The following is a 63,069-nucleotide window of genomic DNA, read 5'->3' as shown; positions in this document are numbered from 1 at the left end:
TGGGTATTGCAGGAAATATTCATATTGCGATATATTGCGATGCGAAAGCATGTATTGCGATATGTATTGCAATATATTGCATGAAATATTTTTAAACAAAACACTACTTATAATCGAGTTACTGCTTGATTTATAGAGCAAAAACACAACAAACTTACTATGCTTGATTATAAGCTTTAATTACTTCTTTTAATCATGATAAAATAAAAATGTGAATAATATTTGGCACAATTGAAACAACGAAATATCCGAAGATTTCCGAGTGTTACGAAGTTTTCCGAATGCAAGTCAAAATACCGGTTTTCGATCAGCGTATCGCAATACGTATCGTTTTCATGTCTGAACCGGTAAATACCGGTAAACCGGTTATATTGCGCAGCCCTACTGTTAATAAAACCTTGATAGGGGCAGTGAGGTAGCCTAGTGGTTAAAGCGTTGGCTCGTCACGCCGAAGACCCAGGTTCGATTCCTCACATGGGCACAACGTGTGAAGCCCATTTCTGGTGTCCCCAGCCGTGACGTTGCTGGAATATTGCTAAAAGCGGCGTAAAACCAAACTCAGTCAGTCAGTCTCATGTAGACCTCTTAATATTTGACTGTCCTAATGTTAATCGTCACGGTATGGCTGAGATATTGCCGACGTAACGTTAAATATTAACTGACTCGCTCACTCCTAATGTTAAGTTTGAATATTTGCAGAAAAATAAATTAATATGTAATATTGATTGGTATCTACGAGTCATTGTTACAGTAAGCATATATGTATTAACATATCTCGCTGGTAAAATAACTTCAGATATAGTCAGTCTCACAGTCCCTGAACCTCATTATGTTCTCTACTGCCTAGACTAACAACTAGTCTCTGAAATGAACATATTTTACTGAAAAAAGTTCATTGTAAAAAAAAAATATAATGAAAAGGAGCCCTGAGACTTTCTTCATTTTCAGCTGAGGAAATCTAGACTTGCCACATTTTCTAGACTTGCGTGGGCTTTCTTGGATATATTTACTTCAGGGTCTGTACGACAGACTATCTACTGCCTAGCCCTACCCGCAATGCTAAAGCCGTAAATGAAGCAAGTCTAGATTTCCTCATGTTCAGGATCTCACTCGGGCTCCTTTTCAATTTACATGGGATCATCTGTAACTATCAAAATTACATACATTCAGAGACTTAGCGCTACTTAGTCTACTGCAGATATTATAACACAGCCTGTCAAACTCCAAGGTGTTGCGGTGAGCGAGAAGGGACTGGAGGCTAAAGTCTGACATCACTATCACACATGATGAAAGAGCATCTCATCGCTGTGAACGGCCTTGCGATTTCGGTCATATGCCCCAAGCGATATGACACAACTGCCTTTGACCACACTGACCCCTTGAGGCCCGCGTTATAGCGCGACACTTCTCCTTAAAGGACCTTTCTGCCCCAGTCCGTCCTCACCTCAGGCAGGTTATGTGAGTGAATGTTGTTTTACGCTTTTACATCGCGACGTAGTCGAAATAAACATGGCCGGAATATTATGGAAGAGCCCTGCTCTGTACAATTCATACATCACATACTAGGCACTGGTATACATAAGCACAAACATAGTCTGTCGTACAGACCCCGAAGTAAATATATCCAAGAAAGCCCACGCAAGTCTAGAAAATGTGGCAAGTCTAGATTTCCTCAGCTTCTGAAAATGTAGAAAGTCTCAGGGCTCCTTTTCATTATATATATTTTTTTTTACTATGAACTTTTTTTTCAGTAAAATATGTTCATTTCAGAGACTAGTTGCTAGTCTAGCACAAACACTGAACGGCATCAGTATCTAGGACAAATCAACACTAATTTTAAGGCACTGATTAACTTACCTAAACTATTTGCCTCGGGTTGAATACACTTGATGAAGCGCGAGCAATATGTTTTGTTTGGTTGGGATTGGCAAATTGAACCTATGTGTAATTACGAGCAGTAAGATGATTGGTATGAATTCACCGGAAAACAGAAGACACATTTTCGCCTGCGCAAAGAATTCGAAGACCCAGTTTTGCGTATCTGAACCGTCAGTTTGAACTTATGGTAACTTACTGTATACTAAGTGTAGAAGTTGAGTGGGTTTATGATTTATTTATTATGATTTATGCTGTATAATTTTCAGTGTATTAGTATTTATCCTGTCTATATCTCAATGCATTATGGTTTATGAAGTGTATATTTCAATCTATTGTGCCTTATCCGGTCTATATTATGTGGATCTGGTATACATTATCTGTTGTTAAATATGATTTATTACATACTATTTAAAGTTTGTCAGTACCACCAGTTCAAAAGGTTATATGTGCGCATCTGTTGAAATTGCTAGGGATGCCATTACGTGAACACGTTTAATGAACAAACGGTCGTTGTTATGTGCCATATTATGCCAACATACGTGGCATGTAGTCAGTCAGATCACCTGTCAAACTGGGAGTATCTGACCAAATCGGAACGTAAAAAAATATCATTGTCCAAAACACCACGCTCCGGAGCGTGTGTGTGATCTATGTTATGTATCGGGTCCTGGTACCGCCAACTCAGGCTGATAGTAAGTGTCTGGATGCTAGCCATGGTGAGCTTGTTCCACTCCTCAGTAAGAGCATTGCCGAGTTCTTGTACAGTTGCTGGAAGAACAGGGCGTCGTGAGAGGGAAGCTCCTTCAACCTGTGACCGATAGGGTTGAGGACTCATGACCCAACAACTGGGATAATATTAAGTACGCATAAACGACCCTGACATGACGAGGCGTCGTGTGTTATCGTCCTGTTCGATTTCACAAGCGTACGGTCTGACATACACGTCTGGAATGTCATCTCTTCTCCAAAATTACAATTGAGCTCGGATATATATGTTGGAATCCTGCAATCTGCAACCCATGACTCTGTTTGAGGATCAATCTGATCCAACCTCTGACGTTGGGTCAGTGGGATACAGGCTATTCGGGACCCGAGAACACCCCCATGGAGACGTTCCGCAGGTCATTTCTGAGTGTGGAGACAGTCATATCAAAAACAATTAACGTATTCCCACTTTATAGGGAAATGCTGTCGACGACCACCACTTTTCAGTTCCCAATACCAGTGCTCTCTGATAATTATGTGCATTGATTCTATCAAGATACATCGTGCCCATGACTGCATACCTCTGTCCGTTCATTATGAAACTGGGGCGGTGGAGTAGGCTCGTGGTTAAAGCGCTCGCTCGTCAGAGCGAAACCCGAGTTTGATTCCCCATAATCAATGTGTGATGCCCATTTCTGGTGTTCCCCTCCGTGATATTGCTTCACTCACTCACGATGAAATCGAGAACATATATATAGGGGTTACCCAATCATTGTGTACCGGCATATTTCAATCTATTCTGTTCTGGTGATTCTTTCAGCCATCCAAATTTGATGCTTAGCAAACCTTGAGTCTTATAATCAAATAGAGAGATGGTTCCATATGATTTGTGTGTCAGTGAGTTGGGTTTTCGCCTGTAAATGAACAATATATCCCGGCATTATCACTACTGGTGGACATAAGGGGTGAATCAGACTAGACCTATAAATCTTACTGAGAAAATATATAATTTTGATACAAACAAATAGCTCCAAGTAACTTGTGAAGGTGTGGGATGAGATGGAATAAAGGAAAAAAATCAGACTTGCTTCATTTAAGGCTGTTTCATCACAGTGCTCTGTCAAAAACAAAACAAATTTCCTTCTCGAGTCATCGTGTGTATTTATGAGACGAATTCGTGTAACCGGTATTCAAATGATGACAACTAAACAGGGAATGGTCGGGACCGACAGGTACTTCGATTTATGCATAATATTCGAGACACCGGCATTCGACTCATCGGGATTTGATTGTATGGTTCCATAACTGTGAAATTGAATAGGAATGACATGTATACTCATGCCAATAATGGTTTGTCACCCCCTTAAATGTTTTTAATTGAGAGGGGTGTGGGTTGGGGTGTGAGGTGTGTGTGGGGTGGGGTGGGTAGGGGGTATGAGAACCATTATTGGCATGAGTATATAAGACGAGTATATGGATGACAACTTCTTTATTGTATAACACGACGTTTCTGGGCTACTTCTTGCCCCTTCTTCGGGATATGGGGAGGGGTCATCCATAAACTCGTCTTATATGTTCATCAACTTCTAAATGCCTCTCAAGAATATCAGGAATGATATGGTTATGACGGAACCCATTGTCAAGCATGTCAGAGATATATAACTACTAATTCATTATCACTTTAAATATTCATCTAAACTGTCAAAGGTAAATTACTTGAATGGCTGAAGTATTAGATAATATTTCAGGGACAACGCCCACGTGGACAGAACCCTCGGACCGTGCCGGACCCTTCCTGTCTGCCCATACAACAGACAGATCACGAGATGGGTCAATTAGTCATATTGCTACACCCACGGGAAGATGTAATACATTAGCGACAGCCTATTTCCTCGTGCACGAGATATTACACTCCAACATTCGATCATTGTCTAAACAGCCTCACCTCTCCCGCCATGATGCACGTCAGGGGAATCTGAACGCCGACTGAGCTTTAAGACAGTGGTGGGACTGTATCTCTCTTTGGACAAAATTGGGGCTGTATCTCTCTGTTCAGACAGGTATGGGGTGGAGAGTGTACCTCCCTGTTCACACAAAGGAGAGGATGGGGACTTTATCACTCTGTTCAGACAGGGCAGGGGATTAGGGAGCGTATCACTCTGTTCTGACAGGAGGGGATTAGGGAGCTGTATCACTCTGTTCAGACAGGTGAAGCGGTTTGGAGTGTATCGCTGTGTTCAGACAGGGGGTCGGGTTTTATCTCTCTGTTCAGACAGGTGGTTGGGGGTGGGGGTGGGGGATGTCGGTTTTTTATCTCTGTTCAGACAAATGAGGAGTTGGGAAATCTATATCTCTGTTCAGACAGGTGTGTGTGCATTGTGGGGGTGTATCTCTCTGCTGAGACAGGTGTGGGGATGGAAGACTATATCACTCTGTTCAGACAGGGGAGAGGGGTTGGGGAGAGTATCTCTCTGTTCTGACAGAGGAGGGGGTTGGGAGAGTTTATCTCTCTGTTCTGACAGGTGTGGGGGTTGGGGAGGAAGGTTCCTGACAGGTGTGTGGGGTTGGGGAGAGTATCTCTGTTCTGACAGGTGTGGGGGTTGGGAGAGTATCTCTGTTCTGACAGGTGTGTGGGGGTTGGGGAGAGTATCTCTCTGTTCTGACAGGTGTGTGGGGTTGGGAGAGTATCTCTCTGTTCTGACAGGTGTTTGGGGTTGGGAGAGTATCTCTCTGTTCTGACAGGTGTTTGGGGTTGGGGAGTGTATCTCTGTTCTGACAGGTGTGGGGGTTGGGGAGTGTATCTCTCTGTTCTGACAGGTGTGGGGTTGGGGAGAGTATCTCTGTTCTGACAGGTGTGATCTCTCTGTATCTCTGACATCTAGGTGTGGGGTTGGGGAGAGTATCTCTCTGTTCTGACAGGTGTGGGGGTTGGGGAGAGCATCTCTGTTCTGACAGGTGTGGGGTTGGGGAGAGTATCTCTCTGTTCTGACAGGGTGTAGGGGTTGGGGAGTGTATCTCTGTTCTGACAGGTGTGGGGGTTGGGGAGAGTATCTCTGTTCTGACAGGTGTGGGGGTTGGGGAGAGTATCTCTGTTCTGACAGGTGTGGGGGTTGGGGAGAGTATCTCTCTGTTCTGGACAGGTGTAGGGGGTTGGGGAGTATCTCTGTTCTTCTGACAGGGAGGGGGTGGGGAGAGCATCTCTCTGTTCAGACAGGGGAGAGGGGTTGGGGAGAGTATATCTCTGTTCTGACAGGTGTGGGGGTTGGGAGAGTATCTCTGTTCTGACAGGTGTGGGGGTTGGGGAGAGTATCTCTCTGTTCTGACAGGTGTGGGGGTTGGGAGAAGTATCTCTGTTCTGACAGGGGAGGGGGTTGGGAGAGTATCTCTCTGTTCAGACAGGTGTGGGGGTTTAAGGGGAGAGTATATCTCTGTTCAGACAGGTGTGGGGTTGAGGGAGTGTATCTCTCTGTTCAGACAGGTGGTTGGGGGGGGTTGTGGGTGTGTGTCTGTCTGTTCATCCCTCTGGTGAGAGAGGGTGAGGGTTGAGTCCTATATCTCTGTTCAGACAGGTGCAGTGGTGTGGGTGTATATCTCTGTTCTGACAGGGGTAGGGGTTGGGAGAGTGTATCTCTCTGTTCAGACAGGTGAGAGGGTTGGGGAGAAGGTTGTATATCTCTGTTCAGACAGGGGAGAGGGTTGGGGGAGTATCTCTCTGTTCAGACAGGGGAGGGGGTTGGGGAGAGTATCTCTCTGTTCTGACAGGTGAGGGTTGGGGAGAGTATCTCTCTGTTCAGACAGGTGTGGGGGTTGGAAGAGTATCTCTCTGTTCTGACAGGTGTGGGGGTTGGGGGAAGAGTATCTCTCTGTTCTGACAGGGGAGAGGGTTGGGGAGAGTATCTCTCTGTTCTGACAGGTGTGGGGGTTGGGAGAGTATCTCTCTGTTCTGACAGGTGTGGGGGTTGGGGAGAGTATCTCTCTGTTCCTGACAGGTGTGGGGGTTGGGAGAGTATCTCTGTTCTGACAGGTGTGGGGGTTGGGGAGAGTATCTCTCCAGACAGGTGTGGGGTGTTGGGGAGAGCATCTCTGACAGACAGGTGTGGGGGTTGGGGAGAGTATCTCTCTGTTCTGACAGGTGTGGGGGGTTGGGGAGAGTATCTCTCTGTTCAGACAGGTGTGGGGGTTGGGAGAGTATCTCTCTGTTCAGGACATGGGGGAGTTCAGACAGGGTTGGGGAGTGTATCTCTGTTCTGACAGGAGAGGGGTTGGGGAGTGTATCTCTCTGTTCTGACAGGTGTAGGGGTTGGGGAGTGTATCTCTGTTCAGACAGGGAGGTGGGGGAGGAGGTATCTCTGTTCAGACAGGAGTGGGTTGAAGTATATCTCTGTTCTGACAGAGGTGTGGGGGTCTGGGAGTGTATCTCTCTGTTCAGACAGGTGTGGGGTTCAGGAGAGAGTATCTCTCTGTTCTGACAGGGAGAGTGGGGCTGGGGGTGATAGGGGAGAAGTATCTCTCTGTTCTGACAGGTGTGGGGGTTGGGGGAGAGTATCTCTCTGTTCAGACAGGTGAGAGGGGTTGGGGAGGTATATCTCTGTTCAGACAGGTGTGGGGGTTGGGGAGGTATATCTCTGTTCTGACAGAGGAGAGGGGTCGGGGAGTGTATCTCTGTTCTGACAGGTGTGGGGGTTGGGAGGGTATCTCTCTGTTCAGACAGGTGGAGGGGTTCGGGGAGTGTATCTCTGTTCAGACAGGTGTGGGGGTTGGGGAGGGTATCCTCTGTTCAGACAGAGGAGAGGGGTCGGGGGAGTGTATCTCTGTTCAGACAGGTGTGGGGGTTGGGGAGGGTATCTCTCTGTTCAGACAGGTGAGAGGGTCGGGGAGGGCATCTCTGTTCTGACAGGTGTGGGGGTTGGGGAGGGTATATCTCTGTTCTGACAGGGAGGGGTCGGGGGGGTTCAGACAGGGTAGGGGAGTGTATCTCTGTTCTGACAGGTGTGGGGGTTGGGGAGGCATCTCTCTGTTCTGACAGGTGTGTGGGGGTGGGGACAGTTCAGACAGAGAGGGGTTGGGGAGTGTATCTCTGTTCAGACAGGTGTGGGGGTTGGGGAGGGTATCTCTGTTCAGACAGAGGAGAGGGTCGGGGAGAGTATCTCTGTTCAGACAGGTGTGGGGGGTTGGGGAGGGTATCTCTCTGTTCAGACAGTGAGAGGGTGGGAGGGTATCTCTCTGTTCAGACAGGTGTGGGGGTTGGGGAGAGTATCTCTGTTCAGACAGAGGAGAGGGGTCGGGGAGTGTATCTCTGTTCAGACAGGTGTGGGGGTTGGGGAGGGTATCTCTCTGTTCTGACATGGGGTGTGGGGGTTGGGGAGCGTATCTCTGTTCAGACAGGTGTGGGGGTTGGGGAGGGTATCTCTCTGTTCAGACATGGGAGAGGGGTCGGGGAGTGTATCTCTCTGTTCAAACAAGGGAGAGGGGTCAGGGAGTGTTTCTCTCTGTTCTGACAGGTGTAGAGGTTGGGGAGAGTATCTCTCTGTTCAGACAGGGGAGAGGGGTCGGGGAGGGTATCTCTGTTCAGACAGGTGTGGGGGTTGGGGAGTATCTCTCTGTTCAGACAGAGGAGAGGGGTCAGGGATTGTTTCTGTCTGTTCAGACAGGTGTGGGGGTTCGGGAGAGTATCTCTGTTCAGACAGGGAGAGGGGTTGGGGATTGTTTCTCTCTGTTCAGACAGGTGTAGGGGTTGATCTCTGTTCAGACAGGGGTGAGGGGTATCATCTCTGTTCAGACAGGTGGAGAGGGTTCGGGGAGGGCATCTCTCTGTTCAGACAGGTGTGGGGGGTTGGGAGATCTATCTCTCTGTTCAGACAGGTGAGGGGTTGGGGAGTGTATCTCTGTTCAGACAGGTGTAGGGGTTGGGGAGAGCATCTCTCTGTTCAGACATGGGAGAGGGTCGGGGAGGGTATCTCTGTTCAGACAGGTGTGGGGGGTTGGGAGAGGTATCTCTGTTCAGACAGAGGAGAGGGGTTGGGGAGAGTATCTCTGTTCAGACAGGTGTGGGGGTTGGGGAGGTATCTCTCTGTTCAGACAGAGGGAGGGGGTTGGGGAGTGTATCTCTGTTCAGACAGGTGTGGGGGTTGGGGAGTGTCTCTCTGTTCAGACACAGGAGAGGGGTTGGGGAGTGTATCTCTGTTCAGACAGGTGTGGGGGTTGGGGAGGGTATCTCTCTGTTCAGACAGAGGAGAGGGTCGGGGAGGTATCTCTGTTCAGACAGGTGTGGGGGTTGGGAGGGTATCTCTGTTCAGACAGAGGAGAGGTGGGGGAGTTTATCTCTGTTCTGACAGGTGTGGGGGTTGGGGGAGGGTATCTCTGTTCAGACAGGAGGAGGGGGGGGAGTGTATCTCTGTTCAGACAGGTGTGGGGGTTGGGGAGGGTATCTCTGTTCAGACAAGGGAGAGGGTTGGGAGTGTATCTCTGTTCAGACAGGTGTGGGGGTTGGGGAGGGTATCTCTGTTCAGACAGAGGAGAGGGGTCGGGGAGGGTATCTCTGTTCAGACAGGTGTGGGGGTTGGGGAGCGTATCTCTCTGTTCAGACAGGTGTGGGGGTTGGGAGTGTATCTCTCTGTTCAGACAGTGGAGAGGGGTCGGGGAGTGTATTTCTCTGTTCAGACAGGTGACGGGGGTGGGGCACTTAATCATTCTGGTCAGACAGGTGACGGGTTTGGGCACTTAATCACTCTGTTCAGACAGTTGTAAGGGTGCGGACTGTATCACTCTGTTCAAACTGTATAGGGGACCGCACTCTTGGTTCTATTCCGACATTCCAAGGCGAGCCTGAAACACCCATGATAAACACTTACACTCTGTACTCTTGAGTTGATTGCACACCGTGGCCAGCGTCTCTCAGGGAATATAGCAGGCATATTCATGGACACGAAAGTCGATTCCGTTAGTACAAATGAGTTTTTGTTTTATACGTCCTCAAGAGTAGACTGCACCAAGTCTCTCGGACAGCAAACTAAGTATCTGCGATGTATTAAACCAAATATGAGTAAGTCGAATGCACGCGCATCTGCTTCGACATTAAAGACCCCCAGAATGCGTGTGGTATGTTTCCGCGGGAGTGCATAAAAACAATAACATTTTCATTACAAAACAGAAACCAATCAAGTCTACAAAGAGTGCCCTGTTTGTGTACGTCCAGGAATATATTCTATTTCCACTTCATGCTGACTACCTGCTCTCGACGCCCCCTGGGTCCCCCCTTCGATCTGATCAAACACTTCTCACGTGAAGCGCTGAGGTATGAATATTCATCAGCGTTTATAGTGGCTGTTCACACATGGAGAATGAGTGAAACCAGCTCGCCTGGGATACGCCCGAGATCCTGTTTATTGACCAACAGGTCTGGGTTCCGCAAGTGCAGGTTATAAAACAATGGAACTACGTAGCCAACAGTCGCTGCTTCGTCCCACTGCACATCCGGGGCAGAATAACATGGCGGTGATGTCACTGTTGTTGAACGACGAGCACACCCGGAAGCGTCAAGAGACGCGTTGCTTGTGCAGCTGTGTTTCCGTAAGCACCGATAACGTCGAATTTGGAATATTATTGCCCATCCCAGCCATAAATCTCTTTGGGTAAACACTACATACTTTTCGGATGTTTAACATCTGGGCGATTTAACTGAACTGAAGTTTTATTTCTCTCAAGGATACATAGCATAATGAGGGTTTACAGAGGTCATGCAAAGTATGTAATGGCGACATAAAGTCTATTTAAAATTGCATAATATAGAGCGACAAAAAGTTGAGAGTTTGATCAACCTTATTGCCAAAGCCCACCCAAACATCTACCTCTTCATTTGCAACATCAAGAAAATCGAAGCCGTAGACAAAGCTAAACGTGCTCAGCTCGACTGTGGTGCCCTCCCCAAGTCACGCAAGCGTGTTTACAGAGAGCTTGATGCGAGACTTCTGAGACTGAAGGAGCACCTCCAGAGCGGCAGAAAAACGCCTCTTCAGTACCTTGATGCTGCTGGACATCTTATCCAGTTTGCAAAGTGATTGTCAGTTGTGTGTAATTGTGAAACAAGTAAAATACTGTAAAACCACTGAAAGACAGTAAAACCTATCAGTTTGTCATGATAAATCCATGTCTCCATGTAAAGTCTGAGAATTCTCAGAATGAATAAAGATGTCCTGCCAACCAACACTTGTCATTTATGGGAATACACCGATTAAACTCCTAACTCCGACCTGGGACCCGTTCAACAAATCCACCCCAGTGTTAAAACTGTCTTGTTAAGAGTGAGCGAGATTAGTTTTACGCCGCTTTTGGCAATATTCCAGCAATATCATAGCAGGGGACACCAGAAGTGGCCATCACAGTTCACACATTGTACCGATATGGGAAATCGAACCCGGGTCTTAGGCTGACGAGCGAATGCTTTAACCACTAGGCTTCCCCACCTCCCCTGTCGTGTTAAGACTGACTGACTGAGTTTGGTTTTACGCCGCTTTTAGCAATATTCCAGCAATATCATAGCAGGGGACACCAGAAGTGGCCATCACAGTTCACACATTGTACCGATATGGGAAATCGAACCCGGGTCTTAGGCTGACGAGCGAATGCTTTAACCACTAGGCTTCCCCACCTCCCCTGTCGTGTTAAGACTGACTGACTGAGTTTGGTTTTACGCCGCTTTTAGCAATATTCCAGCAACATCACGGCTGGGGACACCAGAAATTGGCTTCACACATTGTACCCATGTGGGGATTCGAACCCGGGTCTTCGGCGTGACGAGCCAACGCTTTAACCACTAGGCTACCCGACCGCCCCTGTCGTGTTAAGAAATGATAGTTACTATCGTCTTACGGCTAAACTCGCTTTGTGTAACGGGTCCTTAGATGTTAATACAAGGCAGATGGCATCTCAACAAAACCCAGGGAATCATACATTTTAGTACAGTTTGGTGCGCTGTGTGTAGACGTGGTTTCCAGCAGCAATGATCACTATAAAAAAATGTGTAGTCTAGTTTAATCATCGCGGTCTGTAAATATTCGTATTTGGTCCAGAAAAACCAGTGGTTGACAGCATGAGTGAAAATCCCTGGGTCACGGTGACATAACAGCACTGCAGTGGGTTATAAGCATCTGCTCTCATACAATTCTCAGTCAATACTGATTTAATGCAATGGGTAATCACACCGGGAGTAACCTGGGTGAATGGGAGTTTGATTACCAAAGATATTGAGTCATATAGTTTCCTGAAAATGTAAATCCTTTATGTTACTATGGTGACGATAGGTGAAATAAATAAATAATGGTTAAATATACGAATTAAATAACATGTCAAAAGTTCATATTTCCTGTACTCCGAACAATTTTTCCTGATTTTTTTCGACCGAATTTATGAATCCCTATATGACATTCAAAGGCCAATAGGCCATGATTCCATTCTCTCACCTGAACCAGACCATTGTTTGATTTTGTTTGCTTCGTTGTCTGTTGCTTATAACGTACCCGGCAATGTTCCAGATATATGACAGTGGTCTGTAGATAATCGAGTCTAGACCAGACAATCCAGTGAATATCCACCAACGATGGGCATGATGTGTCTACCTTGAGGTTTCAAGTAGAAACACAGAGTTGTTAGGGCCTATATATTTATAAAAGGTGGAACATTGCGACTACAAACGGCAGATGTTACAAATGACATATAATTGCACTGACTAACGCCTAGTCTCTGACAATAATATTTCTGATTAAAAAAACTCAACTCCATTCAAATTGAAAAAGTGCCTGATGAGCACAGAGATTCAGAACCTGAGGAAATCAAGACTTGCTTCGTTTAGGGCTTTAGCATTTCAGAAAGGGCCGGGCTGAAGGGAAAATAATACGGCTCACGGACTGTGAGAGTGAGTGAGTGAATGAGTTTAGTTTTACGCCGCACTCAGCAATATTCCAGTTATATGGCGGCGGTCTGCAAATAATCGAGTCTGGACCAGACAATCCAGTGATCAACAGAATGAGCATCGATCTGCGCAATTGGGAACCGATGACATGTGTCAACCAAGTCAGCGAGTCTGACCACCCGATCCCATTAGTCGCCTCTTACGACAAGCATGTGTTACTGAAGGCCAATATTCTAACCCGGACCTTCACGGGTTCACGGACTGTGAGACAGACCAAAAATGGTGTATTGTTATCTTGGACTGTGCTAAACGTAGTCAATTATACAGATGTATAACATTGTCAATAATTCCACATAGAACTGAACTACAAAAAAAGTACGAAACCAATAGTCAGTTTTGTCCCTCATCACTGTGTTCACGGGGCTGGTCCCATAGGGAATCGCGGTCAGAATACGTCCTAAGTAACCATTTATAGCAGTGATTGGCAACTAAATGGATCAGTGGCCAGAGCTTGACATTTAACCCAAACTGTTCGTGATATCAATTAACCTTTTTGTGTTGTTCAGATTCAGATTATATCCAGCATACCAATATTGCTGGACCTTTGCTGACTGCAGACTTTCAACAACAAACAGATCTGTAATTTGTTATGGTAGAATTGATATAACATTTTGTTTCCTGTCTGGAGTTAGGTTGCATGTTCAAGTAGATTTTGAAACTGAAAGCAGGATTTCAGGTTTCAATGTTATGGTGTCTAACATCTCCAATGATTTAGCTCCAAAGTGAACACATATGCGATTGATTGATTGATTAATTAATTTGATTGATTGATAGATTTGTACCCATGTGGGTAATCTCGGGTCTTCTGTGTGGCGCTTTAACCACTAGGCTACCACATCGTCCCTGAGTGAGTGAGTGAGTTTAGTTTTACGCCGCACTCAGCAATATTCCAGCTATATGGCTGCACATCGTCCCTGAACATATATGTAATAATTGCGGTGCATATAAGAAATCTAATTACAAAAGATACACACGTCTTCAATTTCAACATCTATGCTAGACATTTCACTATAGTGAGAGCAGTCTGTGGAAAACAACTTTTGTGACACCTTCCCCCAACCATGGCTCTTTACATGTATTTCAGCAGAATTCAGTATTATGAATTATTTTTAGCTGAGCTTACAGACCAAACATAATTTTAGTAGACTGCTTTGGACCAGTGGCGAGAATCACAGACTGTGAGAGACAGACACCTCATATGGGGTATTCTCGGGACGTGGACACCCTGTGTCGTGTAAAAACACCCTGCATGTGTCGTGTAAAAACAAAGTGCAGGAAATAGTGTCCACTTCGTGCGAATGGGTTACTGAGCTAATTAACGCCAGACAATAGACAGAGCGTGTGATTGCAAGACTTCACGAAACCTTAACAATTCCGGATAACAGTTCACATTTTAACACTTCCCGACCAGTTAATCCCTTACTAAAAAAACAGACATCAATGGTACACGTCTGTCCACGTCCTGTGAATGCAAAATTTCAGGTTGTCCACGTCCTGAGAATGAACCCTTCATATGGCTGCGCTGAATTCAAGTTCAGTGCTAAAAACAATGGGCTTGACAGAACACCAGGTTACAGCCAATTATGCAGCTTGTATTGTCATATGATAATGTATAAGAGTCTTCTTAATTGCTCAAAAATTTTAAGATGGTTTTAAAGCTACTTGCAGCAATAGTTAATTTACATCACAACCACTTGGAGAGGTCCAGACACTGTTTGCAGAACCTTGCCCTCTGTCTTCCAGAGAAACCAGTGAAGATCTGGGTTAGAATTGATCTTCAGTAACCCATGCTTGTGGTAAGAGGCCCCAAACGGGATGGGGTGGTCGGGATGGGGTGGTCAGGCTCGCTGACTTGATTGACAGGTCATTGTATCCCAATTGCGCAGATCGATGCTCATGCTGTTGATCACTGGACTGTCTGGTCCAGACTCGATTACAGACCGCCGCCGTATAGCTGGACTGACTGAGTTTGGTTTTACGCCGCTTTTAGCAATATTCCAGCAACATCACGGCGGGGACACCAGAAATGGGCTTCACACATTGTACCCATGTGGGGATTCCAACCCAGGTCTTCCGCGTGACGAGCAAACGCTTTAACCATTAGGCTACCCCACCGCCCCTCATATAGCTGGAATACTGCTGAGTGATGCATAAATCTAAACTCACTCAATCACTCTTCCAGAGAAATCCGGAACTGACCCAGCAAACAGCAAATCCTGGCAGTCAAGGGACACTGCTCTGATGGGTTTAACCAACATTTGAACAGCAATTGTGTTTAGAAATATTCCAGCAATATCATGATGAGGGACAAGAGAAATGGGCTTCACAAATTGTACCCATCTGGGGAATCGAACAAACCGTCTTCGTCTTGACGAGCGAACACTTTAACCACTGCTACCCCACCGCCCCTACTGTGTATATTAGTGGTGGTCCGATTAATTGAAATAATTGAAGATTGGTCGCAATGACAAAACGACCAAGCAATCGATCATGTTTTCTCATATTCAAACACAAACAATTTTGGACCACTTGTTTGCAATAACAATATTTTTCAAAAGGCTGATTTTGTCACCACATTGCATAAGCAATACAAGCTCGTTCCAAGTTATGATTAAGTTTATCTTAACAACTCCAGGAAATGTATGTTCCTAACACACTAGTCATCCTTTAAAGATGTGAAATTTGCAAATGCATTTTGTGCAATTTCGGCGAAAAAAAACCGAGAGAACTACATGTTTTTTCTTTACTTTTTGTTGTGCATTAACAAACATAACCAGGAAAATTTGATAAATGACGTTAACCAATTATTTTCGATGATTGATCGGTTGTAATGAACCAATCATCAATAATGAGATTTCAACCAATTCCCAACACTAGTGTATATACACACAACAGGACAAGAACAGACAGTGACAAAGTTTATTCATACAACACAGCTGTGACACATCAGCTGACATGAACTGTTAAACATTATGAACCTGTCAAACTCATAGCACTTAGATACAGCTTACCTCAAACTATGCACTGAACGACCAGATTGCTATGAGAAGAAATGGGTAATATTTACTGTGCCATGTTAGACAGGCAGCCACCAACACAGCATTGACATCAATACAAAATCTCAACAACTCTATGTTATGTTACAGTGTAATATTTTGTGTTGGTGTCAAGTCATGAATGATACAATCTGCATGATGAACTCAAGATGGACAAATGTGCACAATGTGTGCAAATCAGGAACTGAGAACTTGGTTGAGTCTTCGACAGGACATTGGATATAAATGATGTAGATATCTCCATCCTCTGTCTATTTCAGTGGCTAGTCTGTGTCCATAGCTTGGGGTCGCACCTCTGTTTGTATAACGTCAAACTCGACTTTCTTCACCTCAGTCTTCAACACAGACGATGTACCTCGCTTGTAGCGATAGGAGCCTTGTCTGTGAATAGCAAGTAACAAGATATAGTTGCTACATGATCACAACTTGAATATGCCCTTAGAAATCACAAGATGAATCCAAATACATCCAAGATGAATTGGTCCCTGTACATTGGAAGCCCAACATGTGTTCATGTTAAAGAATTGGAGCTACACAAATCATGTTGCTGAACCAGATCCTATTGTGTGTAACTCAAGTCTGTATTACCCATCATCAAGTTGCTAGTCTGTATTACCCAACTGCTAGTCTGTATTACCCAACACCTAATCTATATTACCCAACACCTAGTCTGTACTACCCAACTCCTAGTCGATATTACCCAACTCCTAGTCTGTATTACCCAACTCCTAGTCGATATTACCCAACACTTAGTCTGTATTACCCAACACCTAGTCGATATTATGCAATACCTAGTCTGTATTACCCAACTCCTAGTCTGTATTACCCAACACCTAGTTGATATTACCCAACTCCTAGTCGATATTACCCAACACTTAGTCTGTATTACCCAACACTTAGTCGATATTACCCAACTCCTAGCCTGTATTACCCAACTCCTAGTCGATATTACCCAACACTTAGTCTGTATTACCCAACACCTAGTCAATATTACGCAACACCTAGTCTGTATTACCCAACTCCTAGTCTGTATTACCCAACACTTAGTCTGTATTACCCAACTCCTAGTCTGTATTACCCAACACCTAGTTGATATTACCCAACTCCTAGTCTGTATTACCCAACTCCTAGTCGATATTACCCAACTCCTAGTCTGTATTACCCAACTCCTAGTCGATATTACCCAACACCTAGTCTGTATTACCCAACTCCTAGTCAATATTACCCAACTCCTAGTCGATATTACCCAACTCCTAGTCTGTATTACCCAACACCTAGTTGATATTACCCAACTCCTAGTCTGTATTACCCAACTCCTAGTCTGTATTACCCAACACTTAGTCTATATTACCCAACACCTAGTCGATATTATGCAACACTTAGTCTGTATTACCCAACACCTAGTCTATTACTCATCACTTAGTCTGTATTACTAAGCACCTAGTCAGCTTTACCCAACTCCAATTCTGTATGACCATATACCTAGTCTGCATTACCCATCACCAAGTATGCATTACCCAACTCCCAGACTCTGTTACTCATAACCTAGTCTTGTTTAAGCTGACCTACAATATGTATTACTAAGCACTAGTGCTGGTATTGGCATACAACCTGCGATACGATACATCACGATGCTAAAATTTTAGTCAGGACGATATATTGCCAAAGTATCGTGCACTGAAGCTGCGATACGATATGAATCCCGATATAAGGGTGACGATACGATACGCATCACGATACTAAAATCTTTAATTCTAACACCAACTACAAAACACCTTAAGATCAAAACAAAACCATATTAAAATATTTCGTCAAATTCCTGCAGCGTTTTTCAATGTTCATTCGGAAAAGAGATAATTAAGTTTATACACGGACTTTGTAATGATAATAACATGTGAGCGTTATGTCTGACACAGTTCTTGACGCAAAAAGCTGCCGAGAAAACGTTTACTTATGAAGGGAAAATATGTAAGCAAATATTTTAATCATCAAATAAAAGAGTCTTTTTTCTGGACAGATATCGCGATTCGGCAATATTCAAAGTTAAACATTGACGTATCGTCGCACATTTGAAGTATCGTATCGGGATATACGACAATGTAAAACTTTGTATCGATTCACTGTATCGACGGCCCATGGATCGATGTATTGTTGCATATCGATTAATCGTCACACCACTACCAAACACCCAGTCTATATCAAACAAACTCTCTGTCTACATCAACCAATACCCAATCTGTGACCCAACACCCAGTCTGTATTACCCGATACCCAAACTGTATGACCAAAAACCCGTTTTTTTCACCCAACACACCACCTGTATGACCCAATATCCAATCTGTACGACTAAACTCCAACTCTTTATTACTAGACTCAGCTCTGCATTACCTGACTCCCTTCAGGTTGGCCTGGTCATATGGCCGAATGTAGTCCGTCTTGTCCTTGGTGATGACACACACATCAATGTTGCTGCCAGAGCCAAGATCATTGAAGATGCCGCCAGCAATGGCATCTCGCACTAACTGCACTGCGTCATCTCGCTATCAACACAGTATACAAAGGTCCTTAAAGCCATGTCATTGTTTTCAGCCACATCTGAGTCTGATTTACCAGTTCTATTTACTCCAGGGATTTCTACACGGAAGATCAGGCCATGAAGAACACATTATACTGAGGTCAGCCAACATTATCATCACTGGCAGCTTAAAGGCTTCAAAACTGTAGCATAGCAACACAAGGGAGATAACTCCTAGGAGCAGAGCTTTGTTTTTTCTTGGTATCAATTTGCATATTTGTAAAAACATTACATTTCTAGGTTGTCCAAACATCATAATGCACTTACGTGATGTAAGCTTTTCAAGTCGTATTCTTATATTACAATATTTCATTGACGTAATTTATGAATTCCCGACTGATTAATCTACTCACAGACATATCTGCTTTAAAGCCATCTTCAAAAACAGCCATGGCAGCAAGGGAGCCTGATCCTGCAAAAGGAGACACAGACAAATCAGACAGTCACATCAGACAAAGTCACATTAGACAAGTACACAGGAGATTCAGACACATCAGACACAGTCATGTTAGACACATACCAAGGAGGAGGAGACGCAGCAGACACATACAAAGGAGGAGACACATCAGACACATACACAGGAGATTCAGACACATCAGACACAGTCATGTCAGACACATACCAAGGAGGAGGAGACACATCAGACACATACACAGGAGATTCAGACACATCTGACACAGTCATGTTAGACACATACAAAGGAGGAGACACATCAGACACATACACAGGAGATTCAGACACATCAGACACAGTCATGTCAGACACATACACAGGAGGAGACACATCAGACACATACACAGGAGATTCAGACACGTCATGTTAGACACATACACAGGAGACACATCAGACACATACACAGGAGATTCAGACACATCAGACAGTCATGTCAGACACATACACAGGAGGAGACACATCTGACACATACACAGGAGATTCAGACACGTCATGTTAGACACATACACAGGAGACACATCAGACACATACACAGGAGATTCAGACACATCAGACAGTCATGTCAGACACATACACAGGAGGAGACACATCTGACACATACACAGGAGATTCAGACAGACACAGTCATGTTAGACACATACACAGGAGGAGACACATCAGACACATACACAGGAGATTCAGACACATCAGACAGTCATGTTAGACAAATACACACGAGATTCAGACACATCCACACGAGATTCAGACACATACACACGAGATTCAGACACATCAGACACATACACACGAGATTCAGACACATCAGACACAGTCATGTCAGACACATACACAGGAGATTCAGACACATCAGACACAGTCATGTTAGACACATACACAGGCGGAGACACATTAGACACATACACAGGAGATTCAGACACGTCAGACAGGCATGTTAGACACATACAAAGGAGATTCAGACACATCAGACACATACTCAGGAGATTCAGACACATACACACGAGATTCAGACACATCACACACAGTCATGTTAGACACATACAAAGGAGGAGACACATCAGACACATACACAGGAGAAGACACATCAGACACAGTCATGTCAGACACATACAAAGGAGGAGACACATCAGACACATACACAGGAGATTCAGACACATACACAGGAGATTCAGACACATCACACACAGTCATGTCAGACACATACACAGGAGATTCAGACACATCAGACACAGTCATGTTAGACACATACACAGGCGGAGACACATTAGACACATACACAGGAGATTCAGACACGTCAGACAGGCATGTTAGACACATACAAAGGAGATTCAGACACATCAGACACATACTCAGGAGATTCAGACACATACACACGAGATTCAGACACATCACACACAGTCATGTTAGACACATACAAAGGAGGAGACACATCAGACACATACACAGGAGATTCAGACACATCAGACACAGTCATGTCAGACACATACAAAGGAGGAGACACATCAGACACATACACAGGAGATTCAGACACATACACAGGAGATTCAGACACATCACACACAGTCATGTCAGACACATACAAAGGAGGAGACACATACACAGGAGATTCAGACACATCAGACAGTCATGTTAGACACATACAAAGGAGATTCAGACACATCAGACACATACTCAGGAGATTCAGACACATACACACGAGATTCAGACACATCAGACACAGTCATGTTAGACACATACAAAGGAGGAGACACATCAGACACATACACAGGAGATTCAGACACATCAGACACAGTCATGTCAGACACATACAAAGGAGGAGACACATCAGACACATACACAGGAGATTCAGACACATACACAGGAGATTCAGACACATCACACACAGTCATGTCAGACACATACAAAGGAGGAGACACATACACAGGAGATTCAGACACATCAGACAGTCATGTTAGACACATACACAGGAGATTCAGCCACATCAGACACATACACAGGAGATTCAGACACATCAAAGTAACATCAGACACATACACAGGAGTTTCAGAAACAGACATCCAAGAGTCACTGTCACTGTCAACAATATTTCAGTCACATCATGAAGTCCACAGTGATGCAGGTGTGAGACATAAGGTGGTTGCTGAAACAATGTAGCATCCTGATGAACCAAAGAATGTTGACATACTTGGCTTTATAACCCATGATTACTTTTATACCAGCACATCAAATATACTAGTTGGTGTGGTTATACTGGTAAAGTTAATGGTAATGTCAAATACAGGATGAGATTGTCACTACCATTATTTCCTAATTTGGTGACAGTTTTAGACATTTATGATCAGTGAGTGAGTGAGTATTTGGTTTTACGCCACTTTTAGCAATATTACAGCAATATCACGACTTGGGTCACCAGAAATAGGCTTCAAACATTGTGCCCTGATTTGGGGAATCGAACCCGGGTCTCCAGCGTGACATGTGGACGCTTTAACCACTAGGCTACACCACTGGTATGTTGTATCTAAAATCAATACGACTGGTATGTTGTGTCTAAAATCAGGTGAGGTGAGGTGAAATTGGGTTTAACGTCGTGCTAGAGAATATTTCGCTCATAATCCTATGACAACGTGCATGCATGTGTATGTGTATGTGTGGCTGCTTGTACTAGCCCAGACTGAAGCTGGTTTTATAGTGCTAGCCCACTGAGATACCATGCCGCAGTGAAGCATGAATACCCCACTCAGAAACATTATATTGACTCCGAGCCGACCAGTCCTTGTTGTACCCATTAATGCCGAGCGCCAGGCAGGGACCAACAAGTACCATATTTTAACGTCTTTTGGTATGACGTTGTCGGGGATCGAACCCGCGACCTTCCGCTCTCCGGGCGGTCTAAAACCAGTATGACTGGCATGTTGGAACACCTACCCATGGTGACATATGGCAGTTTGTCCGTTGACCCATGGGGCCAGACACTGTACAGGTGAGGGCCAGTAGAGTCCACGCCACCTAGCACCAGGGCGGCACTAATGTAACCATGGTATCTGAAAACACACACATAACAAGCTACAAGATTGAAAACACTTGACATTCGATTATTTCTGATATAGTTGTAGGTGATACAGTGCTACCTGATGGATGAATGGATTCATAGGACACATATTTGCATAAGTCTGTTGTGAATTCATGCTCATATGTGATTGGAAAAGAACCAAACAGTCATCCAATGAAATTCAACAACAGAAAGTGCTATTCAGTTCTAAGCATGGAACCCCAGTAACCATTGCACCTCAGGTACTACATGCCCCATGCAAGAAACCGGAGGATTCTATGAAAGCATAGATCCCAATAACCATTCCAACCTGAGGAACAATGCTAACTGAGGCATTATTATGCAATGGGATCTCAAAATATGACTAGAGCTTATTGTTGAGCAAGGAGCATCACCTGAAGAGCATCTGTTTGAGCAGTCTGTTGGCTGTACACACACGTGGCTTACGGCCAGTGTTAAGTCTGTGCAGCTCCAGCTGGGAGGAGATCATCTGTGTTGTCATCTCCGTGTCAGCTGCTGTACCCGCACCACAGCAGCTGGACAACAAACAAAAACATCAGTTCAGTTCCACAACTGGCCTAGTAACAGTGAGTGAGTGAATGAGTTAAGTTTGATGCCGCACTCAGCAATATTCCAGCTATATGGCGGCGCCTAGCAACAGAGACATCAGTTACAGTACTACACCTAGCCTAGCAACAGAGACATCAATTACAGTACTACATCTAGCCTAGCATGAGTAGCAACAGAGATATCAGTTATGTACCTCACATGGCCTACTAACACTAACAATGCCATCAGTTACAGTACTACAACTTGCCCAGTAACAAAGATATCAGTTACAGTGCTACACCTGGCGTACTAACAATGACATCGGTTACAGTACTACAACTTGCCCAGTAACAAAGATATCAGTTACAGTGCTACACCTGGCTTACTAACAATGCCATCAGTTACAGTACTACACCAGGGCTAACAACAAAAATATCAGTTACAGCACAACACATAGCTAGAAACAAAGATTTCAGTTACAGTACCACACATAGCCTACCAAAAGAAACAAAAAATATCAGTTACAGCACCATAGATGACCTAACAGCAAACATATACAGTGGACTCTGTCAATACCGGCCTCTGTAAACACCGGCACTCTGTCTACATCGGCACAAAGTTTCAGTCCCGGCAGAAATGCACGTTATTATCATTTAGAAACTTCTGTAAACATCGGCATCTGTCTATTCAGGATATCGGCATTGTTTTTCAGTCCCAACGAACAAGTTGTTATGAAAACGAATCTGTAAAAACCGGCACATGAAAGACGGCGTAACCCTTTGATGCAATTGGGTCCAAATGATGTAACAACACAATTCGCTGTGACTCTCGAGATTATTCAGAAACGGGAAGTGTTAATCAGTATCTTGTTAATCAGTGAGTGGTACGTGAATAATTTACCCTGAGTAATTAATACATGTAGTGGGCAGTTTGACTGTATAAACAAGCAAGTGTTTACATTTTGTTGATTTCATGGGTATTGACTCGAGATTATTCAGAAACGGAAGTGTCAATCAGTTTCTTGTTAACTAGTGAGTGGCACATGTCACTTACATAGAGGAGAATCGTTTGATGGCGGGTATCGTTCGAAAGCTCTGAACATCAACAATATCACTGCACTCTTGCCGAGAGTATTTTCAGTTTTTCACATTTGTAAGAAGCGATTTTATTGGATAAAGATTGGTTTCTAACGACGCTTTTTCACTACACTCTGCTTATAAGGGTCATGATTGGTCAAAATCAGACACGTGACCTAAGCAGCCAATCATATTATGGAAATGGATACCGTCCTCGTAAACGAAAAACTTTTAGATTAAGACGAAAGGTTTTGGGTAAAATAATGCTATTCTGAACATATTAAGAAAGACATCGCTACCTATACGTAAATTATGGAACGTATTGGACATATCGTGCTAGGTTATGGTTTATGACAAAAATGCTTCATGCATATATTTTCACATTAAGCATCGTGGTCCGGGCGCCAAGACGGAGGCGTGAAAGATGAGATGTAACTTGTCAGTGACTTGACTTTACATTGCATGATCGCACAAAAGCATGGAAATAGTAACTTTATATGTACGCTTGACAACTTTTATGAATGTTATTGTTGATTTCAATTTATTTAATGATTTCCTCGATGTTTGAATCATCGTTACTTTTGCTCTTTGACATTTGCTATTGTAGACCCGCGCCGCGACAAGCATAAACAAGAATCGTTGTTTTCAATAACATTGCTAAAAATAGTTTATAATTTTAATTCTGCCGATAATATATGATCAGTTGAAATTTAATAAGAGATTTCAGACATTTTTATTTGATTTAAACAACATGAATGTGCATTGAGACACTGCCTTGTTTCTTATTCAAACATCTTGTTAATGCTAAAGTGACAGTACGACAGCGAACTTCCGTGTGCGCAGGCGTCATAAGCGAACCTAGCTAAACCGGCACTCTGTCAAAACCGGCATTTTTATTTGGTCCCGACTGATGCCGGTATTGACAGAGTACACTGTAGATCAATTATAGCTCTACAGTTGCCTCAGCGAAACACATCTACACCTCGCCTTAAGTTATCAACAGTCTTCAGTTAGTAAACGTTACAGTGTCTGCAATTATCTCATGCACCGAGTTACTACAATTTCCAGTACTCACTAAATGTTAGAGGACATGTAGTGTATTTTGGCGCAGTTCTTGTCGGCAACCACAGTGTCCTCTGTTGCCCTTGTATCTGCACCCAACACAACACCATCCTGTAAACAGAAAACACCCAGCATAACATGAGAGAACAGTATTCACAAAACTGTGTGCAGAACACTTGAGAAGCAAAACAAGATGATTGGGTTAACTGGATTTCATTTCTGCGAGCCACATAAAAGGTTATTAGTCCTTATAAATAGTTTCACCTTTCAATCTGTAAAGACTCAAAATGATCTGCCAAATATCTAAAGCAGGGATCTGGTAGGACCAGGTAGAGTAAGTGATCATTTGCAACAATTTTAAGAGAACAGCAGGCTCTACAGGCTAGAACTATAATTTCATTCAGGCTAGTAGAATTATCATTACTTTTGCCTATGATAGTTTCTACAAGTCACCTACCTACAGGCAAGCATGCTTTCCATCACTAAGAATACAATATGTGACATTTACCTTGAAGACAACACCACAAATAGTTGTTCCTGTTTTGTAAACCTTGGGAGCCTTGAACCCTTGGTTTTCTAACATCAAGTTCCTGCAAGAAACAAAGAGATCATCCCCTGTTATGTTTGTATTTACCATGTTCACAGATATTACATTTCAATTTACTCTGGTATTTTTTCTCATTAGAGTACATCACAGCATCCTCAAGCATGCAGCTGTAAGCATGGTAACATTGTTAACATGGTACATAATGACACATGCAAACCACTCTTTTGAGCATTTTGAGTTTTAGTTTAGTGAGTTTAGTTTTACGCCGCACTCAGCAATATTCCAGCTATATGGCGGATGAGCATTTTGAGTATATGAAATTAATTTCAAAGTTTAAGCATGTCTATATGGTCAAAGAATGTGCAAAACAAAGTTGGATTAACTTTCCTTGTTCATTGTAACGTTTATAACATGTTTAATGCTATAACAATCGTTTTCTAAAGTAAATAGATTTTTCAGGCATTAATGAAATAGAAATACCATATCATTATCAAGTGCATGGGGTTGTTTTTAGTCAATAGCTTTTAATATCTGACACATTTGTTTCAATGCTGATGTTTATTTTTCTATGTGTATTAAATTCTCAGCCTCTCTAAAACATAATGAAGGTAAAATAAAACTAGGCCATATACATGATACGTATGCATACAGAACAAATCTTTCTGCTTGTCTGGGGGTGATGGAGTAGCCTAGTGGTTAAAGCATTTGCTCATCATGCTGAAGGCCATTGAATTCCCCACATGGGTACAATGTGTGAAGCCCATTTCTGGTGTCCCTGCCATGATGTTGCTTGAATATTGCTAAAAGCAGGGTAAAACCATACTCACTCACTCTGATTATTTGGTGTTATCTGCCTTGTTTAAAAACACTGGTTCATTGGCTCATACTTCACTGATTTTGAATGTCTTTCGATATTTAGGATTTGTTTGTTTAGGTAAGGCTACCACAAACAAAAAGTGTGACAGTTTCTCTGGTTCAATGGCAGCATGTTTAGGGGAAAATAGCTAAAATTATCGGCTACAGATGACAATGCAACATGGCCAAAATCTGTCTACTCATGTTCAGGTGTTTACTTACAGAACTAATAGAACAAGAACTGATGAACACACCCTTGAGTTACCCTACATGTCGATAGAATAAGGATACAGCATTGCTCATATACACTCTTATGTAGATTTCTTACAAACCTTTTGCAGTTTTCAAAAGAAAACCCTCCTTGGGGTAACTCGGTAGCTAATGCGGCGGCCATGTTTCTGAAACACTAACGCCGGAGTGTACGCTTTTCTAAAGTTTCATTGGCTGAATATTTCTTAAACTCCTTACGAAGTTATTTCTAAACTCTAAACAGCGCCGTGTATCTGCTCATGAACTCCACGCAGAGAAACGCATTCAGATGGTGTTAAATGGTGTCCAGAGTTGTCATATTAAACGAGAAGCGGAGGTTTCGAATACTAATCGAGGTGAATATGTAGCATATCCTCGTTCATATTCAATCAGTCGAGATGTTTAGTTATGGCAGAAAGACGGTCTACTTTTAGCATAACTAGGGTGAAGAAGAACCGCGGCATGTCATATTTTGAAGACTGAATTTCACACAAAGATCCTCTTTGATAGTTTGACAGTTTTTTCCAATAAGCTACCACTGTAATCTTTCTAAAATAATGAACTTTTTAACACCAAGGTAAAAATAGATCACTTTTGTAAGCTGACTTTGACATGCCTTCTATGTCAACAATGAAACTAAACAAAAATTCAGCCTAAACATTAATGTAATACAGCAATTAATGTACACTGTACTCCTGATAGATACAGAACCGTAACCTTGATTCGTGGATAACCTTGATTCGTGGATCGCGGTAATTATCATGCTATCTCTTAAATTAAGTCTTGTATGACATCATGAAGCGGGACTTTTGATGTACACACAGTGCCACGTCTCGCTGACAAAAGTGTTCTGAATCTCTGCATTACACGTAACTACACTAAATCTAATTGTCCTGCACTGAGATAAATAGCCCAAGATCACTAATGCCACTAATAACAAATTTCATTTTTACAAAATGTCAAGTAAAAAAGATACCTGTTAGCACCAACCTTTCTCATATCTCGTCACCTGCTTTCCTAGGCGTCAATACTTACTGCAATGGGCTGTCGTACATAGTGATATAAAGTAACCGACTATGTAATCCATGAAACAAGGTGACGTCACATTTTGTGTGATGGGTGAATGGGTGATGATTGCAATTAATTAAAAATGGCTTCGGTAAACAAACGTTTCATTCACGAGTGGGATATTAGGCATTTTCAATTTGCATGTATTCATTCCGTACCAGTTAAGTAGCCAGGCAATACAGCTGATATGGATTTTCGGCCCAAGGGCTCATATGCTTGATATATGCATTTTCAGCTCGGGTGGACAATATGGACATATGCGGACAGCCAGTATATATTGTATGTGCAAAATGGTCCATATTATTCATAAGTTTATGACAATACATAAGACAATATATAGTTGCTTGACCTGAGATTTATTATGAACAAACAATTTCTCTCCAGAATGTCACTGACTGCAACAGACACCAAGACACTGCAGTACCTGCTGAAGGTGTCAAAACCTGCCCATGATCCACTGGTGACTTTAGCTGGTGTGACAGCCATCTTTGAGTTTGTCAGATCGACAGATGACAAAAAAGTTGTGCAATGGATGTTGGAGGAAGGTCTGGCTGATATATTGGTCAGCTGCTTGGACACCTGGAAACCACAGGGCAACAGCCAGGACATACACAGTGTTCTTGTGTTGGTCACACTGGAACTCACCCACCATCTTTCATCCATACCTCACATGCTTCCGCAACAAATGATGACAGGCAGATTTTACACATCGCTACTTCATTTAGTAAACACGAAAGGAGAATTTTTCAGATTCTCTGATGAGTTTCAAAAAACGTTTTGCTTCTTAACACAAAGAAAACAGCTCATTGCAAATGTAGTCAAGGAGAGAGTTGATGGAGATGTTAAACATCATCTTGGAAACGTTCTAAAATATCCCGTAGATCTTCCTGGGTGTGTGTACAGATGCAGCTGCTTCGACACCAGTGAGGAGACGGACATCAACATCACACAACAGCTAATAAGTGAAGGTCTAGCCTGGCCCAACTTAGACACACAGGAAGAAGCTCTACAGAACTGGACAGATGTGGTTATTACCCAGTATCTCGGGGATCAGTACTTCTTTGCTCTACTTGGTGAAGCAGCCATCAGACAGGCAGCTGCCATCAAGTCCATCATAGAAAACGAGAAGGGTGATCTGAAAGCTGCATCTATCGAGGTCAGAAAGATTGTGCTTGTGCTTGCATTTCGAGATGGGCAACAGGAGTATGTGCGAGGTCAGGTTGTCAGCCATGTTGGAGAATGGGTGACGGTGATGATGCTGGACTATGGTGGGGTGAGGGAGGTTCAGCTGCTGGATGTCTTCGAGTTGCCGTCTGCTCTCAGTCTCATGTACTTCCCAGCCCAGGTCTCCCTGTGCTACCTGGCAGGTTGGTTACACTCTTACTGACAAGAAACCTGTACTGAAACACGGGGCTTGTGAAGTCAATGAGTAGCAAATTAATCACAGAATTCTAATCCCGTTAGAAACACATGGGCAACCAGTTTGATGCATATAATTTCTCAAAGAGATCCTTCATATTACGATAAATGAAAAACTATATTTTAAAACTTTGTGTTTTATTTTAAGCTCTTGAAAAAAATGGATAAAACCTGAAATCATACAGAAAATATAAATGGGCAATAGGCCATGTTTATGATATATATATACTTCTGATTAAATATGTTTGTAGTAGTAGCTGAAGTTAATTTGTTATTGTTGTGTAGGTGTGCGTGCACCGGCCTGTGATGTTAACACCATGCAGTTGGCCCTGGCATCAATGTGTAACCTCATCCGCTACTGTGTCGCATCAGGTGAGTAACCTCATCTGTTACTGTGTCTCATCAGGTGAGTAACCTCATCCGCCACTGTGTCTCATCAGGTGAGTAACCTCATCTGTTACTGTGTCTCATCTACTGTGGGTGAGTAACCTCATCCGCTACTGTGTCTCATCACGCCGGGTGAGTAACCTCATCTGTTACTGTGTCTCATCGGGTGTAACCTCAGTAATCTGTGTAACCTCATCCGCTACTGTGTCTCATCAGGTGAGTAACCTCATCTGTTACTGTGTCTCATCAGGTGAGTAACCTCATCTGTTACTGTGTCTCATCAGGTGAGTAACCTCATCCGCTACTGTGTCTCATCAGGTGAGTAACCTCATCTGTTACTGTGTCTCATCAGGTGAGTCACCTTATCTGTTACTGTGTCTCATCAGATGAGTCACCTTTCTGTTACTGTGTCTCATCAGGTGAGTCACCTTATCTGTTACTGTGTCACATCAGGTGAGTCACCTTTATCTGTTACTGTGTCTCATCAGGTGAGTCACCTTTTCTGTTACTGTGTCTCATCAGGTGAGTCACCTTATCTGTTACTGTGTCATCAGATGAGTCACCTTTTCTGTTACTGTGTCACATCAGATGAGTCACCTTTTCTGTTACTGTGTCTCATCAGGTGAGTCACCTTATCTGTTACTGTGTCACATCAGATGAGTCACCTTTTCTGTTACTGTGTCTCATCAGGTGAGTAACCTTATCTGTTACTGTGTCTCATCAGGTGAGTCACCTTATCTGTTACTGTGGCTCATCAGGTGAGTCACCTTATCTGTTACTGTGGCTCATTGGGTGAGTCACCTTATCTGTTACTGTGTCTCATCAGGTGAGTAACCCACCCAATCACTCACTAAAACCTGAACTATAAAATTGTCAGCGACATTCACCCAGTGGTACCTTATATATCTAGGATATATCCCCTTGTTATACCCCCGCTACAAAGTAACGGGGATATATAGCGTTCATTCTGTCCGTCCGTGCGTCCGTCCCGAAACTTTGTCCGGAGCATATCTCTTAAAGTTTACATGCTAGGTTCACCAAACTTCACACACATGCTAATCATTACCCATTGATGTGCCTTTTGCTATTATAAAGGTTTTTCAGAATTTTGTTTTTTTGCTGTTTCCATGGAAATACGACTTAGTGCCAAATGTGTTTGATGGTTTTGTCCGGAGCATATCTCTTAAAATTTGCATGCTAGGTTCACCAAACTTCACACACATGCTAATCATTACCCATTGATGTGCCTTTGCTATTTTAATTTTTTTTCAGAATTTTTTTTTTTTTTGCTGTTTCCATGGAAACACGACTTAGTGCCAAATGTGTTTGATGGTTTTGTCCGGAGCATATCTCTTAAAGTTTACATGCTAGGTTCACCAAACTTCACACACATGTTAATCATTACCCATTGATGTGCCTTTTGTTATTTTAAATTTTAAATGTGTGCAACATGAGAGTCAGTAACATTCTTCACCAATGTCCACTTGATTGTGTGCAACATGAGTCAGTGACATTCTTCATCTATGTCCACTTCATTGTGTGCAGCATGAGAGTCAGTAACAATCTTCACCAAAGTCCACTTCATTGTGTGCAACATGAGACAGTCAAGTTCAGTTGTATGTCAGGTTTCCACGGAAAACAAAAAAAAATAATGTTTCCATAAATTATTACTGTAATCAGTACATGGCAAAACTATTATCTAACATGTATATAAGTTTAGTAGAGTCAAGGAGAAAGTCTTGTGAGCTGCTGATCCTTGTCACATTATATATATCAATATCAGTCATTTCCATGTCCCAAAGTGGGAAGCGGGGGTATGTGAGCTGTGCTCACTTCTACACTTGTTTTCAGGGTTGACTTTGTTGAAGACAGATTGTTGTTTGACATACTTGCTGCGGGTCCTGCGGTGTCCGGACTCCAGCCTGGTGCTGCAGACTCTCCGCGTCATCAACAACCTGGCCACCAACCCTCGCACCGACCAGACTCTGTTCGAACCAGTTCTCCTCGACCTTCTCGGTAAGCATACCAACTCCCCGTCACCAGCACTCCTACCACCTTCTGTACCACTATACCACCACCTGTACCACCTTCTGTACCACTGTACCACCTTCTGTACCACTATACCACCACCTGTACCACCCACCTTCTGTACCACTGTCCTGCCATCTGTACCACTATACCACCACCTGTACCACCTTCTGCACCACTATACCACCACCTGTACCACTATATCACCACCTGTACCACTTTCTGTACCACTATACCACCACCTGTACCACCTTCTGTACCACTATACCACCTTCTGTACCACTGTCCTGCCATCTGTACGTCTATATCACCACCTGTACCACTTTCTGTACCACTATACCACCACCTGCACCACTATACCACCACCTGTACCACTAAACCACCTTCTGTACCACTGTCCTGCCATCTGTACCTCTATATCACCACCTGTACCACTTTCTGTACAACTATACCTCCACCTGTACCACTATACTACCACCTGTACCACCTTCTGTACCACTATACCACCTTCTGTACCACTATACCACCATCTGTACCACTATATCACCACCTGTACCACCTTCTGTACCTCTATATCACTACCTGTACCACCTTCTGTACCACTATACCACCACCTTATGTACCACTATACCACCTTCTGTACCACTGTCCCAAGCATCTGTACCTCTATATCACCACAATCCGCGACCACTTTCTCTGTACCACTACCATACCACCACCTGTTCAAAATTCCTATACCACCACCTTCTATACCATCAACTATACCACCATCTGTACCACTTTCTGTACCACCTATACCACCTCTCTGTACCACTATATCAACCTGTACCACCTTCTCTGTACCCACTATACCACCATCTTATGTACCACCTATACCACCTCTATACCACCACTGTCCTCACCATCTGTACCTCTATATATCACCACCTGTACCACTTTCTGTACCACTATACCACCATCTGTACCACTATACCACCTTCTGTACCACTATACCACCATCTGTACCACCTTCTGTACCACTATACCACCTTCTATACCACTATACCACCTTCTATACCACTATACCACCTTCTGTACCACTATACCACCATCTGTACCCACCTTCTGTACCACTATTACTATACCACCATCTGTACCACTATATACCACCACCTGTACCACCTTCTATCACCAGCTGGTACCCACCTTCTGTACCACTATACCACCATCTGTACCCACCTTCTGTACCACTATACCCACCATCTGTACCCACTATTTGTATCTGCACCACCTTCTGCACCTCTATACCACTTTCTGTACCACTATACCAACGTCTGTACCACTTTCTGTACCACTATACCACCATCTGTACCACCTTTTGTACCACTATACCACCTTCTGTACCACTTTCTGTACCACTATACCACCATCTGTACCACTTTCTCTACCACTATACCACCTTCTATACCATTATACCACCTTCTATACCACTATACCACCATCTGTACCACCTTCTGTACCACTTTCTGTACCACTATACCACCATCTGTACCACTTTCTGTACCACTATACCACCTTCTATACCACTATACCACCACCTGTACCACCTTCTGTACCACTATACCACCTTCTGTACCACTATACCACCATCTGTACCACTATATCACCACCTGTACCACCTTCTGTACCTCTATATCACTACCTGTACCACCTTCTGTACCACTATACCACCACCTTAGGTACCACTATACCACCTTCTCTACCACTGTCCTGCCATCTGTAAATCTTTATGCATTCACCACCTGTACCAATTTCTTCACCTGTACCTTCTCTAACACCACCTGTACCCACCTTCTGTACCACTATACCACCTTCTGTACCACTGTCCTGCCATCTGTACCTCTATATCACCACCTGTACCACCTTCTGTACCACTATACCACCACCTGCACCACTATACCACCACCTGTACCACTATACCACACTGTCCTGCCATCTGTACCTCTCTATCACTACCTGTACCACCTTCCCTACCACTATATCACTACCTGTACCACCTTCCCTACCACTATATCACCACCTGTACCACTATACCACAACCTGTACCCACCTTCTGTCTAATTGTACCACCACCTTCTGTACCACTATATCCCCACCTGTACCACTATACCACCATCTGCACCACCCTCCTGCACTACTCATACCACACCATCTGTACCACTATACCACCTTCGGTAACCACTCATACCACCATCTGTACCACCTTCTGTACCCACTATATACCACCTTTCTGCACTAATCACTTTTTCACCAGCTGTACCACTTTATGCCACCTTCTGTACCCACTATACTCACCTTCTAAAACACTCACATACACCACCATCTGTAATTTTCTGTAAATTCACCCTATACTCATCTTCTGTACTAATTTACACCTACCATCTCTGTACCGACCTTCTGTGCCTACTGAATCCTGAAAACACTGAGATCACCATCTCTGTGCCTACCTTATGTACCACTATACCACCTTTCTGTACCTTTGACTATAATTTCACCTCATCTGTATTAAACTTCTGTACCACTATGCTCTGGCCCTCTATACCCACCTGTCCGTCCCTATGTCACTTAAAACCCACCCACTGTACCACCTTCAGCCCACGGAGTAGCCTACCCTTCACCACTTTCTGTATTCTTGATGTTTCACCATCTGTACCTACTTTGTACCACTTGAGGTTCTACTCACTGGTACCATTTCTATGTTCTGGGCTATTCCAGCTCTACTACGCCCACTGGCCCAGCCTCCACCACCATCTAGCTCATCCCATCCAAATAACGACCAACTTCTGTACCAATGAAACAACTTTATACCACTCATACCACCTTCATACCACACCTTCTAAAATGTACCAGGCCACCATTCTAAACACCTGTGCCCACTTATACCACCTTTCGGGAACCACTTCACCAACTTATGTCACTTTGCCCCACCAAAATAATATATCAACATTCCAAAATGAGATACCACCATCTTAAACAATTGTCAATTTGTATCACCACCCAAATAAGATGACAATGATAAATACCTTTCATCAATGAGGGAATGTTCATCGAACAATCTTTCGAAATTAATTTGAATAATCTTCAAATTGAATTTTTCACTGGCTGTACTGAATTGAATAATCTTCAAATGATACTGATCTTCTGAAACACAGAATCAACATCTGTAAGGAAACCTGAAATACTGAAATGTTCCTTCTGAATGTTTTGAATGCCTGAATTAAAAGCCGTCTCTGAAATGTTTGTACTGTCTTCGTGTTCATTTGTACCACCATTCCAGTCGACCGGGAAATCACTTGAAATATCCTAAACTGAATATATCAACATGAAAATATAACACCATTCACTGAATTTTCAAACAATTATATCACCTTCTAAATAATTATACCACCACCGTACCGAATTTATTCACTAGCTGAATGGAATCTTTTGTACCACTTATACCAAATCATCTCGAACAGTACCTTCAATGATTTTATACCACCTTCAAATCAATTTTTCGTTCAAAGGAAATGAATATACCAGTCTCTGAAAATTGTCCAGGTCACAGTCTCTGTAACTGACAAAACCGAATGACCAACCAACAACTTAAACACTTATGAATCTCATACCAATTATGTTCATTCCAAAGAATCCTTCCTAAACCACCAGTTTGTACCATCATACTTGTTCTATTCAGCTCGAATTTTCTTCAGGCCTCTTATACCACCTATTCAGGTCGACTTTCGAAAATGAATTTGCACACCAATTCGAGGCTCAATATATTTCATGAATCGGTAATGCAATCTTTCTGAAATTACGAGGGTCATCAGATCTTGTAACGCACTCTTCGTGCCCATTATGGCTCACCGATTCAGGTCACCCTTTCGGGAACACTGAGGTCATCTTCGAATTCATTTGAGTATCACCATTCGAAATTAAATTTCTCGAAATACCGAGGGTCGCATTCTCTGGCGTCACTGAGGTCAATTTCTATTCACTTTATATCACATTCAGGGTTGATCTCTGAAATGTAATTTGAGGATCTCGAATGTAATTTCTTCGAAATTTCTATATCAATGATTCGTACTGCATTTCTTTCTTGAAAATGCACTTATAATACCCTCTCATGGAGGTCTACTATACCGGCTATTCCAGGCCCTTCTGAAATACTGAGACAATGATTCTGTACCACCCTCGGAAATACCTACCCATTCAGGCCCATTCCTTCTGTACCCATTTATACCATCGATTCGTACCACGACTAAATTTAGGCTGAACACTTATAATACCTGACCCAGGTTCTCTGTACCACTTATACCACCTCTGTACCTAATTAAACACCTGTACCACTTTGACAATGATGAACACCGGTACCACCGATACCACTGACACCTGAACAATCTTCTGTACTTATACCATGTTCCAGCCACCACTATGTTTGTCTTCTGTGTTCTTCTGAATTGTCTTTCAAATTACCAAACCACCATTCAGGGCCTTCAGTACCACTTATACCTGTCTTCTAAAATTAATATACTGTTCATCTGTTCTCAACTTTGAAAATACTTTCTGTACCACCATACCACCATCCGGTACCACTTTCAAATCACCATACCAAATTTCAGTAACACTGAAAATGTATCCTGTACTGTCTTCAAACAATTTCATAATGAATCCTTCGAACACCATACCTGTTCACCCCAAATGAATATGATCACCGAACTGAACAATCTTCTGTAAATTTTATATCACTGGTTCCAAAATGAATCTTTCAAATTATGGACGAACTTGAAAATTTATAACACCCTTCACACCTGTCCCGCCATTCTGTAAATTTTATATCACCCACCGAAATGAACTCTTTCAAAATTAATGTTCCACCGAAAACAGATCTTTCTGAAATACTGAGAATCTTCGGGAAATTACCTGTCCCAAATATCCAGCACCTCTGAGACAACACCAAACAATCTCTGTACCGAATTATACTGTTCGACCAAAATGAATGATGCATCACCACCCTGTAACAATATACCACACCGGGTCCCCAAATATCAAATTTCATCACTACCCGAACACCCTCTCCCACCACCATTTGTACCACCTTGAAACAGCCTTTCCTCTACCACCAGACCTACCACCCAAACACCATACCGAACAACCCGGAACACCCTCTGGCCCTAAAGGAAATGCCCTCAAAATAATGAGATCCCCGAAATCGAACACCATGTACCAATTTATCCGCAATCAATCTCTTCCTGCATCGGTTCTATACCAAACCATCCGGAACACTGATACCAACCTTCCGCGTACCACCGCATAAACATCCAAATTGTCTCTGTACCACGAACAAATCCTTCGCAACCAACTTTTTTCACCACCACCATGCCACCCTTCGGAAATTACCATAACAAATCTTCAAAATGGAATACAAACATTCAAAATGACCCTCTGAAACACCGCATAACAACCTTCATACCACCTTGAATACCACCCATTCCAGCCCACCCTGGTCACCAGGTCACCGTCTTCTGTACCACCATACCACACCATCAAACACACCTTAGCTTTTGCACCACCTTTCTCTCGAGTAATTCATCTATACCCACCATCTGTACCACCTTCTGTACCACTCATACCACCTTTCTGCACCACTTCTTTTCACCAGCTGTACCACTCATACCACCTTCTGTACCACCATACCCACCTTCTATACCACTATACCACCTTCTATACCACTCAAACCACCACCTGTACCACCTTCTGTACCACTATACCACCTTCTGTACCACTTTCTGTACCTCTATACCACCATCTGTACCACTTTCTGTACCACTATACCACCACCTATACCACTATACCACAATCTGTACCACTATACCACCATATGTACCACCTTCTGTACCACTATACCACCATCTGTACCACTTTCTGTACCACTGTACCACAATCCACACCACTTTCTCAAACCATTATACCACCTTTATACCACCATACCACCTTCTACCACCACTATACCACCTCTGCACCACCATACTACCATACCACCATCTGTACCACCTTCTGTACCACTATACCACCTTCTGCACCACTTTCTGTACCACTATACCACTTTCTGCTCCACTGTACCACTATACCACCATCTGTACCGATATACCACCATCTGTACCACCTTCTGTACCACTATACCACCACCTGTACCACTTTATCACCAGCTGTACCACCTTCGGTACCACTATACCACCATCTGTACCACCTTCTGTACCACTATACCACCTTCTGCACCACTTTTTCACCAGCTGTACCACTATACCACCTTCTGTACCACTATACCACCTTCTGTACCACTAAACCACCATCTGTACAACCTTCTGTACCACTATACCACCTTCTATACCACTATACCACCATCTGTGCCACCTTATGTACCACTATACCACCTTCTGTACCACTATACCACCATCTGTACCACCTTCTGTACCACTATACCACCTTCTGCACCACTATATCACCAGCTGTACCACTATACCACCATCTGTACCACCTTCTGTACCACTATACCACCTTCTGTACCACTATACCACCACCTGTACCAATTTATCACCAGCTGTACCACCTTCGGTACCACTATACCACCATCTGTACCACCTTCTGTACCACTATACCACCTTCTGCACCACTTTTTCACCAGCTGTACCACTATACCACCTTCTGTACCACTATACCACCTTCTGTACCACTAAACCACCATCTCTACCACCTTATGTACCACTATACCACCTTCTATACCACTATACCACCATCTGTACAACCTTCCGTACCACTATACCGCCTTCTGTACCACTATACCACTATCTGTACCACTTTCTGTACCTCTATACCACCATCTGTACCACTTTCTGTACCACTATACCACCACCTATACCACTATACCACAATCTGTACCACCTTCTGTACCACTATACCACCATCTGCACCACCTTCTGTACCACTATACCACCATCTGTACCACCTTCTGTACCACTATACCACCTTCTGTACCACTATACCACCATCTGTACCACCTTCTGTACCACTATACCACCTTCTATACCACTATACCACCTTCTATTCCACTATACCACAATCTGTACGACCTTCTGTACCACTATACCACCTTCTGTACCACTTTCTGTACCTCTATACCACCATCTGTACCACTTTCTGTACCACTATACCACCTCCTATACCACTATACCACAATCTGTACCACCTTCTGTACCACTATACCACCATCTGCACCACCTTCTGTACCACTATACCACCATCTGTACCATCTTCTGTACCACTATACCACCATCTGCACCACTATATCACCAGCTGTACCACTATACCACCATCTGTACCACCTTCTGTACCACTATACCACCTTCTGTACCACTAAACCACCACCTGTACCACTTTATCACCAGCTGTACCACCTTCGGTACCACTATACCACCATCTGTACCACCTTCTGTACCACTATACCACCTTCTGCACCACTTTTTCACCAGCTGTACCACTATACCACCTTCTGTACCACTATACCACCTTCTGTACCACTAAACCACCATCTGTACTACCTTCTGTACCACTATACCACCTTCTATACCACTATACCACCATCTGTACCACCTTATGTACCACTATACCACCTGTACCACTATACCACTATCTGTACCACCTTCTGTACCACTATACCACCTTCTATACCACTATACCACCTTCTATACCACTATACCACCATCTGTACCACCTTCTGTACCACTATACCACCTTCTGTACCACTTTCTGTACCCCTATACCAACATCTGTACCACTTTCTGTACCACTATACCACCACCTATACCACTATACCACCTTTTGTACCACTATACCACCATCTGTACCACATCTTCTGTACCACTATACCACCATATGTACCACTTTCTGCACCATTATACCACCTTCTATACCACTATACCACCTTTTATACCACTCAAAACCACCATCTGTACCACAATCTTCTTACCACTATACCACACCATCTGTACCCACTTTCTGTACCACTATACCACCATCTGTACCCACTTTCTGCTCCACTGTACTCACTATACCACCATCTGTACCACTATACCACCATCTGTACCCCACCTTATGTACCACCATACCACCTTTCTGTACCACTCTATACCACCATCTGTACCCACTTTCTGTACCACCATTCCACCATCTGTGCCCACTATACCACCTTCTGTACCACACTATACCACCATCTGTACCACTTTCTGTACCACTATACCACCTTCTGTACCACTTTCTGTACCTCTATACCACCATCTGCACCACCTTCTGTACCACTATACCACCATCTGTACCACCTTCTGTACCACTATTATACTCATAATCTTTTCTGTACCACTATACCACCATCTGTACCCACCTTCTGTACCACTTTCATACCACCTTCTATACCACTATACCACCTTCTATTCCACTATACCACAATCTGTAATGACCTTTCTGTACCTTCACTATACCACCTTCTGTACCACTTTCTGTACCTCTATACCACCATCTGTACCACTTTCTGTACCACTATACCACCTCCTATACCACTATACCACAATCTGTACCACCTTCTGTACCACTATACCACCATCTGCACCACCTTCTGTACCACTATACCACCATCTGTACCATCTTCTGTACCACTATACCACCATCTGCACCACTATATCACCAGCTGTACCACCTTCTGTACCACTATACCACCTTCTATACCACTATACCACCTTCTATACCACTATACCACCATCTGTACCACCTTCTGTACCACTATACCACCTTCTGTACCACTTTCTGTACCCCTATACCAACATCTGTACCACTTTCTGTACCACTATACCACCACCTATACCACTATACCACCTTTTGTACCACTATACCACCATCTGTACCACTTTCTGTACCACTATACCACCATATGTACCACTTTCTGCACCATTATACCACCTTCTATACCACTATACCACCTTTTATACCACTAAACCACCATCTGTACCACCTTCTTTACCACTATACCACCATCTGTACCACTTTCTGTACCACTATACCACCATCTGTACCACTTTCTGCTCCACTGTACCACTATACCACCATCTGTACCACTATACCACCATCTGTACCACCTTATGTACCACTATACCACCTTCTGTACCACTATACCACCATCTGTACCACTTTCTGTACCACCATTCCACCATCTGTACCACTATACCACCTTCTGTACCACTATACCACCATCTGTACCACTTTCTGTACCACTATACCACCATCTGTACCACCTTCTGTACCGCTATGCCACCTTCTGTACCACCTTCTGTACCACTATACCACCTTCTATACCACTATACCACCTTCTATACCACTATACCACCTTCTGTACCACTTTCTGTACCACTATACCACCATCTGTACCACCTTCTGTACCACTATATCACCTTCTGTACCACTATACCACCACCTGTACCACTTTATCACCAGCTGTACCACCTTCGGTACCACTATACCACCTTCTGTACCACTATACCACCATCTGCACCACCTTCTGCACCACTATACCACCTTCTGTACCACTATACCACCTTCTGTACCACTTTCTGTACCACTATACCACCATCTGTACCACCTTTTGTACCACTATTCCACCTTCTGTACCACTATACCACCATCTGTACCACTTTCTCTACCATTATACCACCTTCTATACCACTATACCACCATCTGTACCACTATACCACCTGTACCACTTTCTGTATGACTATACCACCATCTGTACCACTATACCACCTTCTATACCACTATACCACCATCTGTACCACCTTCTGTACCACTATACCACCTTCTATACCACTATACCACCTTCTATACCACTATACCATCTTCTGTACCACTTTCTGTACCACCATCTGTACCACCTTCTGTACCATTATATCACCTTCTGTACCACTTTACCACCACCTGTACCACTTTATCACCAGCTGTACCACCTTCGGTACCCCTATACCACCATCTGTACCACCTTCTGTACCACTATACCACCAGCTGTACCACTATACCACCATCTGCACCACCTTCTGCACCACTATACCACCATCTGCACCACCTTTGGTACCACTATACCACCTTCTGTACCACTATACCGCCACCTATACCATCTTCTGTACCACTATACCACCTTCTGCACCACTATATCACCAGCTGTACCATCTTCTGTACACTATACCACCTTCTGTACCACTATATCACCAGCTATACCACCTACGGTATCACTATACCACCTTCTGCACCACTATATCACCAGTTGTTCCACCTTCTGTACCACTATACCACCTTCTGTACCACTATACCACCACCTGTACCACTATACCACCTTCTGTAACACTATACCACCACCTGTACCACTATACCACCTTCTGTAACACTATACCACCACCTGTACCACTATACCACCACCTGTACCACTATACCACCACCTGAACTACTAAATCACGGAAAATAAAGAAAAGATTGTACAGTGAAGGTTTTTCTGCATCTATTTTCCACGTTCCAGGCCCAAAAGAAATTATCAAAACATAGAGTTCTCTAAACCGTTAATTCACTTGCACAGGACTCTTGCATTGCCTGCAAGGAGTCTTAAAACTAAAAGTTAGGGGTCCTTGGGCCCCCCATGTTTATGAGTCGAGGTAAAAGCCTGAATTAGCCTCAAGTTGAATTAACATGTCAGGTTGGATCCTTAGTTTCAAAAGCACTGACATAGTTACTTTGCTGTGACATCATGTATAAGTGAGTAAAGAACATGTATTTTATGTTGATGGTTACAGAGCTCATGAAGAGTTTGCCACACCGGAGTTGGAGCATCAACATGATGGAGGACATCAGCTACGTCTGCATGTCCTGCATCGCCAACATCCTCAGCTTCTCCAGGCACTACCGCTCTCTCTTTTACCAGAACGAAGGTCAGTGAGCCACAAATTTTGGATTTATTACCAAAATGTGAATTATACATATAACCGTGAATGTGAGATATACGTTTTATACAGTAAATATTTGATAGTTTGAAATTCCCATGAGAATCCTGTTTAGAATACATCCCCATTACTGTTATGTTCGATATATCAGTCACTGGTTTGTTTGGCCTGGTTAGATATTGTGTAGAATACACCCCATGCATTTTAATGATTGTCATAAGAGGCAACATTTATTACCAAAATGTGAATTATACATATAACCGTGAATGTGAGATATACGTTTTATACAGTAAATATTTGATAGTTTGAAATTCCCATGAGAATCCTGTTTATAATACATCCCCATTACTGTTATGTTCGTTATATCAGTCGCTGGTTTGTTTGGCCTGGTTAGATATTGTGTAGAATACACCCCATGCACTTTTAATGCTTGTCATAAGAAGCAACATAATTTGGTCATGTTCACATAGACACAGTGGCTTGACTATGCCATAGTTCCCAGTTTGTGATGTTGCTCATGATATAGATCACTAGGAATGTAATTATGGGGTGAGGTGAAATGGGGTTTAACGTCGTGCTTGAGAATATTTCGCTCATATGACGACGTGCATGCGAGTGTATGTGTATGTGCGGCTGCTTGTACTAGCCCAGACTTAAGCTGGTTTTATAGTGCTAGCCCACTCAGATATCATGCCGCAGTAAAGCATGAATACCCCACTCAGACACATTATACTGACTCCGAGCCGACCAGTCCTTGTTGTACCTATTAATGCCGAGCGCCAGACAGGGACCAACAAGTACTATATTTTAACGTCTTTTGGTATGACGCGGTCGGGGATCGAACCCCCGACCTTCTGCCCTCCGGGCGGACGGTCTAACCACTACACCACGGAGGCGGTCGAAATGTAATTATATGTAGAGGTCACTATACTATCCTATCCTGGTAGTACGAGTGCATACAATTCATGTTCCAGTACAGTACATCTTATAAACATATAAGTTTGGGGGCAACTAGCAAGTACTAGAGAATCTGTTTACAATTGGTTCATGAAGAGTGTCTGTTATTATTCTCATGATTTTACATCAATATAACTATTAACACTATAAAAATTAACTCATGATGAGTACATGTGGACGATTATACTGGTTAACCGGTATATTGCAATTCAAACTTCACAATACGATATATTGAGGTACACTTTTCGCAAATCGGTTCACCAGATACTATCGGTAATTTTCGTGATGTAGTCAAAACTACTAATAACATTTGTATTTCCTTTATATTCAGAGCTACAGATAACTTTTTTGGTCATTGAGTTATGTACTCGCTTGTGTTCATCTGAAATGGGTATCCTAATTTTCCTTTGAGTTACCTAATAAATTGTACCCACCTCAGTGAAACTCAATTGGGTATTTTGCCATTTTCCATTAATTGTTAAAAATATAATAAAGTTTAAAAGTTGGTTTACGTGTTTGTTCTTTATATTTGATCTGTAATATGAGAAGTTGCCAAGTTCATATCCTGAAATAGAACCTCTCAATATACCTCAGTTATTTTTATCTATCCACCGGTACGCAAACTAAGATTTGACATTAATGTGTGTATGCATTTAAGATGAAATTTATTGAGTATTTTCAAGAATTCAAGCGTACTTGTACGCAATAGACATATTAGGAATTGAGTTTTCACATAAATATTAGCGTAATGTACGCAGATACATAGCTTATCTGTACCTCTGTACCTCTGTATTATTATTATACATTCTAATTCAACTTAGTATGTAACACGAGTTCTGATTGGTCAATGCTATAAATTTCCGACCGTATAATCAGCATATACGGTCGCAATTTGAAAACCGATTCACCGAAACCTTTGAATGTATCCCTACACTATTGGGGTAACGCTGTTTCGCAGGATATTGTCATTTGCAGAAGCCATTGGTCAATTAACTCCCCTATCCAGCTAAAAAGGGTGGAATTTGTGTTAAAAAAGACAAAACAGTATCATGAATTTAATTTTAAGTTCAAACAACTTACTCGCAACAGGCTGTTGACCCAACACTGTTAGATCATGAAACAAGGTTTATGACGTCATAATGAACTGCTATGACGTCATTTGACAACAGAACTGATAATGGCCCGTAGTTGAGGAATCAGCGGGCCTCTCATTTCTGTAACTAGAGGGCGGTTTCATCATAATACCGGCCCATTTTATCTATATAATACTATGATCTATTCATCATTGTCAAATTTAGTCTGTGTGCACATAATAAACGCGTGTGTAGTTTGAAAAGGGAACTACTTTCTCTGGCGATGGTGTGTTGAAGGAGTGATATGATTAACCTTTGACCTAGAGGAACTTTGACCTGGTTTAAATAATGAATTTCTTTCACTTAAAAACAGCGTGAAAACGAAAGTTGAATTAGAATTATTTTATTTGATATTTAGTTAGTCATTGAATGCAATTATATGAATAACATTCTCAAAACTATTAATTAGGGGATAACGTCCCCAATTCGTCAAACACAGTACAGTTATCCCCTAATTAATAGTTTTGAGAATGTTTATTGGTCATATAATTGCATTTGCGTGACTTTTAACAAATATCAAATAAAAAAATAGATTGGTACTGGCACTCATAAGAATAAACAAACCAAAATGGCGGACGTCGCTGCAGACGCTTTTTCTAAATTCAAAATTTTAGAGCGAAGTCTTCAATTTGGAAATATTTTCAATTGATCTTTTGCACAATCAAATCTGAGTCCTGACAGTGGCCAGTGGCATTGTTTCAAAAGAAAAGAGTAATTTCATTACCTTAACCCATGTGTTACACTTTCACAATATATCACAATATATCGCAATACGAAAATTTTGGCTATACCCAACCTAGTGATGAGTAATGAATGGTATGTATTGCTGTACAGGAGTTGTAAATGAATGTATTGTGATATACGATACAATATTGCCATAGTGTTATGCACTATCACTTGCTATTGTATTTGTCCCAAACATTTGTTGTGTATATGTGGGTGTTGTACGCACACTGAGGTTTGCATGCTAACTGCCTCTCTCCTTCAGGATTGTCAACTGTACTACAAATCCTGGTTGGCTACAAACCATTAAAGCCTGTATCCAGGATAGGCACTCAGCTCCTGCGCAATTTCCTGTATGTGACAGAGGTGAAGGTCACACAACAACGGCCGTCAGGTGGTGTTGTCCCAAAGGCTGACATGTGAGTTGACAGCTTCATTTGTAATGAAGTATTTTTCCAAATAAAATTGATTATAAACAATGCTGTATCAAATTAGAAATATCTTTTTGGAAAAATAGGGATGCAGTGTATTAGAATTCCTGTGGTTCCATAGGGAGACAACTTAATATGTAAGTGAGTAAGATTTTACGCCGCTTTTAGCAATTTTCCAGCAATATGATGGCGGGTGACACCAGATATGGGCTTCTCACATTGTACCGATGTGGGGAACTGAACCCGGGTCACGGTGTGACAGAGGCGGTGGGGTAGCCCAGTGGTTAAGGCGTTCGCTCATCATGCTGAAGACCTGACTTCGATTCCCCACATGGGTACAATGTGTGAAGCCCATTTCTGGTGTCCCCCGCCGTGATGTTGCTGGAATATTGCCAAAAGCGGCATAAAACCAAACTCACTCACTCACGGTGTGACAAGCCAAAGCTTTTCCACTAGGCTACCCACCGCCCCCTTAAGTATGTAGTATTAAGTCAAGGATTTAGTCTTGCTCAGTAAAAGGGGAGAATCCATGGCAACCAGTATTTGCCTTTATAACCATCTACAAGTGGATGACAAACGCTCAGTTGTTCCAGGTGCGATGACCCGTGTCTCAGCATTTCATTCTTCCTGGCTGTCTTGTGTTGCTGTTAATTATGGACCATACCATTTCTGTAAGAGACTCAACATTCAGATTGGACTACTGTTTCTTTCCAGGCTAACTGCAGTAAGTACTAGACTGAACCGGTCAAAGAGTCCTCATTTGCCAGACTCCAGGTCAGAGGTAAGTAAATCAGTAGTAGACTCTGTGTGTGTGTGCGGCGTGCGTGCGTGCGCACACACATCTGTATCTTTCAGTGTTTGTGTGTGTGCATCTGTCTGTCTGTCTGTCAGTGAGTTTGTGTGTGCATCTGTCTGTCTGTCTGTCAGTGAGTATTTGTGTGTGTGCATCTGTCTCTCTGTCTGGTTGTAAGTCAGTGAGTGTTTGTGTGTGTGCATCTGTCTGTCTGTCTGTCTGGTTGTCAGTCAGTGAGTGTTTGTGTGTGTGTGTGCATCTGTTGGTCTGTCTGTCTGTCAGTCAGTGTTTGTGTGTGTGCATCTGTTGGTCTGTCTGTCTGTCAGTCAGTGTTTGTGTGTGTGCATCTGTTTGTCTGTCTGTCTGTCTGTCAGTGAGTGTTTGTCTGAGGCATGTCTGTGTGTGTGTCTGTCAGTGAGTGTGTCTGCCTGTCTGTCTATGAATGCCTGTATGTCTGTGTTTGTATGGGGTCAGTAAGTAAATATCTGGTAGTGTTTGTGTTTGTTTTTGGTTTTGTGTGTGTATATTACCCATGAAGGTCCGGGTAAGAATATTGATCTTCAGTAATCAATGCTTGTCGTTTGAGGCGACTAACAGCTCGCTGACTTGGTTGACACATGTCATCGGTTCCCAAGTGTGCAGATCGATGCTCCTCCAGTTGATTACTAGATTGTCTGGTCAAGACTCGATTATTTACAGACTGCCGCCACTCACTGTGTGTGTATATGTGCATGTCTGTCTGTCTGTGCTTGTGTGTGTCCATCTGCCAGTGCCACTCTCTGTCAGTGTGCCTGTGCATTTTGGACATACTGGGCAGTGTATGTGTTGTTTGGCAAATCATAAGATTTTGGTAGTTTGTTGTTCCATTTTGACGTAACGGCAGCATAGCCCCCTCACTTCCTATTCTTCACTATTTTACAGGGTGTCAGCTCCAGTGAGGAGGAGGGGAACACAAGAGAGGACCCGTCTGCTACGCATCATGTGTCCCCCACAAGAGGTGCAGGACTAGAAGGTCAGTCAGAGGCGTGGGGTGGGAGTGGGGGGTATTTTCGTGAAGGGAAGGGCATGGATAGGTGAAGGGATGACACGCATGTAAATTTTGCTGTCTAGCAATTTGTTTCTTGGTTTTTATGGATAGTACCAATGTTTACTTGATGAGTTGATTACTAGGGGTGAAACGGTACATTCTTACCACGGTATGGTACATATTCCGGTACAAGGCCTTCGGTACGGTTTGTTTCTGTTCGGTATATGAGATAGGATCATGATGCAGAAAATTGACATCTGGCAAAGAAATGCATAGATTTTGACAAAATGATTCAATTTCTGGACATTTTAGAAAAGGTTTAAAAAAGTAAATAAAGTGACGATATGAAAACCGAAAATACCAAATTTTTGGATTGCATTACGGTATACCGAACCGAAGGCAAAATGCCGCAGTTCTACTAATGCGGTATACTGTTTCACCCCTATTGAATACTGGAACTCTTGTTTCTGAAGATTCTTGACTCTAGGATATTCTTCTCATGTTATCATGGTTACAGATGGGGATGTTGTGGCCATCAATTCAGGAGAGATGCAGACTGCTCCAAATCGGCAGTACGTCTATGGTGAGTGGCATCGTCTTTGGTCATAATCAGTTCCAACCCATCAAGCATCAGTTATAACCCTGTATAAGTAACCCTTAACAGCATGTATTTTGTCAAATATATAGTGAAACTAGAAACAGAATAGCACCTAAATGGTTAAAAAAGGGTGGCACATTATTGAATATGGCAGCCATTTTGAAATCTAAGATGGTCGCCAATGCAATGATGGGAAAAAATGGAAACATTGCCTTTTGCATTGAGTGTAGTGATTGGTTTAAGAATATGTACATACTGTTGTTAATCTCCAATTGTTTTTAGCGAAAATGCATAATGCACTGGACTAATAGGTAACAAGGTCAGGCATCAGCTTTTGTCATAATTTAAGATTTCAGAGACTGACTGACCTTCTCCAGGTTAGACAACACTGGACTGATGGGACTGTTTTTATTCCAGGTTCTCAGGTGGATTTCGATAATGATCTGACACATGAAATCATACCCAACAAAGAGTTGTCTAAAGTTTCTAAAACAGCTGTTGCTGATGTTGTCTGTGGGATGCTGAACAGTAAGTCACTCACTCTTCTGCTCCTCACACTCATCAAACCACTCATTCTTTCACATCTCACTCATCCAAACACTCACTCATCCAACCACTCACTCACTCTCATCCAAACTCTCTCTCCAAACCCCATCCACTCACACTCACCCACCACTCACTCCTCATCTCCCATCCAAACACTCACTCACCCAACCACTCCCTCCTTAAACACTCACTCATCCAACCACTCACTCTCTCATCTAAACGCTCACTCACCCAACGACTCCCTCACTCCCTCATCTAAACACTCACTCACCCATCCACTCACTTACTCTCTCATCTAAACACTCACTCACCCAACCACTCACTCACTCACTCTCCCATCAAAACACTCATTCACCCAACCACTCCCTCACTCCCTCATCTAAACACTCACTCACCCATCCACTCACTTACTCTCTCATCTAAACAAACACTCACTCACCCAACCACTCACTCACTCACTCTCCCATCCAAACACTCATTCACCCAACCACTCCCTCACTCCCTCATCTAAACACTCACTCATCCATCCAACCACTCACTCTCTCATCTAAACACTCACTCAACAAACCACTCACTCACTCTCTCATCTAAACACTCATTCATCCAACCACTCACTCATCATCCAAAAATCTCACACATCCAAGCGCTCACTCACCCAACCACTCACTCATCCAACACTCTCTCATCCAACCACTCACTCACCCAACCACTCACTCATCCAAACACTCACTCATCCAAACACTCACTCATCCAAACACTCTCTCATCCAAACACTCTCTCATCCAACCACTCTCTCATCCAACCACTCCACTCATCCAAACTCACTCATCAAACCACTCCTCTCATCTCCTCTCATCCTAAACACTCAATCACCCAAACACTCACTCACTCTCTCTCATCTAAACACACAATCATCCAAACACTCACTCTCTCTCATCTAAACACTTCACTCACCAAACCACCACTCACTTAACACTCACTCCAACTACTGGCTCATCTAAACACTCACCACACACCAACCACTCACTCACTGGCCTCCAACCACTCTCATCCAAACACTTCACTCATCCAACCACTCACATCCTCTCATCTAAACGGCTCTCACCAACCACTCCATCATCCAACCTCTTCTCCTCATCCAAACACTCACTCATCCAAACACTCGCTCTCTCATCCAAACACTCTCATTCATCCAACCACTCCTCTACCCTCATCCAAACACTCACTCACCCAACTACTCACTCATCCAAACACTCACTCATCCAAACACTCACTCACCCAAACCACTCTTCCCTCACTCTCTCATCTAAACACTCTCTCACCCAACCACTCACTCACTCTCTCATCTAAACACTCACTCATCCATCCACTCACTCACTCTCTCATCTAAACACTCACTCACCCAACCACTCACTCACTCACCTCTCATCTAAACACTCATTCATCCAACCACTCACTCATCATCACAAACACCACACATCCAAAGCTCACTCACCCAACCACTCACTCATGCAACACTCTCTCATCCAACCACTCACTCAACCAACCACTCACTCTCATCCAAACACTCACTCATCCAAACACTCACTCATCCAAACACTCACTCACCCAAACACTCTCTCATCCAACCACTCTCTCATCCAACCACTCACTCATCCAAACTCACTCATCAAACCACTCACTCTCACCCTCTCATCTAAACACTCAATCACCCAAACACTCACTCACTCTCTCATCTAAACACACAATCATCCAAACACTCACTCTCTCATCTAAACACTCACTCACCAAAACACTCACTCACTCGCTCATCTAAACACTCACTCAACCAAACACTCACTCACTCACTCACTCATCCAAATACTCACTCATCCAACCATTCACCCTCTCATCTAAACACTCACTTACCCAACCACTCACTCACTCTCTCATCCAAACACTCACTCATCCAAACACTCTCTCATCCAAAAACTCTCGCATCCAACCACTCACTCATCCAAGCTTACTCACCCAACTACTCACTCATCCAAACACTCACTCATCCAACCACTCACTCTGGCTCTCTCATCTAAACACTCTCTCACCCAACCACTCACTCACTCTCTCATCTGAACACTCACTCATCCAACCACTCACTCTCATCTAAACACTCACTCACCCAACCACTGACTCACTCTCTCACTAAACACTCACTCACCCAACCACTCACTCACTCTCTCATCTAAACACTCACTCATCCAACCACTCACTCTCGCTCTCTCATGTAAACACTCACTCACTCATCCAAACACTCACTCCTCACTCCCTCACTCACTCACTCACTCATGCATGCTCTCGCTGCCTTCCCCAGGTCGTGGAGGTACAATCTACTTTGGAGTGTCTGAAGATCACATTGTCCGGGGCATGAAGATCAGTCGCAATGACCGAGACTCCTTTCGCCTGGGTGTTGACAATATGATCATGGATTGGATATCACCCCCTGTGTTGCACATCCAGTTTGAGCTAGTTTACACACCGGTCTTTACAGCCACGTACAGACCCCGGCACCAAACGACTACATCCAGGTGACAGATCTATACATTGTAGGTGAGTACATCCAGGTGACAGATCTATACATTGTAGGTGAGTACATCCAGGTGACAGATCTATACATTGTAGGTGAGTACATCCAGGTGACAGATCTGTATATTGTAGGTGAGTACATCCAGGTGACAGATCTATACATTGTAGGTGAGTACATCCAGGTGACAGATCTGTATATTGCAGGTGAGTACATCCAGGTGACAGATCTATACTTTGTAGGTGAGTACATCCAGGTGACAGATCTGTACTTTGTATATTGTAGTAGGTGAGTACATCCAGGTGACAGATCTATACATTGTAGGTGAGTACATCCAGGTGACAGATCTGTACATTGCAGGTGAGTACATCCAGGTGACAGATCAGTATATTGTAGGTGAGTACATCCAGGTGACAGATCTGTACATTGTAGGTGAGTACATCCAGGTGACAGATCAGTATATTGTAGGTGAGTACATCCAGGTGACAGATCTGTACATTGCAGGTGAGTACATCCAGGTGACAGATCAGTATATTGTAGGTGAGTACATCCAGGTGACAGATCTATACATTGTAGGTGAGTACATCCAGGTGACAGATCTATACTTTGTAGGTGAGTACATCCAGGTGACAGATCTATACATTGTAGGTGGGTACATCCAGGTGACAGATCTATACATTGTAGGTGAGTACATCCAGGTGACAGATCTATACTTGCAGGTGAGTACATCCAGGTGACAGATCTATACATTGTAGGTGAGTACATCCAGGTGACAGATCTATACATTGTAGGTGAGTACATCCAGGTGACAGATCTATACATTGTAGGTGAGTACATCCAGGTGACAGATCTATACTTTGTAGGTGAGTACATCCAGGTGACAGATCTGTACATTGTAGGTGAGGCAAAGTGGCGCAGACAAAATAGGAATGGAATAGGACATTTTGTGTTGTGTCTGCAATGGCAACAAGTTTTCTCAGAAACTACTGTAATTACATGAATGAAATTTTCCAAACTTATCTAATATACTTGTGAGGACTGAGTTCCTTGTGCAAATGCTGTTTTTGTGTTTACAGGCTGTCCTGATGGAGATTATCTTTCAATATGTCTGCTGTAAGCTTGTCCAAGAAATAACAAATGTCAATCAGATGAACATGGTTGTCTCATATTGCAGAGTTCAAAATTCCACCAAGTCGAGGTGCTCTCCACTCAACCAGCGGCAGGTGTCTGTACAGGTTCGGTACCCGAACACTCCCTCTCTCTACCAAGGTCAGTGTTATTGTGGATGATGAAGTAAGGGTGTGTGTTGCAGGAGGTGGTTGTGGATGATGAAGTAAGGGTGTGTGTTGCAGGTGGTGGTTGTGGTGGATGATGAAGTAAGGGTGTTTCTTGTCTGTTGCAGGAGGTGGTTGTTGTGGATGATGAAGTAAGGGTGTTGTTTGTCTGTTGCAGGAGGTGAGGGAGCTGGTTGTCATGGCTGAAGAAAATGTATATAAGGAGGAAATACTCAGTTGGAGACAGAAGTTAAAGAACCTGAAAGACAAGAAGCTCCAATCATGAATATACACATACACTTGTTTGTATTCTAGTGGGATAGAGGTGCAGATACAACCTCATATTTGTGTCCCAGTAGGATAGAGGTGCAGATACGATCTCATATTTGTGTCACAGTGGGGTAGAGGTGCAGATACGACCTCATGTTTGTGTCACAGTGGGGTAGAGGTGCAGATACGACCTCATGTTTGTGTCACAGTGGGGTAGAGGTGCAGATACGACCTCATGTTTGTGTCACAGTGGGAGTAGAGGTGCAGATACAACCACCAGTAGGATAGAGGTACAGATACGATCTCATATTTGTGTCACAGTGGGGTAGAGGTGCAGATACGACCTCATGTTTGTGTCACAGTGGGGTAGAGGTGCAGATACGACCTCATGTTTGTGTCAGTGGGATAGAGGTGCAGATTCGACCTCATGTTTGTGTCTCAGTGGGATAGAGGTGCAGATTCGACCTCATATTTGTGTCTCAGTGGGATAGAGGTGCAGATATGACCTCATGCTTTTGTCCCACCACTTGGTAATTGATTCAAAACTTTATACTGTACTTGGGTCTGAAATAAAATGTACTTTACTTTGTATAAGTCAACCTTTCATCCAAATCGAGTATGATATTTTCATGTTTTACAGTGTACATAGGCCTAAAATGGATTGCATTGAATTGGCATAATGGGCTCTCACTGACAAAACCTGCAAATAAATAACATGAATAATGATTTGATATACAAATCTTTCAATGTTTCATCCTAGGGCATTGTAACAACATGCTATGGTATCCTTGAAGACATTCTCAGGTGCCCACCTGGTGCTACTAAAAAATAAAATAATGAGTAAAATAAAACTAAAAAATATAATTGACCCACATACCCTATTTTTAAAAAGCATGTAATAAGAAACAGACATATTTTTTTGGCCCAATAAATTTCCTAATTTTCAATAAATTAAAGTCAAACAAATTTTGTGCTCTTCACTTCTCAAACAGAGACTGTTCACTCTGGGTTAATACAGGATGGAAAGTGACAATGGGGGAAATCACACTTCGGCAGATATGACTTGGCATAAGGGATCCAGAGTGTGATTAAGAAAAGTGCAAAGGTACTCTTACCCTGGTGGAATGAAGCTCTGGGCAGGAGAGTGCGGTCTATAAATAATCATGTCTGGACCAGACAATCCAGTGATCAACAGCATGAGCATCGATCTACACAATTGGGAACCAATGACATGTGTAAACCAAGTTAGCGAGCCTGACCACCCGATCCTGTTTGTCACCTCTTATGACAAGCATGGGTTACTGAAGATCAATTCTTACCCGGATTTTCATGGGTGACAAAAACACATTACTATCTTGAATGAAATACTTAAGAAAGTCAGATTAGAGAGTATGAATACTTGCATTGAAATTAGAACAGCTGTCGTTTTCTAACAGCTAATCAGACTCTTGTCGACATTCAATGCATCTCAACAGTATTCCACTGACTGACTGAGTTTGGTTTTACACCGCTTTTAGCAATATTCCAGCAACGTCACGGCGGGGATCACCAGAAATGGGCTTCACACATTGTAACCATGTAGGGATTCGAACCCAGGTCTTCGGCGTGACAAGCCAACATTTTAACCACTAGGCTATCCCACCGCCCCTCAACAGTATTCCAGATATATCGACACGTCGACTTAGCAGATAAACCGAGAAACTAAGGTTCAAACCTGATGCACTGCCACAGCGAGTTGCAGCTCCTTAGCCAGCTGGGCCATCCGTGCCCAAATAGTTGTTTGTTGTTTATCCCTGTAGTCCGCAATGTTCCAGCAATATGGTGTTAGTCTGTTAATAATCAAGCCTGGGCTAGATAACCCAGTGATCAACATTATGAGCATATGTGATACGATTGCGTGTGTCAACCAAGTCAGCGAGCCTGACCACCCGATCCCATCAGTCGCCTCTTACGACAAGCTGAAGACCAATTCTAACTTGGATCTTCACAGGTGTGCAGGGTCTCGTTTCACAAAGCTCTCGTAAGCCTAAGATCTCGTAACTTTCTCGTAGCATTCGTACCTCCTATATCACAGTATAGGACGTACGAGAAAAGTTACGAGATCTTAGGCTTACGAGAGCTTTGTGAAAGGGGACCCTGGTATAGAGAAGGGTCTAAAGGGGAGAAAAAAAAACATTGGTAGAACATGTTTGAGGACACACGATCAGGGTAGAGAAGTGCCAAGTTCAGTTTAACAGCTTTCAGGAGGTTCATGGAGCCATGATTTAGTGGTGCAGCTCTCGCGCCCCTGGGCCCTGGTTCACAAAGTGATCATTGCGTTACAGCAGTGGTAATTCTGTATTAAAGTATGGGAGTTACGATCATCTTGGCGCTACACTCTAGAATCGGCTCTGGAATCAGCACTGGGTCTAGATTTTAGAAGCTCTCTTAGTACTAAGATACTCGTAAGTTAATGTTAATGTATGGCACTTACGACTATCTTAGCGCTAAGAGAGCTTCGAAAATCTAGGCCCTGACCTTGAGTTACGCCAAGTGTCATTGTGTCCTGACTAGAGGCGGTGAAAGGCAAAACCGCTCGATACTGACAATATCAGTTCATTGACACGTACTTGATATAAGATGAATTTCACTGATATATAACTTATGTTGCTTGTTTGAACCTCTGGTCCCTCTCTATGAAAGTAGCTTTGTGTGATGTGCAAAGCCATTTCTCCATGATTGTAGAACTGTGAATAAGCCCATCTCTGGATCATATCACTGACAAGTATTTTGTGTAAGCCTTTCTTTGTATCCCATCCCTTACAGAAGTATTGTGTACAAGCCAGTCTCAAGATTTTATCAATGACAGAAGTCCTCTTATGAGCCCATAGAGGTATTGTGTATAAGCTCAAGTCTCCATAACGGAAGTATTGAGTAAAAGCCCATGACAGAAGTCTTCAGTAAAAAGCCCACATGACAGAAGTATTGAGTAAAGCCCATGTCTTCATGACAGAAGTATTGAGTAAAAGCCCATGTCTTCATGACAGAAGTATTGAGTAAAAGCCCATGTCTTCATGACAGAAGTATTGAGTAAAAGCCCATGTCTTCATGACAGAAGTATTGAGTAAAAGCCCATGTCTTCATGACAGAAGTATTGAGTAAAAGCCCATGTCTTCATGACAGAAGTAGCTCGATCGTAACAAGGTGTGTTTGACTGCACACTCTCCCTGATTGACCCGTTGTGTGTTGGTCCATCTTAGACCGTCACCCTGGAGGTAGTGTTGTGTGTTAGGCTATCGCTCAGGCAGGTATTGCTCATATTTTACGATTCACCAAAACAGATTAAAAGACGATCAGCTATTACAATCATCAGTCAAGCGACTGTCAGTCAATGATGTGATGAATATATGACAAGTTGGCAACGGTCACAACAGTCCGTTGTTTAAACAGCTTGACGATTCAAATGCTTGGAAATACTTTCTGAAGCGGCCGTAAAATATACTATCGTCACCGTAAGTTATACTTCACAGGTCCAGATTTTGATAGTAACAATAAACCCATTAAATTGAAAAGGAGCCCCAGTGAGTTGGGAGATTCAGGGGAACCTGGGGAAATGTAGACTTGCTTCATCTTGGGCTTTAGCATTGCAGGGAGGGCTAGGCAGTAGGGAAAATAATGTGGTTCAGGGACTGTGAGACAGACTACATTGCAGGGAGGGCTAGGCAGTAGGGAAAATAATGTGTTCAGGGACTGTGAGACAGACTACATTGCAGGGCGGGCTAGGCAGTAGGGAAAATAATGTGGTTCAGGGACTGTGAGACAGACTACATTGCAGGGAGGGCTAGGCAGTAGGGAAAATAATGTGGTTCAGGGACTGTGAGACAGACTACATTGCAGGGAGGGCTAGGCAGTAGGGAAAATAATGTGTTCAGGGATTTTGAGACAGACTACATTGCAGGACGGGCTAGGCAGTAGGGGAAATAATGTAGTTCAGGGGTGAGACTGACTACACTGCAGGACGGGACAGGCAGTAGGGGAAATAATGTAGTTCAGGGCAGACAGCATTGCAGGGCGGGCTAGGCAGTAGGGAAAATAATGTGGTTCTGGGACTGTGAGACAGACTACATTGAGGGCTAGGCAGTAGGGAAAATAATGTGGTTCAGGGCTTGTGAGACAGACTACGTTGCAGAGGGCTAGGCAGAATGTTCCCAGTAACTTACGGTCCAGATTCGACTGTGCTGCTTGTCGACCAATGGCGGGAGTCAGTGTGACCAGTATCTTCTGCTTGCTAACTATGGACACCCCGTTCCAGAATGTGTCCAATAACTTCGGCTTGTCTCACCGGTAAATATACTTAACTCTGACATAAAGAAAAAAATGAACAATTGTTTTTCCATTGTCGTGACAGTTACAAGTATTTAAAGGGAAAACAAGCGTTTCATCGTCCGACTGGCGCCATTTTAATTAGCCAGCGTAATCAGTGAGTGCCTCTTTGAAAAAACAGAAATCCAGTTGATTTATCATATTTAATCGGGTTACGCTTTCGATATGCTTTGTCCTTACAACTACGTACTGTTTTTTCCACAATTATGTTATTTTAATCTACGATTCATATTTTTTCAGTCAAGCTGCATAGGCTATCAGTTTTCAGACTTCCATTTTCGTGGAAGCCGCGGTGGCCGATTGGGTTAGATGGCTGACTTCTTATGCTGGCGATTAGGTGCCTGACTCTGAGAGTGTGGGTTCGAATCCCAGACAAAAGTACTAGAATCGTTACTTTAAGTGAAAGTGTAATCCCAAATAAAACGTGTTCCATACAACACACTAATCAGTACTCTCGTCTTGTCATCCATGTTTAGTGTCATTAACTCCACATTTGTGTAAGCAATGTGTGTGTGTGTGTAGTAGTAGTAGTAGTAGTAGTAGTAGTAGTAGTAGTAGTAGTAGTAGTAGCCTAGTGGTTAAAGCATTCGCTCGTCACGCCGAAGACCCAGGTTCGGTTCGATTCCCCACATGGGTACACATGGGTTTCTGGTGTCCCTCGCCGTGATTATGACTGGAATATTGCTAAAACGTGCGTAAAACTAAACTCACTCACTCACTCACATGTCTGGAGTAATTATTCAATTTAAGATTGGGTTGTAAAGGGTTTGATGTGGTGAATATGCTTCATGCTTTGTAATTTGCACGTGGTATTGCAGCAAAAGAGGAACGTCCAGTTGCTTAAATCAAAGGATTAACCGATAGTACGTTGCGAGCACACAATGCCACTTAGAAAGTGGTCAAACGTAACATGTTATATTTGGGATTACACTTTCGCAGCAAAGTATAGATTCTAGTATTTGTTTAAGGTTGATTCGGATCCGGAATACGAGCGTTCAATCGCCTAATCGCCAGCACAGCAAGTCTAACCCACTCAGCCAACGCAGTTTTCACAGAGCAAATAGGTGTCTGACTTAAGTTTCACATGTTACTGACCAGCTTAGTATTTACCTGTTCGTTCACCTGAAGTCTCTAATCGGATACTGTGTAGTTTTTCACTGTGCATAATACTCATATTCAAGGACTTGTACATATTCTCTTTTCAAGTGTAATCTATCTATTGAACCATATCTTAGTGTTATTAACATTAGTAAATTTCGCATTGCACTCACACAGTTTCGCTGTGGTTCCCATCAATTAAATATTGAGACAGGTAGATACACAAATAAGCCCAGACATCACAGGTTATGTAACATGTGCGACAATGGATATATAGAAAACGAGTATCATTTCCTTTTAGTGTGTACTGCATACAGTTCCTTGCGCACTATATATATTCCTGCCAAGTTTTACACATACCCTTCTTTGTCAAATTTCAGTATATTCATGTCCTCAAACAACATCTTTGTCATCAGAAATGTAGCAATGTTTATTTATTATGCTGTAAAGCACCGCCAATCATATATGGCTGCAAACATTTAATATTTGTATTAGGGGCGATGGCCAGCATACACTCTGCGAATAAAGAATTTGATAATCAAGGACAGTCTTCTTTGTGTTAATCAACAACAAAAACGTATAATTTCGGCTGTAACTCTTTATTGTTTATCTTTTGTTATGAGACATTCCTCCGACAGGTGTCTACCCGTGAAGATCGGTTAGAATTGATCTTCAGTATCGGTTAGAATTGATCTTCAGTAACCCATGCTTGTCGTAAGAGGCGACTAACGGGATCGGGTGGTCAGGCTCGCTGACTTGGTTGACACGTGTCATCGTATCCCAATTGCGTAGATCGATGTTCATGCTGTTGATCACTGGATTGTCTGATCCAGACACGATTATTTACAGACCGCCGCCATATAGCTGGAATATTGCTGAGTGCGGCGTAGAACTAAACTCACTCATCCCGACAGTATCACCACGCGCAGCAAGAACAGCGCTGAACATAAGTAACACCTGTGGAAGAAACTGCCGATCCATACAGGTGTATTTGGACGCTTTTAAAGTTGAAAGTTTTGGGGTTTTTTTTGTTTCCCTTTAAAACCAAGTGGGTAATAAATATCCACCAGTTCCAGTTTAAGCCATTCCTAATTTTCTGCAATTTAGGGTGTTGTCATCAATTAGAGTTATGTCTTATGTCGATACTGAACACAATTAATCAATCCTGGGTATATTGTTAGATACAAGACTAGCGTAGTGTGAAGTCCATTTCTGGTGTTCCCCGCCTTGATATTGCTGCGAAATTGATAAATTAGCCGTAACATTATACTCACTCACTCACTCACTCACTCACTCACTCACTCACTCACTCACTCACTCACTCACTCACTCACTCACTCACTCACTCACTCACTCACTCACTCACTCACTCACTCACTGTATTCCTGTATGATTCTTTGACAGAAGTGCTTGATGTGAGACGCGCATTCTGACTGGTCTGTCGCATTTTCGAACATAACTTTCTTGGAGTCTCTTTTGGGTAACGAACGTGTCCCTTGTTATCGTCTTTCATTTAAAGGGGCGATGAGGTAGCCAGGTGGTTAGAGGGTTCGCTTGTCGAAGACCCGGATTAGAGGGGTGCAATACGTGCCGCCCATTTCTGGGGTCCCCCGTCGTGATATTGCTGGAATATTGCTTAAAGGTCACATGCAACGTAAAACACAACTTTGCAGATTCTGAGTCCTTTCGGTATAGACATACCGAAACAAATCGTCAAAATGCAAATTCAACTTATAAAGTTGAAAAATAACGCAATGAAAAAGAACGCGCGAAATCGGAGTTCAAACGTTTCACTAATTTTCCCCAGACTTTTCTGGGGAAAACGGGTTTCAACAGCTGGCTGTACCTCATAGCACGTGCGCAAGTAAATAGGTTCGCGCAGCTTTGGAAGCGGGTTGTCGGGTGAATACTCGGTGAAAGGCTTCGGTGTGAGCTATTTTTCTAATGTTTTGTTGATATCTCACAGGCGCGAGCTTTTTATATGTTATGACAGTAAAATTAACTGTTTATATAATTTCATTTGTCTATTTCACCCACACGTTCTTCTTACCGAGTCACTTTCTCAGTTCGATACTTAAAAGCAATGTCATTATTTAGCGTTGACACAATTTCTAACTGTGATATAGATATGTCGTTGTCACAGACAAGACTCAATGTCTTGTTTTATTGACACCTGTGTGTCTGCCTGCCTGTCTGCTAATGACAATATTCAATACACAGCTGCTATCACTGACCACATGCAATTTGAACTTAACACCAATCAGGCTATACACCTTAAACAAAACGATGTGACCTTTAAAGCGGCGTAAAACCCAACCCTCCCGCGTTTTACCCATTTAAACAAGACCGGGTACACAAACATATGCTTAAAAAGTAAAGAAAAAAGGCCTTAAATTGCCACCATGTATATAAATCTGGAATTGACTAAGGACGTTTTTGTTGCCGTAGTGTTTCAGTGGTGATCGCGACTTTATTGGTTTGGTTGTTCAGTGCTGAGTAATAGAGGCGGACACCAGAAGTAACTGCTGATGGTGTCCGTGTAATCTCCGCCCCGCTGACGCAAACCCAGTCTACCACAAAGTGGCCACCCAACCTTGGTTTGATCTACCTATTATTCTACTAAGATTTCACACACTTAGTACCCAGCAATAAATAACCAGCTATAACTGTATCAGCTTGTTCGATTGTGCATCTAAAACGGTGTGAACGTCGTCCTGATCGATGTCAATGTCATGGTTTACGGAACAGACGACACACTGCCAGCGATTTGTTTACAAGCACTAATGCACTTTAATCACTCACACTATAAGCTTTGGACATTCTGATCTCGGGGAGCAGACGACTCCGTGGCAGACGACACGGTATGGAGGAAAACGCGAGTCACGTGACGTGATGAACCAGACGTCATGACATTGTTTTGAGCCAGACAGAGTTCGTCAGACAATGACGAGGTCCCTGCGTCTATGTTGGTCCCGATGGTTGATACATGTTTAATGGATTAATTCAGATCGGCCCGACACAACCAGTGCAGTCTGAGGACATCATCGAACACCGAGCTAACCACCTGCAGCGCCTGCTTGTGTTGCATCCAACTGTACCTGGCGGACGCGGCCAACTTGATGAACTTTACGTATATCACACACATCTTTTGTCTGGCTTGGGCAATAGTTGGAGATGACGTCATGACAGCGAGGGACAGTTGTGTAACCAGTCAAAAAAATTGTTTCACATACCACCTTTTGGTAGGTTCACATGCCACCAGATCAGTCTGACTTTGGGGAGGATGACACACCACCACACCATTCAGTCTCAAGGGAGGTTCACGAAACATCAGATCATTCAGTCAAAGGGGCGTTTCACATACCACCTGATCATTCAGTCGAAGGGGCGGTTAACATACCACCTGATCATCCAGTCGAAGGGGCGGTTAACATACCACCTGATCATCCAGTCGAAGGGGCGTTTCACATACCACCTGATCATTCAGTCGAAGGGGCGGTTCACATACCACCTGATCATTCAGTCGAAGGGGCGGTTCACATACCACCTGATCATCCAGTTGAAGGGGCGGTTCATATACCACCTGATCATTCAGTCGAAGGGGCGGTTCACATACCACCTGATCATTCAGTTGAAGGGGCGGTTCATATACCACCTGATCATCCAGTCGAAGGGCGGTTCACATACCACCTGATCATCCAGTTGAAGGGGCGGTTCATATACCACCCACCTGATCACTCAGTCGAAGGGGGCGGTTCACAGTCGAATACCACCTGATCATCCAGTTGAAGGGGCGGTTCATATACCACCTGATCACTCAGTCGAAGGGCGGTTCACATACCACCTGATCATCCAGTTGAAGGGGGGCGTTTCATATACCACCTGATCACTCAGTCACATACCCCGAAGGGGCGGTTCACATACCACCTGATCATCCAGTTGAAGGGCGGTTCACATACCACCTGATCATCCAGTCGAAGGGGCGGTTCATATACCATACCATCACCATACCACCTGATCATTCAGTTGAAGGGGCGGTTCATATACCACCTGATCATTCAGTCGAAAGGGCGGTCTACATACCAGTCGAAGGGGCGGTTCATATACCACCTGATCATCCAGTTGAAGGGGCGGTTCACATACCACCTGATCATCCAGTCGAAGGGGCGGTTCATATACCACCTGATCATTCAGTCGAAGGGGCGGTTCATATACCACCTGATCATCCAGTTGAAGGGGCGTTTCACATACCACCTGATCATCCAGTTGAAGGGGCGGTTCATATACCACCTGATCACTCAGTCGAAGGGTCGGTTCACATACCACCTGATCACTCAGTCGAAGGGGCGGTTCACATACCACCTGATCATCCAGTCGAAGGGGCGGTTCATATACCACCTGATCACTCAGTCGAAGGGGCGGTTCATATACCACCTGATCATCCAGTTGAAGGGGCGGTTCATATACCACCTGATCATTCAGTCGAAGGGGCGGTTCATATACCACCTGATCATACCACCAGTCGAAGGGGCGGTTCATATACCACCTGATCATCTCAGTCGAAGGGGCGGTTCACATACCACCTGATCATTCAGTCGAAGGGGCGGTTCATATACCACCTGATCATCAGTCGAAGGGGCGGTTCACATACCACCTGATCATCTCAGTCGAAGGGGCGGTTCACATACCACCTGATCATTCAGTCGAAGGGGCGGTTCACATACCACCCACCTCACCCACCTCATCAGTCAGTCGAAGGGGCGGTTCATATACCACCTGATCATCCAGTTGAAGGGCGGTTCACATACCACCTGATCATTCAGTCGATCGAAGGGCGGTTCACATACCACCTGATCATCATCAGTCGAAGGGGCGGTTCATATACCACCTGATCATCCAGTTGAAGGGGCGGTTCACATACCACCTGATCATTCAGTCGAAGGGGCGGTTCATATACCACCTGATCATCCAGTCGAAGGGACGGTTCATATACCACCTGATCATCCAGTCGAAGGGGCGGTTCATATACCACCTGATCATCCAGTCGAAGGGGCGATTCACATACCACCTGATCATTCAGTCGAAGGGCGTTTCACATACCACCTAATCATCCAGTCGAAGGGCAGTTTCACATACCACCATTCAGTCGAATCATACCAGTCATCCAGTCGAAGGGGCGTTTCACAAACCACCAAATATTCAGTCAGAGGAGCGGTTCACATACCACCAAATATTCAGTCAGAGGAGCGGTTCACAAACCACCACATCATTCAGTCATAGGGGCGGTTCACATACCACCACATCATTCAGTCATAGGGGCGGTTCACATACC

At 43.4% G+C, this 63,069-nt stretch overlaps 2 protein-coding genes across 2 annotated transcripts; one reads left to right on the top strand and one right to left on the bottom strand.

Annotated features, from left to right (window-relative positions):
- Nucleotides 1-15,456: 15,456 nt before the first annotated feature.
- On the bottom strand, nt 15,457-26,235 carry LOC124275831 (proteasome subunit beta type-7-like). Its single transcript, XM_046711511.1, has 8 exons — nt 26,102-26,235; nt 24,876-24,957; nt 24,381-24,478; nt 22,076-22,216; nt 21,557-21,672; nt 18,535-18,593; nt 17,995-18,146; nt 15,457-15,987 (listed from the first exon to the last, which is right to left on the bottom strand). Exons 1-8 carry the CDS (start codon nt 26,161-26,163, stop codon nt 15,870-15,872), a joined length of 828 nt encoding a protein of 275 aa, XP_046567467.1. The 5' UTR covers nt 26,164-26,235; the 3' UTR covers nt 15,457-15,869.
- A 35-nt stretch (nt 26,236-26,270) lies between these two features.
- Nucleotides 26,271-52,538, top strand: LOC124275855. The gene is made up of 15 exons (XM_046711537.1): nt 26,271-26,374; nt 27,471-28,453; nt 28,791-28,877; nt 30,744-30,908; nt 41,819-41,953; nt 45,044-45,197; nt 45,924-45,990; nt 46,924-47,014; nt 47,547-47,612; nt 48,045-48,155; nt 50,524-50,737; nt 50,889-50,899; nt 51,094-51,165; nt 51,908-52,002; nt 52,186-52,538. Exons 2-15 carry the CDS (start codon nt 27,472-27,474, stop codon nt 52,291-52,293), a joined length of 2,358 nt encoding a protein of 785 aa, XP_046567493.1. The 5' UTR covers nt 26,271-26,374; nt 27,471; the 3' UTR covers nt 52,294-52,538.
- The last annotated feature ends 10,531 nt before the right edge of the window (nt 52,539-63,069 follow it).

This window comes from Haliotis rubra, unplaced genomic scaffold, assembly GCF_003918875.1.
Source record: "Haliotis rubra isolate DU_JTF1 unplaced genomic scaffold, ASM391887v1 Scf203, whole genome shotgun sequence".
NCBI lineage: Eukaryota > Metazoa > Mollusca > Gastropoda > Lepetellida > Haliotidae > Haliotis > Haliotis rubra.
Note: the sequence above shows the minus strand (reverse complement) of the source record. Positions and strands in the feature narration are given on the sequence as shown.

Coding starts and splice junctions, on each gene's coding strand:
- LOC124275831 (XM_046711511.1), bottom strand. CDS start 26,163: ATGGCCGCCGCATTAGCTACCGAGTTACCCCAAGGAGGGTTTTCTTTT. Junction 24,958..26,101: donor TCTTTTGAAAACTGCAAAAG/GTTTGTAAGAAA, acceptor TGTTTCTTGCAG/GAACTTGATGTTAGAAAACC. Junction 18,594..21,556: donor ACTGCCATATGTCACCATGG/GTAGGTGTTCCA, acceptor CTCCTTTTGCAG/GATCAGGCTCCCTTGCTGCC.
- LOC124275855 (XM_046711537.1), top strand. CDS start 27,472: ATGTCACTGACTGCAACAGACACCAAGACACTGCAGTACCTGCTGAAG. Junction 28,454..28,790: donor CTCCCTGTGCTACCTGGCAG/GTTGGTTACACT, acceptor ATTGTTGTGTAG/GTGTGCGTGCACCGGCCTGT. Junction 45,991..46,923: donor TGCCAGACTCCAGGTCAGAG/GTAAGTAAATCA, acceptor ACTATTTTACAG/GGTGTCAGCTCCAGTGAGGA.